The 68,380-nt window shown below is 42.0% G+C and overlaps 3 protein-coding genes and 1 pseudogene across 8 annotated transcripts; 1 reads left to right on the top strand and 3 right to left on the bottom strand.

The window, feature by feature from the left end:
- Positions 1-8,045: 8,045 nt before the first annotated feature.
- Positions 8,046-35,280, bottom strand: LOC132509756 (zinc finger protein 160-like). 3 transcript variants are annotated; one of them, XM_060131159.1, is made up of 5 exons: positions 35,233-35,270; positions 34,004-34,092; positions 27,573-27,662; positions 25,960-26,086; positions 8,046-12,930 (listed from the first exon to the last, which is right to left on the bottom strand). In XM_060131159.1, the coding sequence occupies exons 3-5, from the start codon at positions 27,642-27,644 to the stop codon at positions 10,970-10,972; spliced, it is 2,160 nt and encodes a 719-aa protein (XP_059987142.1). In that variant the 5' UTR covers positions 27,645-27,662; positions 34,004-34,092; positions 35,233-35,270; the 3' UTR covers positions 8,046-10,969. The 3 variants fall into 3 exon arrangements, with proteins under 3 accessions (XP_059987142.1, XP_059987141.1, XP_059987140.1); XM_060131158.1 differs by lacking the exon at positions 34,004-34,092 and having other exon boundaries at positions 35,233-35,280; XM_060131157.1 differs by lacking the exons at positions 34,004-34,092; positions 35,233-35,270 and adding an exon at positions 35,117-35,228.
- A 5,687-nt stretch (positions 35,281-40,967) lies between these two features.
- LOC132509762 (zinc finger protein 677-like) lies at positions 40,968-59,682 on the bottom strand. Of its 4 annotated transcripts, none has more exons than XM_060131181.1 (3): positions 59,567-59,682; positions 46,291-46,417; positions 40,968-44,910 (listed from the first exon to the last, which is right to left on the bottom strand). In XM_060131181.1, the coding sequence occupies exons 1-3, from the start codon at positions 59,615-59,617 to the stop codon at positions 43,226-43,228; spliced, it is 1,863 nt and encodes a 620-aa protein (XP_059987164.1). In that variant the 5' UTR covers positions 59,618-59,682; the 3' UTR covers positions 40,968-43,225. The 4 variants fall into 4 exon arrangements, with proteins under 4 accessions (XP_059987164.1, XP_059987165.1, XP_059987163.1 ...); XM_060131182.1 differs by lacking the exon at positions 59,567-59,682 and adding an exon at positions 53,878-53,904 and having other exon boundaries at positions 46,264-46,417; XM_060131180.1 differs by having other exon boundaries at positions 40,969-44,910; positions 46,264-46,417.
- Positions 51,443-52,123, top strand: LOC132509826 (synaptobrevin homolog YKT6-like; annotated as a pseudogene).
- Positions 59,683-63,421: 3,739 nt separating the features above from the next.
- Positions 63,422-65,041, bottom strand: LOC132510217 (protein FRG2-like). The gene is made up of 4 exons (XM_060132023.1): positions 64,890-65,041; positions 64,492-64,604; positions 64,182-64,259; positions 63,422-63,891 (listed from the first exon to the last, which is right to left on the bottom strand). Exons 1-4 carry the CDS (start codon positions 65,039-65,041, stop codon positions 63,422-63,424), a joined length of 813 nt encoding a protein of 270 aa, XP_059988006.1.
- Between the last annotated feature and the right edge of the window lie 3,339 nt (positions 65,042-68,380).

The following is a 68,380-nucleotide window of genomic DNA, read 5'->3' as shown; positions in this document are numbered from 1 at the left end:
CCCAAAGGAAAACATACCCGACCTGTAACGGCGATGTCTGGATTTACTGGGTCGGAGGGCCGGCTGCTAGGAGTTAAGGTCCATAGTGACTCCCAAGACCCTGAGGGTGGAGTCAGCGGGACCGCGCAGCACAGATTTACACTACAAACGAGAAACTCGCTGGGCAGTGCAAGCTCCAATACGCACTGCCTGCTTCCCGGTCCATAAAAAGCCGCGCGCGCAGAGTCTCCGGCGGGGCTTCCGGGGGCGGGGCCTGGGCGCCATTCTTCGAGGGGCGGGGCGAAGAGGGAGTCGAACCCTGTTCAGGGAACGCCGGGTTTCGGGGCCGGTGATGGGGAGGGAGGGGTAGTTCCCCCTGCCTCGAAGCTGCTCATTTTCAGTGTCTGTCTGGAGAAGGGACTGCGAGGCGCAGGTTTAAGCTAGAAAAACAATGTTAACTCACGGCTCCCAGTGTGACCTTCGCTCCGCACTATTCGCTTTCCGGTCTGAAAGAAACTGCGCGTGCGCATCCGGGCTACTGCCGGGACCTGAGCGGAGCACCAGCAACAAGGGGCGGGGCGTGAGGAGCCCAGGCCTGCGCAGCGACTGCGAGAGGGAGGGGCGCGTGCCGGCTAGGGGCGTGGTCTGCGCGTCTCTTAGTTTCCCTCCCAAGCTCTTTCCAAAGTTTAGACATGCTTTAGGATCTTTGTGTCGTGTGAGGTAGCATTGCTTCCAGCTTAGTTTAAATTATTGTCTTTAATAGTTTTACAGTAAAAGCTTACAGTTGTGTGGGCCACTTATTTTGGAAATTAAGATATTTTCTTTTTAATAAGCTGAAAACGGTTTAAGTCAGAACCTATTTCTGCCAGAGGGTTGAACGCCCGTCCTGAACTGAGAGAACTGGGATCTCAGTGAGGGATTGATGGTGTTTGGAGCCAGGAACATTTCCTGCAGTTAGAATTAATTTAAGCAGTTTAAATAAACAGCAACTGGAGTTATCTCTGTAGGGATTACACAAACCTCTCCCTGGGTAGAATGGGCTCTTTAATACTAAAACGCTGTGAACAGCATTTTGTTTCTAGTCTCCATTCACCCAGGAGGCCAAATTTAACTGTGTTCAGTTCCAGAGGCTCTGATGGGGACAAGACCTGGATGTGAGGAGTGGAGGGCTAAGCAGTGACAATTTAGGTCCCTAATCTTTGCTTTAAAAAAGAGCAAAAGTTTTTTATGAACTGTATAAATTTGTCGACAAAAAAAAAAAATCAATAGTCAATCTAAGGTAGAAATGGAATACTTTATTTAAGCCAATCTGAGGATCATAACCTGGGAGACAGTCTCTCCGAGAGCTCTGAGGACTGCTCGGAAGAGGTACGGGTGAAGGCCAGTATATATGTGATTTTGGGGAAGAGATACAGTGCAATACAAGCACACGTATTGGAAGAAGGTTACTGCTATTGGTGAGGAACAGCTGTCTTAGTTAATGGTTTTATTGCTTTTTTTTTTTTTTTTTCCGGTACGCGGGCCTCTCACAGTTGTGGCCTCTCCCGTTGCGGAGCACAGGCTCCGGACGCGCAGGCTCAGCGGCCATGGCTCACGGGCCCAGCCGCTCCGCGGCATGTGGGATCTTCCCGGACCGGGGCACGAACCCGTGACCCCTGCATCGGCAGGCGGACTCTCAACCACTGCGCCACTAGGGAAACCCCAGTGCTTTTTTAACTATGGGAAGATGCAAGAAACTGGGTTCATAAAATTGTCTCCTAAAAATATCTATCTGTGGGCCAGTTCTGCCAGTTTTCCCGGAGCAGAGCAGAGAGTGCCTCATGCTGATCTTCGCCCTGAATTCCTGTCAGGGTGGCTGTAGTTCAGTGACTGCCGTGGCTAATGTCTTGTTTCTTGTAGAACTGGATGGTGAGCAACATTCTCTATTTTATAACCCCTTCCCTTTCGGTCTTAATTTCAGCCAAGTTTTGGGAGGCATTTCGTGACCAATTTGTCCCACGGTGCTAAGAATGCTCATTCCCAGGTCAGGTGAGGATTTCGTGGATGGGCTCCTTGATGTGCTGTAACTGGACTAAGCCCTGTTAACAGTAGACAAAAGCCTCTGGACCGCCTATCTTACCAGTCTGTTATGGTCCAGGTTCCCTCTTGTTGCTTCTTCCCATATCTAGAGTTTACACTATTACAATCATTGATCTTATAGGACTATATTTGGTCAACTGTTTCAAGTCACATAGGCACTATTATTTTTATCGGAGGCTCGGTCACACTTTGGTAATGCAAGAAACAATAATCTTGTAAAATAGGCAGAATACAAGTAGTATAGCTATTATCATTAATAAGGTCCTAAGTAAGTATTTAAGTTACGAACTTCCACTAGGTGCGACCCATTATCTCCCAAGGTTGTCAGACCCAGTCTGTTCTGCACCAATTGTTATCTTTTTTTTAACCATTTTTAAAAATTGAAGTATAGTTAATTTACAATGTTGTTAGTTTCAGGTGTACAACAAAGTGATTCAGTGTTATATGTGATTATATGTGTTCTATGTTATGTGATTATAAGTGTTATATGTGATTCACACATATAACATATATTTATATATTATATATATCCTAAAATATATATATAATATATACTTTTTTCAGATTCTTTTTCATTATAGGTTATTACAAGATACTGAATATACTTCCCTGTGCTATGCAGTAGGTCCTTGTTGTTTATCTATATTACATATAGTAGTGTGTATATCTTAATCCCAAACTCCTAATTTATTCCCCCCACCCCCCCTTTCCCCTGTGGTAACCATAAGTTTGTTTTCTATGTCTGTGAGTCTATTTCTGTTGTAAATAAGTTCATTTATATCAATTTTTTTAGATTCCACATATGTGATATCATATGATATTTGTCTTTCTGTGTCTGACTTAACATGATAATCTCTAGATCTATCCATGTTGCTGCAAATGGCACTATTTCATTCTTTTTTATGGCCAAGTAATATACCATTGTGTATATATACCATTTCTTAATCTATTCATCTGTTGATGGACACTCAGGTTGCTTCCGTGTCTTGGCTATTGTAAATAGTGCTGCTATGAACATTAGGGTGCATGTATCTTTTTGAATTAGAGTTTTCTTCAGCTACGTGCACAGGAGCAGAATTGCAGGATCATATGGTAACTCTATTTTGAGTTTTTAAAGTAACTTCCATACTGTTCTCTCCATAGTGGCTGCTGCAACTTATATTCCCACTAACAGTGTAGGAAGGTTCCATTTTCTCTACACCCTCTCCCTCATTTATTATATGTAGACTTTTTGATGATGGCCATTCTGACAAGTGTGAGGTGATACCTCATTGTAGTTTTGATTTGCATTTCTCTAATGATTAGTGATATTGAGCATCTTTTCATGTGCCGATTGGACATTTGTATGTCTTCTTTGAAGAAATGTCTCTTTTGATCTGCCTATTTTTTGAGCCAATTGTTATCTTTAAGGGAAATAATAGATTGACATTGTACATAAAGTGCACTACAGATGTCTGCATGTATAACACAGGTGGTGAGTCACCATGACCCCTTACAGGAGTGAGAAAGGAATGTTATCTTTTAAGGAGTTATGTAGCTAGCACCAGAAGAATAAAGTTGATCTTTAATGTCGAGCAGGTATTTTTCTTGTCTTGCCTTTAAAATATGAACTTTAATTCATCAAATTGCATTTTTAATATAATTGTTATTCTATTCCACACTTGAGATAAACTTGTTCACTTCATCATACACATATCAATAATATCTAAATATAATGTAATTTCAAATTCATTATACATTCATTCTGAAAGTACCTGGAAAGTTTATTTTTTATTTTAAAATTGGAAGGCATTTTAGCTCTTTGTTGTCTATTTCTGAATGTTCAGGTATGGATAACGAAGCTTGTAAAATATATAGTCTCCAGATGACATTGGGATTATTTTGACCTAAAGAATAATCGATTTTGCATTATTTCTATGGATATTTAGTAGGGAGGTATATTCTCTTTAATATGAACACTAGAGAAAGTAAAACTAGTTTACCTGAGGTCTGATAACTTCATTTCCACCCTCAACAATATTTAATGGTGTTCAGGAATTAGTAGAATAGAATGCAGTAAGCTAATGAGGGCCCATTTAGGAAAGAAGCTTGTCTTTCTGACAAACACACATTGGTTCTATGCATATTTTTCCTTTGTCTTCTCTAGAATAGTAATGGTGATACTTTCACAAGTAGGAGACTTGAAGAACAAAGCGGTTTGTCTGCCCCTTGCCTACGTTTCCTCCCTCAAGTCTTACAGCTTCCCGTCTACTGTTCGGTTCAGACACCAGCTTCCTGCTGTTCTACCTTCTACTGTTGGTTTACACAATCTCAACAAACCCAAGCAAGTCAGCATTCGAGGCTGTGAATATTTTAGCCAATGTCATTGCAAACAACCAAGAACTTTTCTCCATCGAGGGGTCTAGGCAGCCGGGAGGCCTCTCCTTTTTCTGCTGATTTTAGGCTCTTTTATTTCCGAAATGGGTCTTGCTCAGCCTGAGGCAGCTACCCCTTGGTTGAGGTCACTGCGGTCCCGGTTGAGCTTACACTTGCCCTTTGCACTTGTTGAGGGTAAGGGGCATTGTCTGGATGGAGGACCCTCGGCTAGACCCATTTCTGCTGTTCCTGGTCAGCTCCTTCCTCACTCTTTCCAAGGCAAAGGATCCCTGCACACATCTGTCCCCCAAAGTGAAGACCATGCCGGAGGGTGTACGAGTTTCACTCTGTGTTCTTCTCATTAATTTGCTGACTACATACGGAGTATGTACTATAGTCCAGGCTTGTTTTGTCTGCATCAGGGGTAAAATGATAAGCCAGTGGGATACACTCCCCCACCTTATCCAGGTTGTTTTCCATAATGGAGACAAGCACACCCTGTCACTTACTTACAGCCGTGCAAGTCAGATGCCCCAAAGCAAAGGACGTGTGCACTCATTCTCCTGTGGCCCTCTACTTCCTTGCCCTCCCTGGCATCCCCATCATATCCAGCTGTGCCTCCTCTGTGCGGTCCCCGTGTGGCTCATCACAGCTGGAGAAAAGCACACCCCCAGACTGACTGGTCTCACTTCAGATTCCTGGCTCTGTTCCCTCACATTCCCTATGTGTCTGCTCCATGCCCTTCCTTTACAGGCCCTCATAGGTCCAATTCATCCTCTCCCATCTTTTCTCTCAAAGGCCCTGTTTCTTCTTCATTGAGCCCCTGGAGCGAAGGGAAGAGATCTCCTCTAACTGGCTCACCCATCTGCCTCAGGGCCTGTGTTGTCTCCTCAGTATCGACTGCGAAGAGTCTGTCCCTGCTCCTGGCTGCGGCTGACCCTGCGATTGTGCCCTTGTTGCCAACTTCACTCTGTGTCAGGACCGCATGGCATCCTTCCTCCACTGCATCATGTATTTGACTTTTAGGGGGTTATTTTCATCAGCATACACAAATGGTGGTGTTGCCCATCTTACACACAAAGACCAACACACACACATGCCGAAACCTTTTTATGCACTCTACCATCTTTAAAACAAAGCATTCTTAATTAACTACATTTTCCACTACTAAGTACCTTTTTTCTACGCTCCATTTCAGAGCACAATATACTACAAACTTGTTTATGTTCTTTGTCTTCAATTCTTGCCTCTAGTTCTCCCGTGAACCCCACCCAATCAAGCTTTCACATCCACCATCCACTGATACTTTCTTTACCAGTCACCAATGACCTCCTCTTCTCTCAATCCAATAATTTATTTCCCCTTCTCATCTGGGCATTTCCAGAACACATTGTTTATATTAGGACACCCTGTCACTCTATTATTATACATGTACACCTTCATTCTACTTTTTTTTTTTTGGCGGTACGCGGGCCTCTCACTGTTGTGGTCTCTCCCGTTGAGGAGCACAGGATCCGGACGCGCAGGCTCAGCGGCCATGGCTCACGGGCCCAGCTGCTCTGTGGCATGTGGGATCTTCCCGGACTGAGGCACGAACCCGCGTCCCCTGCATCGGCAGGTGGACTCTCAACCACTGCGCCACCAGGGAAACCCTTTCATTGTACTTTTAAACATTGTACCTTATTGCTGAATTACCCTTATGGAATATAAGCTACTGGAAGCTAGGGCATTTTGTTTCCTGCTATGTCATCAGTGATTAGAATCATCTTTTTTTCCAAAGGGGATGATGCTCTCTTTCTGTCACATTATTGTTTTATTTAAAAAATTAAAAAAAATAATTCTTTTGGTTGTGCTGCACGGCATGTGGGATACTAGTTCCCCGAGCACGGACCAAACCCGCAGCCCCTGCGTTTGAAGCGTGGAGTCTTAACCACTGGACTGCCAGGGAAGTCCCAGAATCACTTCTTACTGATAGAATGAATGAATGCATTTTATCAGTGCAAAGAAGAAAGTTTCTGTAATGGGTACAATCACAGATTAGTAGGTCAAACGGTCAAGTAAAGTATATTTGTGACACTGAATTCCTCACTTCCATAACTTTCCAACATAGTGTACTAAGCATCTGTCGTAAACGGTCACGCTGCGTTTTGTTCACACATTGTGAATTTTAGGCAACATGGGCTAAATGGATCTAACTCATCAGGGAAGTAATGTTTTCATGGAATTTTTCCAAACCACCAAATATTAATTTCAGGATTCCCTCTCCAATGCTCCATTCTACTCCCAAAACAAAATAATAATCTTATTTGTCACGTAGGTTTGTGTTTTTGTTTTTGTAAGTGACCGACTGCCTAGAAAACAGTGAATGAAACAAGTAGGAGGTTTATCATTCTTGGCTAACAGGAAGTCCAGAGGGTGCCGTGGGCGGTGTGATAGGTCCTCTACCCTTCTACCGCCATGAGCACTTAAGTCTTCGGTGTCCTAATAGCAACCTGGCTGAGGGATGACAAAGAAGGGTGAAGGCTGAGGGGTAAAACCCTTTTCATTATTAGATTTTATCCTGTTTTCATGGAAACAATAATCCCAGACATTTTTTCACCCAAATATTATTAGCTAGTTGTGTTAAATGGCCACCATAATTGATAAGGGATTGGAATTTTGGAATTTCATATTCCCACCTCAAAAACAGAAGAAGGTAAAGGAAAAAGATGTTCAAGAAAACATTTTTCAGATCAAAGTAAAATACCCCTTTTATTAATGATATTAAATGACAAGGTAGCCAAGGATAATTGTGGGAAGAGATATATCAACTGACTTTGTTCTAAGGCCTGAGAGTATAATATTCCATGCAACTCATGGCCAGTCTATGAGGTGTTCCAAATGAGGCAAAAGTTATTAGAGGACTTAGTGTTGTCTAAATTACAGATTTATTTCCTTTCAGCTTCATCTCAATCTAAACAAACTAAAATAATTCTTCAGGGACTCCCCTGGTGGCGCAGTGGTTAAGAACCTGCCTGCCAATGCAGGGGAACACAGATTCGAGCCCTGGTCCGGGAAGATCCCACATGCCACGGAGCAACTAAGCCCGTGTGCCACAACTACTGAGTCTGCGCTCTAGAGCCTGCGAACCACAACTACTGAGCCCGTGTGCCACAACTACTGAAGCCCGAGCGCCTAGAGCCTGTGCTCCGCAACAACAGAAGGCACCGCAATGAGAAGCCCGCACACCACAACGAAGAGTAGACCCCACTCAGCACAACTAGAGAAAGCCCGCGCACAACGAAGACCCAACGCAGCCAACAATAAATTAAAAAATAAAATAAAATAATAATTCTTCAAGTTTTAATACAGATATTCTGATTCTAGTTTAGAATAGTTATAGTTTAATGTCATCTCTAAATGTATTTTCATATTGGACTACAACTTAATGGAAATGTAACTGTTATATCATAACTCAGTGATGTTCAGAATTGGGAAAGCTACAATAAATATTTCCCATGAAGCAGCAGAGATGTCAACAGGATTTCCCTGGAAATGGTAAACATACTCAATTGAGGGTGAACTTAAAATGTTATTTTAAGGTTATGTTTGTTCTGAAAGACATGAAATAATTCTTACATTATACTTCTCAATTATATTTTTCACTTTTATTCATTTTAATTTCCACATATAGTTGCATGGTAATTACACCAACATAATGACTTTCTTCACTCTTTTAATTGCTCCACATCAAGAGCTACGCGTTCCCCTAATTTCTCAGCCACTGTGCAGCTAGGCAAGACCGTGAGAACAGTTTCACCAAATAGAGTGTGAGTGGAAGTAATGCATTACTCATCTGAATGACCAAATCTATATGTCATAAATTATAATATCACAATCAGAGCTTCCTCTTATACAAATATACCTGAGAGAAGGGAAAACACATATCCACAAAGACTTCTTGTAAAAGATGTCCATAGAAGCATTTTTCTTAACAGCCAAAATGTGTAAAGAACCCCTCCAATGAGTGACGACTGGGTAATCAAACTGTGGACTACTCAGCAATAAAAAGTTATGAGGCACTAATAAATGTTACAATATGGATGACGCTTGTAGAGAGTAAACTAACTGAAAGAAGGGAGAAATAAGGCCACGTTATATGACTTAATTTATATGAAATGCCCCAAAGAGCCACATTCAGACAGAAGGTAACTTAATGTTTCCTTGTGGCAGGGGATGGAATATGGAATAACTGCTAATGTGTGCAGGTTTGTTTGTTTTTTTTAAAGGGGAGTGATGAATGATGAAAATACTGTGGTTGGACATTGTAAATATACAAGTCCTACCATACTGTGCACTTAAAAATTGTGAATTTTATCATATGCAAATTACACCTCAACAAAACAAACATAATCTAGTATCTCCATAGCAAACTCAGGAAAGCGATCTGCTCTATCATACTAACCATGGCCTACAAGGTGTTGGGGACATGAGTTCCAGTCTCCATTGTACTAATGGAAGGAAAAGACGATGACAGGAATAAGGGCAAGACGGGGAGGAACTGAAGAGATACATTGTAAGATTAAATTAACATACCGAGTTTCCAAAAATTCCAGTGATGCACCTGCACATTAGCAACAAGTCTCCTGCTTCCACATTCTGAGACTTTGGTTCATTATCTTGTATCATTTCAATTCTCTCAACCTAAATGAAAAACGGGAGAGGCCTCTTTCTTTGTGTTTAATGTAACACATGCTTTGTACCTGTCATTGCTCTACATACACTTTCATACCACACAAAACTGAAAATAACTTGCTTTATGCATCCTCCAGATTCTTCACTGAATCCATAAAAAGGAAATACAAATTAAATATACAAATTGGGCTAAACAGTATTTTAAAAAGACGATAAATATGACTAACAAAATGGAATGTTACTACAGTTTAGAAACTATGAAACATATTACTTATTACTGTAACTTCAAATAGATTTTTATAGCCTTTCAAAGTGGCTATTATGGGGCTTCCCTGGTGGCGCAGTGGTTGAGAGTCTGCCTGCCGATGCAGGGGACACGGGTTCGTGCCCCGTTCTGGGAAGATCCCACATGCCGCGGAGTGGCTGGGCCCGTGAGCCATGGCCGCTGAGCCTGTGCATCCGGAGCCTGTGCTCCGCAACGGGAGAGGCCACAACGGTGAGAGGCCTGCGTACCGCAGAAAAAAAAAAAAAAAAAGGAAACTCATGAACACCGATCCTTTCAAATTATTTCCCTGAGTGCTCCAATTACAAAAAATAGGCTGTTATATTTCTTTACTTCTGAAATTTCTTCTATTTTCTTATATTTTTCGTATCCTTACTATATTTCTATTTTCACTTCATGTAAAGGTGCAATCCATGGGTCTAATTGTGGCCTCCATGCACAAAAAGGCAGGCAAAACTATAATCATATCGTGTATACCCATGAATGTTGGGAGGCAGGTATTAGGGTGTGAGAATCTGAAATTTCACTGTATTTTTATTATAGGCACAGAAATAATCTAGGATACACCATGGAGTGAATAGCTAAATGCAAATTATGAATATACATTTTCAAAACTGTAAGTTGTTTGAGTCTAACATGGAAAGAGATTGTTATATATGCCATTCAACCCAAACAGCCAAATAATGTATTATTAATGTTCATCTATTCTGTCACTCCCCAGGCTCTCAAATTTATATCATATTGTATCTTAAAATTGTGTCCTAGTTTTTCTAGGTTACACGGATATGAATAAACCCCACCTAAAGAAGTAGGTCCTTTTTTTTTTTTTTTTTTTTTTTTTGGGCCGTGCAGTGCAGCTTGTGGGATCTTAGTTCCCTGACCAGGGACTGAACCTGGTCCCTGGCAGTGAGAGTGCGGAGTCCTAACCACTGGACCGCCAGGGAATTCCCAAGAAGTAGGTCCTTTCATCTTACTGATCCCTTTCCTGAGACCATCATGGTGACAAATGAAAAGCATGTAATGAAACTATGACATCAACAGGTTTCGAACTTCAGGTTGCAGGTCATCAACAATAATGCAGCCTTTTCAAGAAACCTCAAATAACTAAATAAAAAAATTTCACAAACTGAAGATAATTAAACTTTCCCACAGATGTCCTTTCTCCATTGGCAGATTTAGTTCCCCCAGTATAAATTCTCTTATGTGTAAGTCGATTGACAGCGCTGGTTGAACACTATCACCTTTGTTACATTTGTAATGTTTCTTTCCGGTATGAATTCTTTGTGGTGGATCCTGAGGTCACTGCTTAAAGGCCTTGACACACTTGTACAGCTTCTATCTTATGTGAATTCATTCATGACCACAAAGGTCCACATTTCTGACAAAGCTGGTCACTGTCATTACATGTGGAAGGTTTCTCTCTGGTAAGAATTCTGTTATGTTCCACAAGCCTGGTTGCAAGCTTTGCCACATACTTAAGGTTTTATATGATTTCTCTCCTTGATGGAGTCTCTGATCTTAAGGCTTGACCACCTGCATAAGTTTTATCTCAATCCTTATATTCTTTCTACTATGAATTCTCCAATGATCCCCAAAGCTTCAGCTTTTAATAAAAGCACTGCCACACGTATCAGCTTTATGATGTTTCTTTTCTGTGTGTATTTTCTGATGCCTAGCAAGGTTTGTAAATTGGGTGAAAGCTCTGCCACACTCATGACACTTGTAAGGTTTCTCACCCGTATGTATTATCTTATGTCGATTAAGATGTGAGCTATCTGTAAAGGCTTTGCCACACTCATTACATTTATGAGATTTCTCTCCAATATGAGTTCTCTTGTGACGCCAAAGCTGTGAATTCTGGACAAAAGCCTTATCGCATTTATTACATTTATAAGGTCTTTCTCCTCTATGGATCCTCTGATGTGCCGCAAGGTTTGAGTGCTGGGTGAAAGCCTTGCCACATAAGTTGCATTGGAGTTCTCCAGTGTGAGTTCTCTCGTGACCCCAAAGCTGTGAACGCTGCATTGAAGCCTTGACACACACACTACATTTATTTGTCTCCTTCCCGGTATGCCTTCTCTGATGCCTACTAAGACTTGAAATTTGGGTAAACGCTCTGCCACACTCCTCACATTTGTACGGTTTCTCTCCAGTATGGATTGTCTTATGCTGAGTAAGATTTGAATGTTTTGTAAAGGCTTTGCCGCACTCAACACATATATAAGGTTTCTCTCCAGTATGGATTCTCATGTGCTGGGTGAGGATTGACCGCACGGGAAAGGCTTTGCCGCACTCATTACATTTGTAAGGTTTCTCGCCAGTATGAATTTTCTCATGAATCCAAAGGAGTGAACGTTGAATGAATGACCTCCCACACTCTTGACACTTGTAAGGCTTCTCCCCAGTGTGCAGCCTCTGATGACTTGCGAGGACTGAATTGCGACTAAAGACCTTGCCACACACATCACATTTGTATGGTTTCTCTCCTGTGTGGATTATCCGATGGTTCCTTAGGGCTGAGTGCACGCTGAAGGCCTTGCCACACTCATTACATCTGTAAGGCTTCTCTCCAGTGTGGATGGTCTTATGTTGCGTAAGATTTGAATGCTTCCTAAAGGCCTTTCCACACTCAACACATAGGTAAGGCTTCTCTCCAGTGTGGATCCTCTTATGCTGAGTAAGGCTTGAATGCTTCCTAAAGGCTTTGCCACACTCATTACATGTGTAAGATTTCTCTCCAAAATGCACCGTCTGATGACTTCCAAGGATTGATTTTCGACTGAAGACCTTGCCACACACGTCACATTCATATGCCTTCTCTCTTGTATGGATGACCTGATGTCGAGTGAGGTTTGAGCGCTGATTAAAGGCTTTGCCACACTCTTTACATGTGTAAGGTCTCTCTCCAGTATGAATTCTCTGATGACACGCAAGGTGCGAATTTCGACTAAACACCTTACCACATACATCACAATTATATGGTTTCTCTCCTGTGTGGATTAACTGATGTCTACTGAGGTTTGAGCCGTAAGGAAAGGTTTTGCCGCACTCATTACATTTGTAAGGTTTTTCCTTGTATGCTTTCTGGTCTTGTGTCAGTACTGAAGGATGCATAAAGTCACTATTATATGTATTAGAAATGTTGGTTTGGACAATAGAAGAAATTGTCTGAAGTGGTAAAAATGAGGTACTACTGTTGATACTCTTGTCAGCCTGATTAAATTGATCAAATTTCTCTTCACTTTTAAATATATGCAGTTCATCCCGAAAGCTTAATGTAAGCTTATTTTCAATAAGTTTGTTTCCAGTATCCCTTCCACCATGTTGATTTTTTCTGTTAGTGAGATTTTCACTATGGGTTCTAGGCATCCCTTTGTAATTTCTTTCATCATCTCTCCACTGACACTCAAACACATGCATGTCTTCCTGGATCTCCCTGAAGTAAAAATCTCTGATTTCATGGCTTTCATGTCTTCCCAACATCACTGTTTGGAATACTTCTCCTGTGTCACTGTTCGCTTTTGGTTTTAATTTCTTGATCACATGTATATGAGAGACAGCTACAAGATATAAAGAAACATAGGTATCCTATTAATTACAGATCGTAAATAAATGTTTCATGTTGAAAACGTGATATGACGCCAAAGGTAATACTTATCCTGAACAGAGTTATAAAACTTCCCAACCATGATCTTCAAAATTTTTGACACACTGAAGAAATAGGATCCTTTATTAATGAAAGAATAATCACATGTAATTCAAATTAATTTTAGGGTAGCCTAGTCAAACACCCTATGACAAAAACACTCACATTGTGGAAACTTAGCTCTCAAAGAAAGGGTATTTTCCACCATGACCACAAAGATCACATACCTGTTGGCAGTAAACATACTGCTGTCTCATAACTGAGGAGAAAAAACCATAATATATATTTTATGCATAATTATTGTACATAAATAAGTACTAAAGGACAATGTACTATAATGGTAAATAATCCAAAACAAGCTTATCTAATGAATAATCTAAATAACTCGCCGTTTAGAATCACAAAACCATTGCAGCATTGAGAAAATAAATCAATAAAACAATTTATAAGAAAACAAAATATTTATCTTAATACACATTATAAATCCACATGTCCCCATTGAGAATAGGCATTTTACATCATTAATAAGTGGTGTGTGTCAGATATATTGCATGATACAGGCTGAAAAAACATCATCTATAAATCACAATATAAATTAATAAATATTCTAGTAAATCATGATAAAGCCAGCATAAATAATAAGTCACCATATTATAGAAAATTTTACTCTGTGGAACTCTTTTTTTTTTTTTTGCAGTACTCGGGTACTCACTGTTGTGGCCTCTCCCGTTGTGGAGCACAGGCTCTGGATGCGCAGGCCCAGTGGCCATGGCTCACGGGCCCAGCCGCTCCGCGGCATGTGGGATCCCCCCGGACTGGGGCATGAACCTGCGTCCCCTGCATCGGCAGGCGGACTCCCAACCGCTGCGCCACCAGGGAAGTCCTACTCTGTGGAACTCTTAACATTCCCCCTTTAGAATAAAGAAAGGACTTCTATTCTAGAAGGAGCACACAATATGAGAACTGGGAGTTATGTTGAAATCACCTATTCATGCAATATCATGTCAGGAAAATACATAACATTATAAAGAAGAGCTGGAGAAAGAAGTCAGAAGTCACAGTTATGATTTCATGACTGCAGTTATATCAGTCAATTAATAGAGGAATTCCCTCTCTATGCAGTGCCCTTTAATTATCCTGTTCACTGGCACCAAATTATATGTGATACAGAGTAATGTGCTTTGAAAATTTAAGGTCAGAGACAACATTGTTGAGAATATACTGCAAAATAAAAACATACAAGGTGCATTGCAGACAAAGGGATATCTCATAATAAATATGACAGAAAGTTGACATATCTTGTTACAGAAAAGTAACTTTTTGAGTCTTTACTGTAAAACATACAATATTCTAAGCCATCTAAAAACACTAATTTGGGGACTTCCCTGGTGGCTCAGTGGATAAGACTTCACGCTCCCAGTGCAGGGGGCCTGGGTTCAACCCCTGGTCAGGGAACTAGATCCCACATGCATGCTGCAACTAAGAGTTCACATGCCACAACTAAGGAGCTGGCGAGCTGCAACTAAGGAGCCCGCCTGCTGCAACTAAGACCCCACACAACCTAATAAAAAAAACCAAAAACCAAAAAACCACTAATTCGTTTTAAGGCTTGAGGTAAAACACCACTATTTTTAAAATCAGGACAGCAGATTCACAGGGTTTATGTACATAACACAAATTTACACAGAAAGTGAGAGAAGCAAGATTTGAACCTGTACCTACAGAATCAGACATGTTCCTAAGCATGACTGGCCACTCAGGCAGTACAGATTACAGAATATTACAATGAATACCAGGAGCTTAGAAAGAAATACTTCAAGGGAGATATAAGAACTCAGCTGCGTCACTGTAACAGTGTGACTCGGCCACTCCTCCTGGAATTTGCTTTTGAGTCCTCAGCCCTGTGCATTCTGATTCAGGTCCTGTCTGGAGAAAGTTGTTCAGTGGATAAATAGGGGTCATTTTTTACAGTGTGAGTAGTGCAGGGGTAGGGTGGGTGGGTAAAGGAGTGTTGTGGAAATTGGGGAGTTCCAGAGTACAGACTTAATAACTCTAGGAAATAACAGTGTATTCCATCCAAGTCAAGATACCTGGTGAGAAAGGTCAGGTCTGAGGAAGCGCAAGAGTGGAGGGCAGGGAGTAGCAAACACGTGGGTGCACAGCTTGTGTTTGCATGTCTGTGGGTCTACAACCGTACGAGGGTGACTAAAATACTGAGCTCGGAGGAAAAGAAGAACTGGCAAGGAGCACAGTGCTGTCCCAGTTTTAACTAATGTAATTATATACAGACTATGGGGCAAAAATGGAAGAGCAGGTTTACACCTATATCAATACATGCCGTGAAATTTGTTAAACTGAGTATCTCATGCGTTCCATCTCCAGGCATGTATTCAACACACAATGATATTCCAGGATATGTGCAAGAATGGGAGAAGAATAAGGAAATGGCCATCAAGAGGAGATGGATGTGTTTACTCTGTACACGCACATGCAGGTACATTAAAATGTTATCAATGGTACAGCAAAATAGGGGGATTTTGATTTCAAAATGATGATCTCCTGGCTGGGTGGGCAGAGAGTTTGTCTGGAGAAACCAAGATAGCAGGAGGTGTTTGCTAAGGTCTGAGCATTTTAAGATGTGATAATGTTAGTTTTTTTTTTTAAAAAAAGAATTTTATTAAATAAAACACTACTTATATAAAATCTTTTAAAAAAGAAATCTAAGACTCTTTGTTTGGTATTAAAAATAATAGTGTCCCTTTTCCTGGGGTCTCTAATTACTTGAACTCATATCCTGGATCTCTTAACACAATCTCCGCCATATAAAAGGCATGAGTGATGTCAGCAAGATGGTAAGACCAATAAACTCAAGGCAATGATTACCCCATGGAGACACCCAGTTAATAACAATATACAACCAAAGGGGGAAAAAATCCTTTGGGAAAACTCTGGAAACCAGTAATAAAGCTGCAGCACTCAAACAAATGACTACCCCCAAAACACTGAACCAAAAAGTGTCCGAAAGATCATGACGATTTGCTAGCCTTTGACTCACTCACTCCCCAGCACACTGCTGTGAGAATGAACACGAGAAAGCCTCCCAAAACCCAGATCTGCCCTCAGGAGGAAATGCAAATCAAAACCCCAGTGAGATATCACCTCACACCCCTCAGATGGGTTACCATCAAAAAAGACAAGAGATAACAAGTGTTGAGCAGAACGTGGAAAAAAGGGATCGCTGCTGGGAAGAATGTAAACTGTTGCAGCCACTATGGAAAACCGTATATAATTTCCTCAAAATATTAAAAAAAAAACACCCCGCTATCACATAATGCAGCAATTCCACTGCTGGGTATATATCGAACAAAATAAGATCACTGTCTTAAAAAGATACCTGCATTCCCATATTCATTACAGCAGTATTCACTACAGCCAACACATAGAAACAACCTAAGTGTCCAAAAGATGAATGGATTAAAAAAATCTAGTAGACATACACAATGCAATATTATTTAGCCACAGAAAAGAAGGAAATTCTGCTATTTGTACCAACATGGATGGACGTTGAGAGTATATGCTCAGTAAAATAAGTCACACATAAAAACTAATACTGAATGATCTCACTTATAGGTGGAATATATATATATATATTCCACCTATAAGTATAATATATATATATATATATATAGGTGGAATATATATATATATATATATAAGAACAAAAAAGACCAAAGCTAGCAGAAGTAGAAAAAAGTAGATCAGAGATAAATGAAATAGAGAATAAAAACTACAGAAAACCACAACTGGGAGGAAGCTTCCCAAATTCCAGCTCCTTCCTTAGGAGGAAATGCAAATCAAAACCACAGTGAGCTATCATCTCACACCTGGTAGAATGGCTATCATCAAAATGTCAAGAGATAATAAGGGGAGGTGAGGATGTGTTGAAAAGGGAACCCAGTGCAATGCTGGTGGGAATGTAAATTGGTGCAGCCACCATGGAAAAGAGTATGGAGCGTTTCTCAAAATATTAAAAAACAAACAAAAAAAGAATGAAACAGGAGGGAAGGAGGCAGGGCACAACCTTTGAAAGAATGACAAAGCCTGAGGACATGACATAAACTGATTAGAACCAAATGGATCCAAGATGACTGACAAGTCAACTTTTTCCACTAGACCTTGAGCCTCAGTATACGCTCACATGAGCAAGCTAAATGACACACCCACAAGCGCCATGACAGTTCCAACACCGACCATAAGGATCAAAAAGTGGGCAGTGGCCCAATTCCTGGAAATCCCCACCTCTTCCTAAAATAGCTGGAATACTCCTCCCACTCATTAGCCTATGAAATTACCCACCACTATAAAAACTGACCACCCCAGACCCTGGTGCCTTTTCTCACCTTCTGAGATGGCCCACACTCTGTCTGCAGAGTGTGTTTCTCTCTAAATAAATCCACTTCTTACCAATCACTTTGTCTCTCACTGAATTCTTTCTGCCATGAGACATCAAGAACCTGAGCTTCATTAAGTCCTGAAACCAGGTGTGTGATCTCAGTTGGAAGACTGTGGGTTTTGGCCGGGTTCGAGTCCTGGCACGTGGGTTCAAGTCCCAATCTGAGGTGCATGGTTTCACTCCCATAGGATATAGCAATCCCACTTCTGGATACATACTGAAAGGAAATGAAATCACTACCTCAGATATCTGCCCCCCATGCTGCTGCAGCATGATTTACAATAGCCAAGACATGGAAATAACCTAAGTGTCCAACGGTATGTAAATAAATTTTAAAATGGTACACACACAATGGAATATTATTCAGCAATAAAAAAATTAAGTAGTAAATCCTGCTACCTGTACCAGCATGGACAGACCTTCAGGGCATTATTCCAAGTGAAGTAAGTCAGGAGAGAAACACAAATACAGTATGACCTCAATTATATCACACGTAGTGGAATTTTAAAACAAAAACAAAAGCGAAATGATTAGAAAAAGAGTAGAATAGTGGTTGCAGGGGCTGCGGATTGGCAGTTTCAGTTATAAGGCGAGTAAGTTCAGGGGATCTAATACACAGCATGGTGACTGTTGTTAACAATACTGTAATTATATACTTGAATTTGATAAGACAGTAGATGTTAAATGTTCTCACCACACATACACACAAAACTGTAATTATGTGAATTGATGTATGTGTTAACTAAGCTGTGGTAATTATTTAGCAATATATTATATGTATATCAAATCATCACTCTGTACACTTTAAATTTACACCATGTTATGTTTGATTATCTGTCAACAGACCTGGGGAAAAAGAAAATACAAAGGAGTACACAAAAGAGATCCTGGCTTATCATGTGAATAAGTATTTCAAAAAAAAAAAAAAGCAGAGAGAGAGAAAGGAAGAAAAGATGGGAAAAAAAAAAAGATCTCAAAAGACCAAAACAGAGCCAAAGCTCCAGAAGGAAAGAAATAAGAGTAAGATTAGAGATAAAGGAACTAGAAAATTTCAAAAACACAATCACAAAAACTAAAAGTTGGTTCTTTGAGAGACAAAATTTACACTCAGCAAGATTAAGAAAAAATGAGAAGACTCATAGCTAAAATCAGAAATGAAAGAGGGAACATTACAACTGATTACAACTGATGCTACAGAAATCGAAAGGATTCTAAGAGAATAGTATACGCAATTCTATGTGTAAATAAAGAGTGGTAAACCAAGGAGAAATGGCTAAATTTTTAGCAACACAACCTCTGAAGACTGAACAATTCAGAAATACAAAAACTGAACAGACCTATACCTAGTAAGGAGACTGAATCACTAATCAAAAAGCATTCAACAAAGGAAAGCCAGATAGCTTCACTGCAGAATTCTACCCAACATTTAAAAACAAAGAATGCAAAAAAAACAAAAAAAACAATGAATGCCAATCTTCCTCAAACACTTGCAAAAAAACATGAAGTGGAGGAAATACTTCCAAACTCATTCTATGAGGACAGAATTACTCTAATACTAAAACAGACAAAGACACAGCTAGAAAACCACAGACCAATACCTCTGATGAATATTGATGCAAAAATCACAAATAAAACGGTAGTAAACCAAATGCAACACCGCATTAAAAGAATTATACACCACGACCAAGGGGGATATATTTTTGGAATGCAAGGGTGGTTCAACATATAAAAACTTTTCCATGTAAACCTGCACATTAAAAGAGTAAAAGGATAAAAAAAAGCTACACAATCATCTCAATTGATGCAGGAAAACGATTTGAAAAAAGTTAACATGATAAAAAACACTCAGTAAAGTGGAATACAAAACAGCTACCTCAACACAGGAAAGGACATGTATTAAATGGCCAAAACATCATACTCCATGTTGAAAGACTGAAAGCTTTTCCTGGAAGATCACGAACAAGACAACGATACATGCTCTCACTATCTGTATAAAACATATTACTGAAAAAAAATTACTAGAAGTCCTAGCCAGAATAGGAAGAAAAAGAAATAAAAGGTATCCAGATAGAAAAAGGGAAGAAAATTATCTGTTTCCAGCCGATATGATCAATTGTGGAGAAAGACCTGAAGATTCTGCAAAAATCCTGCTAGAACTAATGAATGAATTCAGAAAAGTTGCAAGATATATTACCAACATGTAAAAATCAAGTGTGTTTTTATACATTAACGATGAACAATCTGAATGAAAATTGAGAAAACAATTCCACTGACAATAACATCAAAGAATAAAACACACATAACCTTAGCAAACAAGAAGATTTGTACACTGTAAACTAAAAACATTGCTGAAAAATATTAGGAAAGATACAAATAAATGCAAAAACATTCCAAGTTCATGGACTGGAATACAACATCGTCAAGATGTCAATATTACCCAAAACAATCAACATCTTCAATGCAAATACCTAGCAAAATCCCAAGTGTTTCTTGTAGAAATAGGTAATTTCATCCTAAGATGCATATAAAATCTCAAGAGACAAAGAACAGCAAAAACAATCTTGAAGAGAATAAAGTTGGCGATCTCCCACTTCCTTATTTCAATACTTAACACAGGGCTTCCCTGGTGGCGCAGTGGTTAAGAATCTGCCTGTCAATGCAGGGGACACGGGTTCGAGCCCTGGTCTGAGAAGATCCCACGTGCCGCAAAGCAACAAAGCCCGTGCGCCACAACTACTGAAGCCCATGCACCCTAGAGCCCGTGCTCTGCAACGGGAGAAGCCACTGCAATGAGAAGCCCGCACACTGCAACAAAGAGTAGCCCTTGCTCACTGCAACTAGAGAAAGCCCGCACACAGCAACAAAGACCCAACACAACCAAAAATAGATAAAAATAAAATAAATAAATTTATAAAAAAAAATACTTAACACAAAGGTACACTCATCAAAAACAGTGTGGTACTGGCATAAGGACAGAGAGACCAGTGGAACAGAATAGAGAAATAAATGTCAGAAAGAAACAATGTGTATATGGTCAAGTGATGTTCCACAAGGGTGTCAAGACCAGTCAGTGGGGGAATGATAGTGTATTCCACAAAAGATGTTGAGAAAACTGAATATCCACATGCAGAAGAATGTAGCTGGACCACTGGCTTACACCACATACGTCTAAACATGAGCTCCAAAAGTATAAGACTCATAGCAGAAAACAGGAGGAAACCTTCATGACATTGAATTCAGCAATGATCTATCAGACATGACATCAAAAGCACAGGCAACAGAAGTAAAAACGGATAAACTGGACTGCATCAAAATTTACAAGGTATTGTGCATTAAAGCACATTCAGTAGAGTGAAAAGACAATCTACGGTATGGGAAGAATATTTGCAAATCATGTATCTGATAATAGGTTAATATTGGGAATATAGAAAGAATTCTAAAAGGGTCTGATCAGCAATTCCATCATGGGGGTAGGGGTGGATCCCCACACCAACAAGCAATGTTCAGGCATCAGCTGGGTGTCCTACAGTTGAACTCAGTTGTGACACTATCTACCTGGAGATAGTCATATCCGACAGGTTAAGGCTTGGTGTTATAAAACTGCCCCCTTCACCTCACACTTTAGATGCCAATCTCAAGTCCAGGATGTCACCAGGGCTTCTGACCAGCAGCCTACAGATCGGAGGTTCCAACGATTTATTTGTTAAGAATGTTTCATAAAACTCAGAGAAACATGTTACTTATTAGATCATCAGTTTATTATAAAGGATATAACTCAAGAACAGCCAGCTGGAAGAGATGCATAGGGCAAGGTATGGGGAAAGGGTTCGGGGTTTCCACGCCTTCCCCCAGACCACCATTCTCCCCAAATCTCCACGTGTTCACCAACCTGAAACCTCTCAGAACCCTCTCCTTCTGGGTTTTCATGGAGGCTTCATTACGCAGGCATGACTGATTAAATCAGTGGCTATTGGCAGGCAAACTCAATTTCTAGCCCCTCTCCCCAACCCCTCCAATCAGGGGTGAGACTGAAAGTTCCAACCTTCTAATCACATGGCTGGTTCCCCTGGTGACAGCCCCCCATCTTGAGGGAATTTCCAAAAGTCACCTTATTACCATAAACTCAGCTGTGACTTAAGGGGGTTTGTTATGAATAACAAGACACCCATTCTACCTTCATGGCTCTGAAGTAGTTTTAGAAACTGAGGACAAGACACCTAATATTATACCAAAAGATGCTCCCATTGCTGTTATCACTCAGGAAATTCCAAGAGTTTGGGGAGCTCTGTGCTAGACATGGGGAAGAGGGTCCTCCTCAGAACTGAACCATGTTGGCACCCAAATCTCAGACTTCCAGCCTCCAGAACGGTGAGAAATAAATTTCTGTTGTTAACAAGCCACCCAGTCTATGGGACTTTGTTAGAGGAGCCAAAACCGACTAAGAGACCTATGATCTAGCAATTTCATCTCCCTGCATATGTAACAAAGAAACTGAAAGCAGGATCTGGAAGAGATATTTGCATACCCGTGTTCACAGAGGCATTATTCACAATAGCCAAGAGGTGGAAGCAACCCAAGTGTCCACTGATGAATGCACAAAAAGGTGATTATTCAGGCAAAACAACAAAAGACTCAGATCCCGCCATGTGTTACAACATGGATGAACCCCGAGGATGTTACGAAATAAGCCAGTCACAAAAAATACGAGTCCACTTATGTGAGGGTATCAAACACAGTCAACTTCATGGAAACAGAAAGCAGAATGGTGTTTGCTAGGGGCTGCTGAGGGGGGATAATGGGGAGAAATCAAGTGAGTTTAAATACTCATGGTCATCAACTGAATCTATAGTCAAACAACAAGAAAAACGTGGTATATGTTAACTCTTCTAAGCTCAAATGATGTAAAACATTATGAAAGTTATTTGACACAATAAAAAAAAGAACATGTATTAGTAGACACATAATTATTTCGAATCAATCAATAATACGCAATGTGTCTAAAATTAATCAATTAGACTTCATAAATATCATCAGGAGAACAGAAGTAACCTTATGGAGACAACAGTTGAATGGCCCTCATGGGGGAGGACTTGCATTAATGGGCGCTGTAGTAACAGCAGTTCTGTGCAGAAACATTTTCTGGCCGTGGCGTGGAGACTGATGGAAGAGACCCATGTGCACAGAGGTGGTGACCAACACACACAGCAGATAAGCTGGAGGACAAGGGCACAGCACCAGTAGGAGGGACAACGGGGACCAGGCGCACTTTATATGAAGCTAATGAAAGGAAGATGGGGAACAAGACGGTCTTCTAGTGTTCACTCAAGAATGCAATTTCCAGAAGAGGGACTGGGAGTTTGGGATTAGCAGATGCAAACTATTACATATATGTATGAATGAATCACTTTGCTGTACACCAGAAACTAACACATTGTAAATCAATCATACTCCAATATAAAATAAACTAAAAAAAGAAAAGGAATGGAGTTTCCAGAACATTAGAAGTTTTGCAGGAAATACAGGTGTCAGAAACAACAGTGGAGAAGAAGTTCATAAAGTGCAAGAAATGGGCTAAATATTCTATAAAACACAACGGCATATATAAGTATTAATTCACTATATCAACACGGACATTAATGAACCTAGACAGGGAGCATGATTATTAGAATATCACAGTCATGCCCCAAAATAAAAACTCAGTGAAATTTATATAAAATTCAACAAATTATGTACAGAAAATTGAAAACATACAATAGAAAAAGCAATGAATTTTACATAACAAATTGTGGCAAGGCAATCAAATGGTATTCCTGGGGTTAAGAGAGTGACAATAAAAATACATATATTCTCAAGATATTAAAAATCTCAACTTAAAAACTGTAATTAATTTAATATTTGGTACTCAGGTGAAAAGAAGTAGAAGGAATTAATGAGACTATGTTTTCAAAATATTCTGGACTAAGTGTAGGGTTTAGGGAAACAGCTGCTGAGCCATACCCCCAACTCTAAAGGAGGAAATACTGTAATATATAGAAAACAATATCCACTCCCTAATCCCCCCCCGTCCCACACACTGCAAATATGAAACAAAGAACACAAAGAGTAGCAGCGGCTTAAATACAACAAATTACGGTACTTCACTGAAGGTATCATTCAGCTTCATAAGTTCCCTCACTAAATTGCTTCAAAATAATGTGTTGAGGTAGACTGAGCAATGGCACACACAGAGGATAAAAAATGTGGTATGGACAATAGTTTAGTCAACAGCCTCAGAGATATGAGGATATGATCTTCATAACAAATGTTCCCAGCAGAAATTCGTGTGTTATTTATTGTGGCACAAAGGGGATGGTCATTCGCATATGTGAACACCATTGTCACAGTGTCCTTGAGAGATGCTTTCATGACACTCCTCCAAACTGGAAAGATTACTGAAAACACTTATCAGTCAGGCTCTCCTGATACTTTCCACCTCAGTATCCTGGGACATGCTGACCACTCTACTGAGTAGCTTCAAGTGGTGCTTCTTATGTAGCAGGATAACGTCGCAAGATATGAGTGACAGTATTCTCCATCAAGAATTTTGTTACCAAGGAAACCCACTCCACAGGAGAATCCACCAAAAATCGTCCGTTACTTAAAGGTGGATGATCACGGCAAAAAATAGGATAAAATTTCAGACCCTAGGACTGTGTATTTCAGAAGCAAGTTTCAGGGGCAAATTCATGCAAACTTAAGAGAATATGAAATCTGGAAGAGTCTATATTACCCAACTAGATAGAGTAGTGCAAGAGGCAGGAAGATACAAGATGTGGGGTCAGATATTGTAGGATCTTGAGAAGGGACCATGTGCTCTATCCACAGATGCCAAGCTAAGAGCCTGAAAGACTGGCATATGCTCCTCATGTAGGACTGGGGATTAAAAAGATATCTCTGTCCACCGTCTTTACAGTATTCCTAAGTAACAATCACAGATGATCCAACCCACCTCCCGTTACACACCCCCAAGCTGTGTGACAAAAATAGAACAGGGGCTTCCCTGGTGGTGCAGTGGTTGAGAGTCTGCCTGCCAATGCAGGGGACACAGGTTCGAGCCCTGGTCTGGGAAGATCCCAGACGCCGCGGAGCAACTGGGCCCGTGAGCCACAGCTACTGAGCCTGCGCGTCTGAAGCCTGTGCTCCGCAACAAGAGAGGCCGCGACAGTGAGAGGCCCACGCACTGCAATGAAGAGTGGCCCCCGCTCACCGCAACCAGAGAAAGCCCTCGCACAGAAATGAAGACCCAACACAGCCAAAATAAATTAAAAAAAAAAAAAGAAAAGGAGGAAGGGTGGAGGGATTTGAACAGGCAGGCAGGGCTTGAGACAGCCCCATGCAGGTTCTGGGGTGACAGATGGAATCGAAGAGCAGCCAGTGTTTTCTCATCTCTTGCTTAGGTCTCCTAAGTACAGCAAATGGAGATGGAACTGGGAAAGGTCCAGGGGTTAGGACTGTGGAGGTGTCAGCTCTGATCCATATGGACTAAGAACTAAGCGTCTGATGGAATCAAGAACAGAACGAGAGACCAAGGGGAAAAGAGACCCCTTTCAAACATCCCGTCCCACGCTCCTCAAGGAGCCAAAGAGTTCACAGGAGCCAGATGACGGGGTGTAGATCATGGTAAAAACTCTGCCTTTGTCTGTTTTGGAGCTGCAGCACCCCTGAAGGATGAAAAGACACATTTTACATGTTGAAGGACAAAGTGGTAAGTTAGGGAGGAAAAAAATTTCCTCTGAGAGTTCACAAGAAATAAACTTCTGTTTTCCCATAGAACTCTCCCACTTAAGGAAAGTTTCCCAAACACTATTAATGGTGAGGTTTCCTCTCTGCTCTTCTGAGCTCCGACCTGTGTTGGCACCTCTGATACGTTCCCATTCATTTGATTTTTTGCTATTTTTCACTTCACTCTGCAGAGCCCAGAGCTCTTTCCCTTGCTCCAAAATGGAGACAATATTCACAACAGAAACAGAAATTCGTACTCATAAAAAGAACAGAACATGGTGTCCTGTGGTGTTTCCAGAATCCCAGTTCCTTGTTCAGCTGAGGAGCGAGGACATTACACATGGGTCTGGAGAAACATTTCACAAATCCATCCACCGCCTCCTTCTGAATACACAGGGAACAGTATAATATGCAGACATCTAGCTCTCTTCCTAGAACTACTGAATCAAAAGCACAGGGGTAGAAAACAAGAATTTTGATATATTAAGGGTTTGCCATTGGGCTTTGAAAATACTGAAGCTCTGGAACAACTAGTATATCATGAAATGGGCAGATTCCTGAAGAAAAGCAATTTTAAACTCCTGATGTCGAATCATAAAGCTTTTCATGTCTGAGTCAACGGGGCTTTCAGGTCAGTCAAGCAAAACAGGGCCTCCCAAGAGGCACACAAGGGAAAATGCAAATATACACAAGGGCAGATCCCAACTTCTAGAGAGAAGTTATCCTCACCCAGGGAGAGCAGGTTCCCGTAGGTCTCCAACATCACGTCCCTGTACAAGGCCCTCTGAGCAGGGTCCAGGCATTCCCACTCTTCCCGAGAGAACGTGATGGCCACATCCTCAAAGGTCACCTGTCCCTGAAACAAAAGATACATCTCACCAAGGGGCCATGAGGAGAGTTCTTACCGTCACATAAAAGGAGAAGAGAGAGGATCAAGCGGGTTGAAGACTGCGTTCTGACAGATGTGAGTAAAGGCATTTTGAGCAAGTTATATGCCTGAAATTTTAGTTTCTTTGCTTCCACAAAAGATTACGATATCCTCCGAGTCAGTGTGGATTACTGGTTTTTGTGGATGATACACGAAATATACAAGTAAAAATGCAACACGGGTTGTCTACACAGGAGTGTCAGATATTACGTTCCACACATTGAGGGTATTCAGTACGCAGATGAGCTAGGACGTGAGTGGTGTCTTCAGAGGCGACTCCACAGTGGCTTTACCGAGAGATCAGGATCTTAAAATTGTGATGAGGATAACAAAGAACAATGATGAAACGCATGTGAACACGTCCTATGTGCTAAGCATTACGCTTGAGACTTGACATATATTAACTTGTTATCGACATAATAGCTCATTAGAGAAAGACCTGTTCCCACTTTACAGAGGAGAAAACTGTGTCACAGACACTCTAAGAAACGCGCCTCAGATCAAATAGCTAAGAAATGACACAGCGAGCACCTGAACTCAGGTGGTCGGCCCCTAATCAAACCTAAACAATCAAACAGTTAAGTACAGCATGCAAAGTACCCTGACAGAGGGCTCCCTGAAAAACCCTGAAACGTAAAAGGAGAACAACGTGCAAATGCATAAAAAATCATATATAAATACATACGTGTCTACACATAATGTTACCATTTTTGCTACTATTTAAATTATTAATGGGATAGTGTAAAACAGGATTAACATGTAATTTCAACTGCTAAAAAAAATATAAAACTTATTTATAAAATGATATTTTATAAAAGCCATGGACTTTCACATCCATGCACTAATGCACACACGTGTAGACACACCATTCACTAAAATGAGAGCAGCTGTCTCAACATATTTTGGATGATTTTTTAAATTATCATTTTGATCAATGTATTTCAACATCTCTGGGACAACGAAAATGTACTAAGTGTACTTAATTTAGTTTGTCAACATTATTCTATAGTAGGTTAGTAAAAAACAGATACAAACATGAAGAAATATATAATGCTTTAATGTCTATAAAATACACATACTCAAAAATACAAATATAATTTTATCCATTTAAATTTAGATATGTAGCTATTAAAAAAAGCCAAACCAAGTTTGTTTATTCCAGTAATAAAATACTGATTCAAAATTGGAAGGGTTATTAGTGGTGTACATTAATTTAACAGATTAAGGAAAGAAATTATCAAAATAGTAGAGTTGAAAAATTCTTGGATAATTAAAAATCATGACAAAAAGAAGGCTAAAAAAAAAACAACCAAACTTTTATTGAGCAAACTGAAGCATCAGAGAAGACTGGCAAGTCCGAAGAAGGGCATTTTGGAAGGACAGACAAAATAATCAACTGACAATACGACTTTACCTGATTCACAGCCATTCCTGACTCCTTTTCTTTCCTCTCCCTCCTCTTCTGGGCTTCTTCCTCAGACAACATGAGTCTTTAGAGGTTGACCTTGAAAGTTGGAAAGATGCTGTTTAATGCTTAGAATCAACACACCCCCTCCCTGAGTAACCACCACACACACAGGGAAGCCCTCAGCATGTGGAATAGACGGTCCTCTGCTGCCCACTGTCCCAGGAGGGATTTGGGGCAATAAACTCCTACACAGAGTCCAACAGGTGAGTTTTCCCACCCTTTCTTCAGATCTCGCTCCCCTCCTGGTGAGGCCCTCACGTACCCAGCAGCAGCGGGCACCTCAGCTGGACCCGACGATCCCCTGCAGGTCACAGACCAGCCCTGATCCATCCCCACGCAGAGCAGAGCCCTCACCCTCAGCCCAGATCTCAGCCCTCAGGAACGGGGGGACCCAGAGTCCTGATGCTCAGTGAGGGATCCGGATTGGAACATCCTGGGGCAACATAAATATTATTGAACTTTGGTCCCACACTGACTACATGAAGAGGGTACCTGGTCAGAGGGTACAAAACATGTCTATGCATAAAGCCTCATCGATCTAATGGGAAGCCTGGGTTGAGCACCACTCACAGGAGGCAAGCCCAGCACAGCCCCCACTTTCTTATTCTTTCCCAGCTTTACTGAGGTGTAACTGATGAATTAAAATGGTATAAATGTAAGGTGTACGATGTGATTATTTGACAGATGTATACACTGTGAAATAATTATCACAATCAAGTAATTACACTTCCATCAACCCACAATTACCATTTTGTGTCTGTGTGGTGAGAACACTTAACGTTTATTCTCTCTGCAAAATTCAAGCATATAGAAATACACTACAATTAACTACAGTCAGCATGCTGCACACTAGCTCCCCAGAACTTACTCATTTTACAACTGAAAGTTTACCCCTTTGACCAAAATGTCCCCATTTTCACCAACTCCCAGACCTCGGTAACCACCATTCTACTCTCTGGTTCTATGAGTTTAACTTTTTCAGTTTCCACACATTAGCGAGATGAGACAGTATGTCTTTCTAGGTCTGGCTTAGTTTACTCAGCAGAATGTTCTCCATGTTCATCCACGGTGTCGTAAACGGCAGGACCCTTCATTTTTACGGCTGAATAATAATAGTTCACGGTATGTATGTAACACATTTTTGTTATGCATTTGTCTGCCACCAGACCTTCGTGTTGTTTCTACATCTTAGCTGCTATGACTAATGCAGGAATGCTCACAGGAGTGCAGCTATCTCCTTTGTCTCCTTTGCATCAACAGCCAGAATGGGCTTGCTAGGCGGTCTGCATGACCTATTTTCAAGTTTTGAAGAAACCTCCACACTGAGTTCCACAACTGCTGTACCATTTACATTCCCACCAACAGTGTAGGAGGGTTCCCTTTTATCCTCACCCTTGCCAATACTTGTTATCTCTTATCCACTGGCTAACAGCCATTCTGAAAGGTGTGACACCTCCTTGTGGGTCTGCTCTCCCCTGAGGCCTGGTTCTCACCAGGACTCAGCCAGTGGAAGGGGAAGCAGCAGAAGGAAACTGCAGGGCAGGCGTTATGGACCAGAGGTGGGGGTGAGGGAGTGGCTGGCATGTTAAATGGGAGGGGGGTGGTCAGAGAAGGCTCCACTCAGACGCTGACATCAGACCACAGACCTGGCGGAGGAAGCGTGTTTGCCACCTGGGTCTGAGGGACAGCCCCTGTGAGGGCCCTGGGACAGCAGGAACCTTGACCCCAGGAAAAGGAAGGAGCCTTGGGTGGCTGCAGCAGGGTGAGGAGGTGGGCGGGAGGGGAGGTCAGAGAGGCACCGGGGGAAGCTGATGATGAAGGGCCTTGGTCTCCAAGCATTTTTCTTCCATAAGAAAAAAAGAATTTTAGCAACCACGTATTCCATCACTCGTTTTAAGTAAACAGCTAATATTTTTGTATCTTACATTTTAGAACAATTACACATAATGTAGTGTTTTATATATTTTATATACATACCAAAATGTTCGTCAGAGCCCCAGGAAGGATGGTTTTGCCCTTAAGCAAGATGTGTTAGACGGCAGGGGGAACACGGTCAGGGATCTCAAGGAGTCAGTTTCAGACAAATTAAGGCGGAGATGCCTGTTAGATGTCCCAGCAGAGATGTCGAGGAGACAGCTGGACACAGGATTCCAGACTTTAAGGGAGAGATGTGGGCTTGAGAGGGCAAACTGGGAGACGGGCAAGTGGTGTTGAAAACTCATGAGAAGAGATGATGGGGAAAGGCAGCGGATGTAGACAAGAGAAGAGGTTCAACGACTAAAACTTTTGGAGGCTGCCACGTTCAGAAACCAGGGTGTTCAGAAAAATTCATCAGAGGACAGCGAGAAGGGAACAGGGAAGTGAGAAGAAAATTGAAGCAAACGGACTTTTAAAGGTTAAATCAGTCTTTCAAGAAAATCAGTCTTTCAAGGAAGGAGTGATCCAGTGCCCAACATGCTGCCGATACAACAAGCAAGATGAGAAGAGGGAATAAATTATTCGATTGAGAGATGAGGTCATTGGTGACTCTGGAAAAGAAAGTATCAGTAGATGGTGGATGTGAAAGCTTGATTGGGTGGGGTTCACAGGGGAACTAGAGGCAAGAATTGAAGATAAAAAACATAAACAAGTTTATAGTATATTGTGCTCTGAAATGGAGCATAGAGAAAAGGTACTTAGTAGTGGGGAAAATGTAGTTAATTAAGAATGCTTTGTTTTTTTTGTTTTTTTTTTTTGCGGTACATGGGCCCCTCACTGTTGTGGCCTCTCCCGTTGCGGAGCACAGGCTCCGGACGCGCAGGCTCAGCGGCCATGGCTCACGGGCCCAGCCGCTCCGCGGCATGTGGGATCTTCCCAGACCGAGGCACGAACCCGTGTCCCCTGCATCGGCAGGCGGACTCTCAACCACTGCACCACCAGGGAAGCCCAAGAATGCTTTGTTTTAAAGATGGTAGAGTGAGCTTCCCTGGTGGCGCAGTGGTTGAGAATCCGCCTGCCAATGCAGGGGACACAGGTTCCAGCCCTGGTCCAGGAGGATCCCACATGCCACGGAGCAACTAAGCCTGTGCGCCACAACTACTGAGCCTGCGCTCTAGAGCCCTCGAGCCACAACTATTGAGCCTGCGTGCCGCAACTACTGAAACCCACATGCCTAGAGCCCGTGCTCTGCAACAAGAGAAGCCACTGCAATGAGAAGCCCGAGCATCGCAACAAAGAGTAGCCCCCGCTTGCTGCAACTAGAGAAAGCCTGCGTGCAGCAACGAAGACCCAACACAGCCAAAATAAATTAATTTTTTTTAAAAAAAGAAAGAGTGCTACTTCCAATAGAACATCTTTAAAAAAATAAAGATGGTAGAGTGCATAAAAAGGTTTTGGCGTGTGTGTGTGTGTTGGTCCTTGTGTGTAAGATGGGCAACACCACCATTTGTGTATGCTGATGAAAATAACCCCCTAAAAGTCAAATACATGATGCAGTGGAGGAAGGATGCCATGCGGTCCTGACACAGAGTGAAGTTGGCAACAAGGGCACAATCGCAGGGTCAGCCGCAGCCAGGAGCAGGGACAGACTCTTCACAGTCGATACCGAGGAGACAACACAGGCCCTGAGGCAGATGGGTGAGCCAGTTAGAGGAGATCTCTTCCCTTCGCTCCAGGGGCTCAATGAAGAAACAGGGCCTTTGAGAGAAAAGATGGGAGAGGATGTATTGGACTTATGAGGGCCTGTAAAGGAAGGGCATGGAGCAGACACATAGGGAATGTGAGGGAACAGAGCCAGGAATCAAGTGAGACCAGTCAATCTGGGGGTGTGCTTTCTCCAGCTGTGATGAGCCACACGGGGACAGCACAGAGGAGGCACAGCTGGATGTGATGGGGATGCCAGGGAGGGCAAGGAAGTAGAGGGCCACAGGAGAATGAGTGCACACGTCCTTTGCTTTGGGGCATCTGACTTGTATGGCTGTAAGTAAGTGACAGGGTGTGCTTGTCTCCATTATGGATAAACAGCCTGGATAAGGTGGGGGAGTGTATCCCACTGGCTTATCATTTTACCCCTGATGCAGACAAAACAAGCCTGGACTATAGTACATACTCCGTATGTAGTCAGCAAATTAATGAGAAGAACACAGAGTGAAACTCGTACACCCTCCGGCATGGTCTTCACTTTGGGGGACAGATGTGTGCAGGGATCCTTTGCCCTGGAAAGAGTGAGGAAGGAGCTGACCAGGAACAGCAGAAATGGGTCTAGCCGAGGGTCCTCCATCCAGACAATGCCCCTTACCCTCAACAAGTGCAAAGGGCAAGTGTAAGCTCAACCGGGACCGCAGTGACCTCAACCAAGGGGTAGCTGCCTCAGGCTGAGCAAGACCCATTTCGGAAATAAAAGAGCCTAAAATCAGCAGAAAAAGGAGAGGCCTCACGGCTGCCTAGACCCCTCGATGGAGAAAAGGTCTCAGTGTCTAGGATTTCTCACTCTGCGATGATATTGGCTTAAAAAAAAATCACAACCTGGGACTTCCCTGGAGGCCCAGTGGTTAAGACTCTGTGCTTCCAACGCAGGGGGCGCAGGTTCGATCCCTGGTCAGGGAAGTAAGATCCCATATGCTGCGGTGGGGCCGGGGGGTGGGAGGGTCACAGCCTGAACTCTTGACTTGATTGGGTTGGTTGGGATTGTGCAAAGCAACAGCAGAAGCACAGCAGAAAGTGGGTGTCTGAACTGAACAGTAGAGGGGAAGCTGGAAGACTTGAGGGAGGCAAGGCACAAAGAGAGAAAACACGTTTCTTCCTCAAGTCACCTACCTGGGAAACCACCAGCACTGCCGTTCTAGCGAACACAACAGAGAAACGTGTATGAAGGGCGAGTGTGTGTTGGGTAGGAACACAAGTTCCTTTCTGTCATCTGACCTCATCAGCTCACCCCATTCTACAATCTACTAACTGCTGAGCCCCAGATCCACTGGTGAGTATGAACAGAGCTTTTCCTTCATCCCACTCCTGAGTTTTCCCGCAAATACCAGGGCTGTAACTCCCCAAATGAGGCTCCCCTTCCTGTCTCCAAATTCCCTTCTCAGACCATAGCAGCCCTTCTCATTGGTTCCGCATTTAGTTTAAAACATCTTGCTCATCTGCTCCCCAGCTGCCTTGTGACTGTGTGTGTGTGTGTGTGTGTGTGTGTGTGTGTGTGTGTGTGTGTGTGTGTGTGTGTGTGTGTGTGTGTGTGGTGTTTTGGGACAGATGTGCGGAGGACAGCAGAGAACCCACCACTGGCCTGGTAGGAGGAAAGTAGAAGCTGCATTTTCCCAACAATGAGCCTTTGTACTTCACTTCACCTTGGTGTTGACTGCTCCCGATTCCTGGAACAATCCTTCCCCGAGTCATAGGGCGTTATGGCCCCTCTCAAGTTGTGTCCATAGACACATCCCCCACAGGTCCTCCGTATGAAACTTTTCTGCCATCTGCAGCTTAAGACCCAATGTTTCCCTTCTGGAGTCATACAGACTTACGAAGTCTCATGTGGCCCAAGACACTCCCAAGACACCCCATAATGATCCCTTATCCTACTATGAAACCCCACAAAACATTCCAAACCCTAATAACTCATGCATTTAGATGGAACAGTACACATGAAGACCCTCGAGGACCCACTAGACTGAAGACACCATATTTTCATTCAGTGACCTCAGCACAAACACTGTCATCTCCAAAAACTACTACTAAGAGAGGTGTCTCCAGTGATACACATGTCCCAACAAGACCCCAACATCTCTGAAGAAAACACTCCAAATTCTCTTTCGTATCTTCCAAAATGCTACTGGAACTTTCTTCACCTGCAACTCAAAATATCTCAAAACACAAAAGGTAACCCAGAAAATGATCTCTGAAGGTTTTCCCTGTAATTACTATATGGGATGCATGATGATTCTTGCCTTCCCAAAAGATCCCACAGACGTCACTGAGTGGCGTGGATTCTGTGGGACACCCTCTAGGCACCTGTTAGGACCAACACCCCATCCTCCTGCGTACAGAGCTCCCCCTGTGGGCTCAGCTCAGGCCTTGATTCTAACAACATCGCAGGAATACATTTCTCTCTGCCAAATCCACCGCCTTCATTCCTCCACAGGTGTGATCATGAGTTACTCGATTAAACCCATGCGTGCAAATCTCAGTCTCCGCATCTGTGTCCCAGGAAACGGGAGCTAAGACACTAGAGCACCCCAAACCATGCCATGCAGCCCGCAACCACCCATCAACCCACTTGCAGATGCTCCAGCCAGAACTGCGGCACCCCTTGCCCACAGTTCCACACACCCCACGATCCCACAACTCTGCTTGGGACAGGTGCACACACCATTCATCGGGCTCATCTAGAGGCCCACACTTACTTCCGTAACCCTCCGGCAGACACCTACAGGCTCCTCTCCACTTTCTCCATTTTTCCTCGTCTCCTTCACGCATGCCTGAGCAAACAGGGCTGAAAGGCACAGAGACCTATGGGCACAGGATCGCGAGAGGAACACACACAAGCTGCAAACTGAAGGCCACTGGGCATTCAGTATGGAGATCAAGAAGGTGGTCCTCCTGGAAAAACGCTGAAAGGGGTCAGCTTAGAAATAAGCTCTGGGCAAACGTCTTCATCATGAACAGAGGGGCTCTGTTGGAAGAAGGTTCCAGGTCAATCCAGCCCATTCTTCATCACTTGCAGAGAACAGACAAGAGGTACTTGAGAGGCACATCTACTTAGTAGCTCACAGATCACATAAAAGGGAAGAAAACGCAATACTAGATTGACTGACGGAACTCACTTTCAACTGTTAAAAGATCACTGACATCCTTACCAAGTACTCATTGAAACAGGCCCTCACCCATCCTCTACGTTGCCATCTGTTCTCCCTCATTCTTATTTTCACCTTAGTTTTCCTATTTCTCTGTCAACCGCTCTGTCTCTGCTTCTCCTGATCCCCCTCGCCCACATATTTACCGTGATGTCGACTGAATTAAGATGCCCGCCCAGCGGAAATGCACATTTTCCAGCGGGGTGGACTTTGAGACCGAAGAACACTGAGCGTCACACGGCTGGCCCAGGTCACCTCCCCCTCTGCGGGGTGAGGGGAAGGGCTGACTAAGAAGCGGAGGCCGGGGGAGCAGAAGGACCGGCCTGAGGAAGACACGAAAAAAGACGGGCGTGGAGGAAGGGGGGTCTCAGGAGAGGGGCGGGCTCTCCAGAATCCCGGGACCGGGGAGAGGACGCGGGCTCTACGGGAGCGGGGCGGCCAGGGCTGCCCTCCAGGGGCCGAGAGGACGAGGCTGTGGTGGAGCGAATCCACCTCAAAGAAGAGGACTTCACAGGGGGGGCGGAGGTCAGTAAAGGATTTTAACCAGGAAAACGCAGCGAAAAAGAAGCGAAAAGAAAAGCCAAAGGAACGAACTAGCCTCAAAGCCATTTCAAACCCTGAGGGAAACGACCCCTGCCCTGTGACGGCGACGTCTGTACTCACTTGGGGCGGAGGGGCAGGTGCGGCGATTTTAAGGTCCGTAGTGACTCCCACACCCAGGGGATGGGTTGGGGTGGGGGTTGTTAAGCGCAAATTTACACTAGAAAGAAGAAACTTACGCTCCGCCTGTGACCTTCGCTCCGCGCTCTCCGCTTCCGGGTCCGTTGACAACTGCGCACGCGCAGAGTTGAGCGGCGGGGGCGGGGCCTGGGCGGAACGCTACCGCGAGCGGCGGGGCGTGGGGCCCGGGTCTGCACCGCCCCAGGAGAAGGCGGGGAAGGGTGCGTCCCTCCGCCTAGCTGCGAAGGCGTAGCTTTCGGCTTTAGGAATACTTAGGTGTCTTTTGCGTTTTATGATGCAGCGTTGTTCCCTGCCTGGATTAAGTTACTGTCTCTAACCGTAAAGCTTACTGTTGTGTGAAACACTTATGATGTTAATAAGATGTTTTCCTCATAACAAGTTGAAAACGGTTTAAGTCAAAAGCTATTTGTGCCAGTGAGTTGCGCCCCAGTCCTGCTAGTGAGGCTGAAGCAATTCAGTGGTGAGGGATCGCTGGTTGGATCCAGGAACATTTCCTGCAATTGGATTTAATTTAAGCAGTTTAAGTAAACCAGAGCTGGAGTTGTCTGTGTAGCGATGCTGACTAGAATGTGACATACAAAACTCTGCCTCTGAATAATGCCATTTGCAGTAACATGGATGGACCTAAAGATTATCATACTAAGTGAAGTAAGTCAGAAACAGAAAGACAAATTTCATATGATATCGCTTATATGTGGAATCTTAAAAAAAATGATACAAATGAACTTATTTACAAAACAGAAACAGACTCACAGACTTAGAGAGGGAACTTATGGTTACCGGGGAGAAAGGGTAGGGGGAGTTTGGGGTTGACATGTACACACTGCTATATATAAAATAGATAACCAACAAGGACCTACTGTATAGCACAGGAAACTCTGCTCAATATTCTGTATTAACTTAATGGGAAAATAATTTTAAAAAGAATAGATACATGTATATGTATAACTGAATCACTTTGCTGTACACCTGAAACTAACAACATTGTTAATCAACTACACTCCAATATAAAATAAATTTTTTTTTAATTTAAAAATAAAAATACTTTTTTCAGAAAAAAACCCCAACAAAAACCAAAACCAAAACCAAAACCAAAACTCTGCCTCTGTAGATTCAACCACTTCATACTGACACCCTACTTGACAGCATTTCCATTTCTATTCCCTGTTCTCGCAGGAGGCCAACTGGACACTGTGCTCAGTTCCAGAGATTCATAGGGACAAGACTGATAAAAGCAGTTTTCACATATTGAGATATAGGGAAGTCATTCTGGCTTATACATGAGTTAACTTGAATTTGATGTTAAATAAAATAGCCTGTTTGTGGCCTAGCAAACATACATTGTACATCTGCTTTAATTATTAAAGAAAAGAGCACATTGACCAGAACTAAAGAGTGTTCATGCTAAAAATAAAGATTAAATGCCTCTTTTCTTGGGACGCAGATGCTGGCTCTCCTTTGATGATAAGACTCCTTGGGCTTCCCTGGTGGCACAGTGGTTGGGAGTCTGCCTGCCAATGCAGGGGACACGGGTTCGTGCCCCAGTCTGGGAAAATCCCACATGCCGCAGAGCGGCTGGGCACGTGAGCCATGGCCACTGAGCCTGCGCGTCCGGAGCCTGTGCTCCGCAACGGGAGAGGCCACAACAGTGAGGGGCCCGCGAACCGCAAAAAAAAAAAAAAAAAAAAAAAGACTCCTTTCCCAAGTGCCAAGGCTATGCTTGCTGACTTGCTGGAGTACGTGCTGATTTGTTCTTTTTTTTTTTTTGAAACCCGTAGAAATGTAACCCTGACTTGTTTAATGTTCTTTGTCCTGACAAGATGTAAAAGTGTGGCAGAAAACCCTGCTTCTCTGAAGCAGTTTCTGAGTAATCTGGGAAGCAGGCTCTGGGCTAGTCCTCAGTTTGGCTCAAATAAACGTCATTTCTATTCTTATTATTGATTGTTTACTGATTATTTTCGTCGACAAGATTTTCCAGTCTGAGACTGGAGGCCTGAGGCATGTGATAATTTAGGTTGGTAACCATTGCTTTTAAAATAGGGATATTTTGTTACAATTAAATTATAAATTGCATTGTTTTCTTTTTGCTAAAGTGTTTTAATTATTTGCCTTTTAAAAACCAACTCTTGGGGACTCTCCTGGCGGTCCAGTGGTTAAGACTCTGCGGTTCCACTGCAGGGGCGTGGGTTTGATCCCTGGTCGGGGAACTGAGATCTTGCATGCCGCGTGGCGTAGCCAAAACAAACAAATAAAACAAACTCTTTCCCCGAGTTTTATTGAGATATAATTGATATACTTCATTGTATAAGGTTAAGGTGTATAGCATAACGGTTTGACTTACACATATTGTGACATAATTATTGCAATAAGTTTAATCAGCATCCATCATCTCATATAGATACAATAAAAAGAGAAGGCACAAAAGAAATGTCTTTTTCATTTTTGATGGGAACTGCATTTGTCTTTATAACAGTTTTAAATATTGTGATGATTACCTTCAAATATCTTTCAGAAAAACTTGTTTACATCCTAATATGCTTAAGTCAACAATATCTAAATGTAATTTCATAGTATCTGTATGTTCATTTTGAGAATATTAGAAAGTTTACTTTTAATTTAAAAATTGTGATATATGTTAGCTCTTTTCTGTGTTTTCCATTTCTGCACGTTCTCTCAGGTGTGGATGACAAACCCTGTAAATATATAGTCTTGAGAAGACTTTGGGATTTATTTTCACCTAAAGAATAATCAATTTTGCAATATATGTAAGGCATTTAGTAAGGAGGTATAGTCTTTTTAATATGAACCCTAAAGAAAGTAAACATGAAATAATTCATTTCTATTATGGTTTATCACAGGGTATGAATATATTTCCCTGAGTTATACAGTAGGACCTTGTTGTTTATCCATTCTATATATAATAGTTCGCATCTGCTAATCCCAAACTCCCACTCCATCCCTCCCCTAATTCCCTCCCCCTTGACAACCACAAGTCTGTCCTCTATGTCTGTGAGTCTGTTAGAAATACTCTGAGTAAAACTATAAAACATTCCTGAAATATATGAAAGTAGGTATAAACAAATGAAAATTGGCATCTTGTTCTTGGTTGGAAAAACTCAATATTACAAAAAGATCAATTCTCCTTAAGCTAATTAAAAATTACTGCCTCCCTGTATAGACAACTTTAGCTAGTTTTGGAGCTAGCAACGTTATTGCAAAAATCTTACAGAATGAAGAGCAAATAAGAGCCACAAAAACTCTAGAAATGAATCAAAATGAGGGAGGCTATCTCTAGGGGATATGATTATTCATGAGTAGACTGACAGATCAGTGCAGCTAAAATTTATGCCAAAATTCATAAGAAAAGTTAATAAGCAGCAAAACTACAGCGGGGCTATCATTAATACTTTATATTTGGGAAATGGAGATTCCTACAAAAATGACAATAGGTTGGGACTTCCCTGGTGGCACAGTGGTTAAGAATCCGCCTGCCAGTGCAGGGGACATGGGTTCAAGCCCTGGTCCGGGAAAATGCCACATGCCACGGAGCAACTAAGCCTGTGCACCACAGCTACTGAGCCTGCGTTCTAGAGCCCGAGAGCCACACCTACTAAGCCCACGTGCCACAACTACTGAAGCCTGCACGCCTAGAGCCCGTGCTCCACAACAAAAGAAGCCACGGCAATGAGAAGCCCGCTCACCGCAACTAAAGAAAGCCCGCATGCAGCAACGAAGACCCAACGCAGCCAAAAATAAATAAATAAAATAAATAAATGAAAAAGAATTTTTTTTTGAAAAAGAAATTTTGAGCTAGTTTGTTACATTTACAAATATTTGATTTGTAAGCACTTACTTGTAAGTCAATTCAGTAGAGCTCCTTTAGAAGTTAATTTTAATAACACGATCTGGAGTTAGGGACATATCACATTTATTATGTATAGATAGACATACATTCATCCAGATAGACGCAGAGATCTTTTCGTTTTTTTTGTTTTTGTTTTGGCCACGCTGCACAACATGTGGGATCTTAGTTCCCCGACCAGGGATTGAACCTGGGCCCACTGCAGTGGAAGCACAGGGTCTTAACCATTGGACTGCCAAGAAAGTCCCCTACACTGAGATCTCAGTTTTCCTGCTTCAGTTTAAAAGTCCTTCCCCCTCCCCACTCCTTTGTTCTTTGCCAGCTTTAAATTCTACTAACTGACCCAAGGCTGTAGGTCAGGCAACGTGGGCTACATTTCAAGGATATGGTAAGAGTTGTAAATTTTAAGCTTTCTCCTGGGAATACTTGTTCTCCCAAGGTCAGAATTGAAAAGATTAAACGAGCTTTCTCTACAGTTTTGGAGTGTCAGTAGAGTGCCATCCTGGCCCTTTAAAAGTTAAATGCTTGCAAGTATTGGCGAAGCTGGCCAGAGTTCAGTGAGTGGCTGTTGACTACGGAGCTGTTCAGCCTTTGAAGTGCAGTTTCTCTTTATTACTTTGGGAGCCTAGTTCAGATATAATCTGAACAACTTTCTGAGGGCACTGTGATGGATCGCATGCGTGCTGCTCCTGAGTCTAGCTCCCCAAGAGGTTACTCTTGGGTCGGTTCGAGCCTCTTACATGTCTCGGTTTCTCCCTCCAGCAAAAACTGCTGTGCCCCTCGGTGGCGAGCAGAATTTACTTAATGGTTGTAGTGGGGTCCCTTGTAGGACCCCAGCACATCTAAAGGATTGATCCTCAGATATGTCCACTAGGTTCTCAATCACCTGAGAAGGCCTTGTGGCAGGAAGGAGTAAGCGTTCCTTTCTCAGTCTCTCATTCTACTATCAAATGGTTTGTTCAGATTATATATAATCTTTTTAATTTAAGCCAAATTTAAAAAAAGACCAGCCAACCCAATTCACTTCAAAGTTCCCCCTCCAGGTCCCTGCCTAGGGAATGTACCATACTCCCTCTTAGGACTTCAAGTCCCAAGAAAAAAACAGCTTGAATAAAATTCAGGATGTCATGTAAAGCAATGATGTCTGAATATCAGGAGAAATCACCAAAGCAGCTGAGGAGTACCGAGAAGTGGATGCGTCTCAGAGGACCCATGCTGGTACCAAGCGTCGGTTTGGGGTAGACTCCCGGTGTCCTCTGATAGGTGTCTCTGGTATCATACTGAGTACAACAAGAAAATGTCAACAAAAATTCAATTAAGAATCAAGGAGAGAGCTTCCCTGGCGGCGCATGGGTTGAGAGTCCGCCTGCCGATGCAGGGGACACGGGTTCGTGCCCCGGTCCAGGAAGATCCCACATGCCGCGGAGCGGCTGGGCCCGTGAGCCATGGCCGCTGAGCCTGCGCGTCCGGAGCCTGTGCTCTGCAACGGGAGAGGCCGCAACAGTGAGAGACCCGCGTACCGCAAAAAAAAAAAAAAAAAAAAAAAAAAATCAAGGAGAAAAAAGGGAATTTTATTTGAGCCAAACTGAGGATTCTAACTTGGGAGACAGACTCTCATAAAGCTCTGAGAACTGTTCTGCCTGTTGGAAGTCAAAGGCACAGTTGGATTCATTTTCAAGACAAAGGATCGTTCATCAAAATGACATACTGATAATTTTTCAAAAAGTTCACCAAGGATACATATCCAGGTTAGTACATACAGAGCGAGCAGCAAGTCACCATGACCTCCTACAGAGTTGGGAAAGAACTGTATTCTTTTAAGAAGTTAAATCACCAGTGTCAGAAGAAAAAAATAAATTGATCTTCATGGTCGAGCAGGCACTCCCACGTTTGAGGAGCTGTGGTTGATGTGTAATGCAGATGCACACTGCACTTTAGGGAGGGAGGAGGTCCAAACAAACACAGAGAGAATTTTATGTTTAATTTTTTCTTGTCTTTCCTTAAAATACAAATTTTATTTCATCAACTCCAAGCACAAAAAAGAGATTATTTTTATCCCTATTTCTGAAATTTTATTTCCTAATATTTTTTATATGCTTACTGTATCTTCATCTCCCGTAAAGGTGCAACCCAGGGGTCTTGTTTTGGCACACACAAAAAAAGGTATGTAGAAATCTGATCACGTGGTGCATATTTACAAATGGGGAGGCAGGTTTCAGGGGGTTTGAGTCCGAAATTGTACTGCTATGGTATTTTCATTATAGTTACAGAAATAATCTGGGTTACACTATGGAGTTCATAGCTCACATGCAAATTATGAATATACATATATTTCAAAAACTGTTGTTTGAATCTAACATAGAAAGAAATTGTTACAGATGTCATTCAACTTAGAAAGCATGATGATGTGTAATTACTGACCATTTATTATAAAGTGCCCCAATGCGGTGGGATATGCTTGGGTTAACATGATTAAGGGTTGTAAATAAGATTACATTTTACATATTTGTTGTTGTTTTCCTATTTTTTGGCCACGCCCCGATAAATGTGGGATCTTAGCTCCCCGACCAGGGATCGAACCCATGCCCCCTGCAGTGTCTTAACCACTGGACCTCCAGGGAAGTCCCACCATGTTACTTATTTGGATGAGTATGATACATTCTAAATAAAATGGTGTCAAAATGCAATTTCAGAGGCCAAATCTGCAGCCTTCACAAGCACACTCTACTCTGGTTCTTTTGATTACTGTCCTCTATAATACTGTGTCTTCAGTCTTCAGTTTCCAAAAATAAGTCTCATTTTTATTATTTTATATATACAGCAGCCATTCCCTTTCAAAAGACAGGGAGACCATTGTTCCCCCTCCCCATTTTTCCTCCCACGTATGCCATCTCTAGTAACCCATCATTCTACTCACATGAAAACCTCGTTCTCACAACATCCTGTCCTGCTCTCGTTCGTGATCAGCTGGTAGAGTAGGCCCTTCCTATAATAATCGAGAGGCCCTGAGTCCTGTCAACAAATCCAGAGAAGCAGCTGTGACCCCCAAAAGCACAGTAATTTAGAAAACAGTTTTACATTTATATTCTGTCATTTGTGTAGTTTTTCCTCAAAGATGTATAATCTGATATCAAGTGAGGTATGAGTCCTGGCTACAGGCTTTGCCATACACATTGGTTTTACACGGTATCTCTCCATGATGGAGTCTTTTTTTCCCTTCACTGAAACACAGTTGATACACAATATTTTGTTTCAGGTGTACTACATAATCGTTTAATAATTGCATACATTACAAAATAATCACTTCGGTAAGTCTAGTAGCCATCTGTCCCCATACAGTTATTATTACTGACTATATTCCTTATGCTGTATATTACACCCCCGTGCTTTATTATGTAACTGCAGATTTGTACTTCTTAAAGCCCTTCTCCTGTTTCACACACACCTCGAACCCTCCCTCCTACCTTCTGGCAACCATTTATTTGTTCTATGTATGAGTCTATTTTCCTTGTATTTTGTTTTCTAAATTCCACATATAAGTGAAGTCATGTGCTATGCCATTCTCTGACATTTCACCTAGCAAAATACCCTGCAGAGCTATTCATGTTGTTACAAATGCTAAGACTTCATTTTTTCATGGCTAATATTCCATCATGTGTGTGTGTGTATGTATGTGTATATATGTATCACATTTTCTTTATCCATTCACCTATCAGTGGACATTTAGGTGGCTTTCTTAACTTGGCTATTATAAATAATGATACAACAAACAACAAAGTGCATATATTTTTTTGAATTAGTATTTTTGTTTTCCCTGGAGCAATGGCTGGATCATACGGCAGTTCTATTTTTAATTTTTTGAGGACCCACCATATAGTTTTCCATAGTAGCTGCACCAATTTACAATCCTACCAACAGTGCACAAGGGTTCCCTTTTCTCCTCACTTTCACCGACACTTGTGATTTGTTGTCTTTTTGATGACAGCCATTCTGAGAGATGTGAGGTGGTAGCTCACTGTGGTTTTGATTTGAATTTCCCTGATGATTAGGGATGTGCCTCTTTTCACGCACCTGTTGGCCATCTGTATGTCTTCCTTTTCCATGATGGGAGTCTCTCAGCCTGAGTAAGGCTTGGATACTTGCACAAGTTATGTGTCAATCATTACCTTTTAAGGTTTCTTTTTGCTGTGAATTGTCTGATGATCCCCAAAGCCTGAGCTTTGAATAAAAGCATTGCCACATATGTTAGGTTTATGTTTGTTTTCAGTGTGTATTTTCTGATGCCTAGTAAGGCTTGCAAACTGGGTATAAGCTTTGCCACACTGACTACATTTGTAAGGTTTCTCTCCAGTGTGGATTGTTTTATGTTGAGTAAGATATGAACGCATTGTAAAAGCTTTGCCACACTCATTACATTTGTAAGGTTTCTCTCCAGTGTGAGTTCTCTCATGACCCCAAAGTTGTGAACGTTGGATGAAAGCCTTATCACAGTCTTTACATTTATAAGATTTTTCCCCTGTATGAATTCTCTGATGTGCCATAAGGCTTGAACGTTGGGTAAATCCCTTGCCACACACGTTACATTTGTGTGGTTTCTCACCAGTATGAATTCTCTCATGACCCCAAAGTTGTGAAAGTTCAATAAAAGCCTTGCCGCACACATTACATTTGTGGGGTTTCTCCCCAGCATGCATTTTCTGATGCCTAGTAAGGCGTGAAAATTGGGTAAAAGCTCTGCCACACTCATTACATTTGTAAGGTTTCTCTCCAGTATGGATTGTCTCGTGTTGAGTAAGATTTGATCGCATGGTAAAGGCTCTGCCACACACGATACACTTGTAAGGTTTCTCTCCAGTATGAATCTTCTGATGTTTGTTAAGGCTTGACCGCTCAGCAAAGGCTTTGCCACACTCATTACAATTGTAAGGTTTCTCACCAGTATGCAATTTCTCATGACTCCAAAGGAGTGAATGTTGGATAAAGGCCTTACCACACTCATGACATTTATATGGTTTCTCCCCAGTGTGCATTCTCTGATGATTTGCAAGGTGTGAATTTCGACTAAAGACCTTGCCACATACATGACATTTGTAAGGTTTCTCTCCTGTATGCACTCTCTGATGTGTAGTGAGATTAGAACACTGGTTAAAGGCTTTGCCACACACATTACATCTGTAAGGTTTCTGTCCAGAATGAATTCTCCTGTGATTCCTGAGGTTTGAGCTTTTGCTAAAAGCCTTCCCACAGTCATTACAGCTGTAAGATTTTTCTCGAGTGTGTGTTCTCCTGTGCTGCGCAGGTGGCAACGTGTTTTCCACACTAGGAAGAACTCTGTGAAGTGGTGAAACTGAGGAACCACTGCTGACTGGCTTCTCACCTTGACCGCACACATACACTTTCTCCTCAGCTGCACATCTCTGCAGCTGAGCCGCCTGGGCCTGCAGCCTCACTCCAGGTCTACTTTCCAAACACTTGAGATCTCTGTTTCTAGCAGCACTGACGTTATTTTTTGTTGTTAACGAACTTCGTATGAATGGCTTGTCGTGTGTGAAATATTCACGTGCATTACTTCTTACAGAAACACTCTGAGGAAAATTAATTAAGGACTTATTATCGTGATCTTCTCCATGAGTGAGATTTTTGTTATGGGTCAAAAGTACTTCTTTGTCATTTCTTGTATCCCATCCCCACTCACTCTCACACTCCTGCACATCTGCACAGACTTCCTTGAAGTCAAAATCCTTGATGCCATGGTTGTCATTTCTGTCCAGTATCACTAGATGGTATAATTCTCCTTTAGTAATGTCCTCTCTTGGTGATAACTCCTTGATTGCAAATCCAGCAGAAAGGCTTCCTATTAAATCAGTTGGAAAATAAATATTTTATATTGAATTACATAATTATACAAAAAATGTGTTTAATAACATATGGAAATATATAAGAAAAAGATATTTTAAAAAGTCTGTATATCACAATAATAATTAATAAAATGTTTTAGTAACCCATGATAAATCTAGCAGGTAAGCTAATAAGTAACCACAATTATACAAAATAATAGTCTCTGGCATTCTAACGGATTTTTCCATAAAAATCAAAGAAAGAATTTACATTCTAGAAGGAACATATAAAAGGAAAAGTGAAATATATGTTGAGAATCACTGAACTCTGTCTATCTCCTGAGTTCTTCCAAGGATATAAAATATGAAAGGAAACTAAATAGGTCCTGCGGTCAGGACTACAGAGGACTTAGCCCTGATACGTATTAAATGAAAACCAAAAGAGATCAAGGGGAAAGAGGACTCCAGAGAGAGCTATCTCAGTCCCTCTCAAACCAAGGCACCAAAATGGTCAATGGTGTCAGAAAATAGAGTATTGTAGGTCATGACAAAGCTTCTCCTCAGCTCTGAATGAGCTGGAGCATCACGGTGGAGGGGGAGCTTAAGCTTTTATATATCTGAATAACAGAGTGACAAGTTTTAGTGTGGGGGAGGGATTTCCTTTGAGCACCCAAAAGAAACAAACTTGTATTCTTCCACAGATCCTTCCCATTTGAGGAGAATTTCCTAAACAATATTTAATGGAGCAGTTTACTTTGTGCCCACCTGAGCTCACATCTCGATATATTCCCACTTGCCTGGATTTTTCCCTATTTTCACTTTACCCTCCAAAGTCCAGGGCTCTTTCCCTTGTTCTGAAATGGAGGTAATATTCAGCTTAAGAGAGATTTCCATTCATAAAGTAAAATGGAGTACGACATGCTATGCTGTTCCAGAACACATGCCCAGCTCTTTGTTCAGCAAGAAGAAAGAAAATTATAGTTGGGTCTAGAAATGTATTATAAAAATTAGTCAACTGTGCCTCCTGAATGCTTAGATTATTTGAAGTATGCAGATATCTAGCCCTCTTCCACGAACTACAGAATCAAAAGCACAAGAGTGAAACCACAGAATGACATATTTTTAAAAATTTGCCATAAGGCTTTCTGACTGCTGATGTTCTGCAACCCCCACTAATCGAGCATGAATACAGAACATCTGAAGAAGCGAGAAGTTATAGAGTCATGAGACGCATTATGAAGGCTTTTCATTCTGAATCCAAACAGCTTCAATCACTCTCTCAAGAACAGAGGAGATCTGAAACTCTCACAAGCATGCTAGGGACTCATAAAAGACTCAGAAGGGAAAATGCAAAGATATACAGTAGTTACCAACTTCCGGAGAGGAGATATCCTCACCCAGGGAGAGCAGGTTCCTGTAGGTCTCCAACATCACGTCCCTGTACAAGGCCCTCTGAGCAGGGTCCAGGCATTCCCACTCCTCCTGAGAGAACGTGATGGCCACATCCTTGAATGTCAACAGTCCCTGAAAGGAAAGCACATTTCACCAAGTGGACAAGGACAGAGTTCTGAGTTTGACACAAAATTACAGAAGCAGCTCTGGCTAGAGCAAATGTTCTGACTGATCCATAAGATAATTGTAAGCAAGTTACATTTCTCGATTTTTTTTCAACTGAGGTGAAATTCATGTAACATAAGGTTCGCTATTTTAAGGTATCACTCAGAGGCATTTAGTACATTCACAATGTTGCACAAACACCACCTGTTTAGTTCAAAAACATTTTTATTGTTGCTAAAGGAAATTTACCCATTAAGCGATCGCTTCCCATTCTCCTTTGCCCCCATCCCTGTACACCACTAATGCCTACTGTCATTACACATTTACCTATTTGTGATATTTCCGTATAAATGGAATGGTATGAAATGAGCTTTTCCGTGTGGCTTCTTTCACTTAGAATGGTGTTTTTGGTTCATCCATGATGTAGTATCAGTACTACATGCCTTTTTTAGGGCTGAAGAATATTTAATTCTATGACTACACCACATTTTACTTATTCACTCATCCCTTGATGGCCATTTAGCGTGTTACCACTTCTTGCCTAGTGTTAACAGTGCTGCTGGGACTTTCATGTACAAATATGTGTGTGAATACCTGTTTTCAATGTTTTTTTGGTATATAGCTAGAGAGGAATTAGAATCACGTTGTTTAAACTTTTTAAGGTCTGCCACTGTTTTCCACAGCAGTACATTTTACCAGCAATGTGTCAGGATTCTCATTTCTCCACATTTTTACTAATACTTGCTATTTTGCATTTTATTATACTCATCCTAGTTGGTGTGCAATGATATCTTTTTAAATTTTATTTATTATTTTTGGCTGCGTCAGGTCTTAGTTGCGGCATGCAGGATCTTTTGTTGCCATGCGTAGGTTTCTCTCTAGCTGTGGTGTGCAGGCTCAGTAGTTGCAGCGTGTGGTCTTAGTTGCCCAGAGGCATGTGGGATCTTAGTTCCCCAACCAGGGATGGAACCCGTGTCCGCTGCACTGGAAGGCGGATTCTTAACCACTGGACCACCAGGGAAGTCCCAAATGATGTCTCATGGTGGTTTTAATTTTGCATTTTCCTAATGACTAACTTCGTTGAACATCTTTTCATGTGCTTCTTGGCTGTTTCTATATCTTCTATTCTTGAATTTTAGGATCAGAGAAATGTCTACTAGAAGTCTTTTGACCAACTTATAATTGGGTTCTTTGTATTTTTGTTGCTAATGTGTAGGCGTTCATATACTCTATAGAGAGTAGACCCTTACCAGATATGTGATTTGCAAATATTTCCTCCCATTTGGTAGATTGTTTTCACTTACATGACAGTGTCATTCAGTGCACAACCATTATTAATTCTGTTGAAGACAAATTTATGTATTTTGTCTTTCTGCTTTTTGCTTTTGGTGTCGTATCAAAAAAATCCACTGCCAAGCCCAAGGTCATGAAGATTTACCCCTATGCATTCATCTAACGGTTTTATAGTTTTAGCTCTTATATTTAGTTTTTGATTCATTTTGAATTATTTATATGGAGAAAGGCAGAGGTTCAATTTCATTCTCTTTCACATGGATATCCAGTTGTCCCAGCACCACTTAAGAGACTATTCTTTCTCCATTGTATATTCTTGGCACCCTGGCAAAAAAAGGAATTAACCACAGATGTATGGGTTTATTTGTGGACTCTCATTCTACTGCTTTGATCTGTATTTCTATCCTCATGCTAGAACCCCAGTCTTGATTACTCTAGGTTTGTAGTAAGGTTTGATGTTGGGAACAGTAAGTCCTTCAACTTTGTTTTTTTTCACATTTATTTTGGTTATCTGGGGTCTGTTCAAATTTAATATGAATTCTATTTTAATTTATTTCTTTGATTTATTTATTTTTGGCAGTGTTAGGTCTTTGTTGTTGCATGCAGGCTTTCTCTAGTTGCGGAAAGTGGGGGCTACTCTTCGTCGCGGTGCACGGGCTTCTCGTTGCGGTGGCTTCTCTTGTTGCACAGCATGGGCTCTAGGTGCGTAGGCTTCAGTAGTTGTGGCACACGGGCTCAGTAGTTGTGGCTCACGGACTCTAGAGTGCAGGATCAGTAGTTGTGGCGCATGGGCTTAGTTGCTCCTCAGCAAGTAGGATCTTCCTGGACCAGGGCTCGAACCCGTGACCCCTACATTAGCAGGTGGATTCTTAACCACTGCGCCACCAGGGAAGTCCCCAATATGAATTTTAGGATCAACTTTTCCATTTGTGCAATAGAGACTGCTGGGATTTGATGGGGATTGCATTGCATCTTCATAACACTTCAGAGAGTATTGCCATCTTAACAACTCTAAGTCTTCCAATCCATGAACAGAGGATATCTTTACATTTATTTAAGTTTTTTTCTCATTTCTTTCAGCAATACTTGTAGTATTCATTATATAAATCTTCCATTTCCTTGGTTAAATTCTTATTCTTTTTGATGCTGTTGTAAATGGAATTGTTTTACTTTGAATTTGTTGATTGCTAGGTACAGAAATACAACTGATATTGAGTACTGATACTGTATTCTGTAACTTCAGTAAATTTGCTTATATCGCTAGTAGTTTTTTGAGGATTCTCTAGGTCTTTCTAAATATGACATCATGTATCCTGTAAATATAGTTTGACTTCTTTTCCAATTTTGATACCTTTTATTTCTTTTCTTTCTAATTTGTATGGCTATAACTTCCAGTACAATACCGAAGTATAGTTGCAAAATGGGGCTCGCTGTCTTCTGCCTAACATTGTAAGAAAGTTTTCAGTCTTCTACCAGTGAGTATGATGTTAGCTGTGGGATTTTAATAAATATGCCTTTTCAGATCAAGGATATCCCTTCTATTATTAATTTTGAGTGCACTCTGTTTTTGTTACATGGAATGTTCTGTACATGTCTGTTATGTCTTGTTGGTTTACAGAGTTGCTCAGTCCTTTATTTCCTTATTGGTCTTCCGTCTGGTTGCTCTGCTTATTATAAGGGGAGTACTGAAGTCTCCAACTATTATAGTTGAACTGTCCATCTCTCTCCAAGTTTTGCTTCAAAATATTTGGGGTTTAGTTGTTATGTGCATATTATTTATGATTGTTTCATCATATTGATGGATCAATCCTTTTATTGATATATAATGTCCTTAAAAATTGTTGGTAACAATTTTATGACTTAAAGTCTATTTAGCCTGATATTAGCATAGCTAGGATTGATTACTATTTCCATGGAATATCTTTCTCTATCCTTTCACTTTCAACCTATTTGAGGATCTTAAAGTGAGCATTTTGTAGAAAGATACAGTGGAATCATTTTTTTAAAATTTCTGCAATTGTTGCCTTTTAATGTAGAATTTAATCTTTCTACATTTAAAGTAACTCTAAACAAGGGAAGAACTGCTTCTGCCATTTAGCTATTTGCTTTCTACGTGTCCAAGATCTTCTTTGTTTTGTAATTCCTCCCTTGCTTCCTTCTTTGTGTCTCTGCATAACATTTGGATTCCCTTCATATTTACTTTTCTGTATATTTTAAAATTATTTTCTTAGTGGTTACCCCGGAAATTACAGTTTATTACTTTATATTAAACTAATATCTGAGTTCCAGTTGATACTCACTTAGCTTTAATAGCATATAACAATTGCTCCTATACTGTCCCCCTTTATATTGTTATTGTCAAAAATTACTTCTTTATACATTTTGCACTCAGTAACAGATTTACAATTACTGTCTTACACATTTGTCTCTTAAGTTGCATAGGAAAAACTGAGTTAAAAATCAAAAATACAATAATACTGGCTTTTAGGTATGCCTATGTAGTTACATTACCACTGTTCTTTATTTGTTCCCACAGCTTTGAGGTACTGCTGTTATCCTTTCATTTCAGTCTAAAGAACTCCATTTAATATTTCATGTAGGATAAGTGAGTCAGCATGAACTCCTTCAGTTTTTGTTTATGAAGGCATCTCTAAATTTCACTATCAGTTTTAAGGCATACTTTCCCTGATAATGAATTCCTGGTAGTTTATTTTAACCTTTCAAACTTTAAATATATCATCAGACTCCTTCCTGGCCTCCAGTTTCTGATGAGTAATAGGCTGTTAATCTTACTGAGGATCCCTGTACACGAGAAGTTGTTTCTGTTTGCTACTTTCCCCATTCTCTTTCTGTCTTTTAACAGTTGGTTATGTGTGCTGCCCAGGCTCTCTATGTGTTTATCCACTTGAAATTTGTTGAGTTGCCTACATTTGTAGTTTTTAAATAAATTTATGAGGTTTTCAGCTCTTATTTCCTCAAATATTCTTTCTGCCCATTCTCCTTTCCTTCTGTGACCCCTATTATATGTATACTGGTATTCTTTTTTTTTTTAAACAAATGTTTATCGAGTTCTCATTTTGTGCCCACATTGTTTAACTAAGAATCACCATGTGCATCTTCTTTCATTTTTTTATTTTTTGGCTGTGCCACACAGCATTCGGGGATCTAGTTCCCTGACCAGGGATCGAACCTGTGTCCCCTGTATTGGAAGTGTGGAGTCTTAACCACTGGACCGCCAGGGAAGTCCCCTATACTAGTATTCTTGGGAGTGCCCCAAAGGTTTCTTAGTCTCTGTTCATTGTTCTTCTTTTTTCTACCTTTTGTCTGCTCAGAGTGGATAATTCCAAGTAATGTATGTTTAAGTTCACTGACTCTTTATTCTGATGGTCAGTCTGCTGCAAAACCCTGTAATATATTTTCAATCTCAGCTATGGTAGTTTTGGGCTCCAGAATTTCTTTTTCTTCTCTTTTCTATAATTTCTGTCTCTTTATTGATATTTTCTATTTGTTGAAACACTGTTCTCCCACTTTGCTTTAGTTCTTTGTCCATGGTTTCCTGTAGCTCTCGGAGTATGTTTAAAACAGTTGATTTAAAATCTTTACTTAGGAGCCGGCGGTGGTCTCGAGGGGCGGAGCCGCACTGCTCCCTGCGAGCTGGTCCCGTGGCCAGGCCGGCAGCCAGCCTGAGGGCGCGGTGCCATGAAGCTGTACAGCCTCAGCGTCCTGTACAAAGGCTATGCCAAGGCGGTGCTGCTCAAAGCCGCATACGACGTGTCCTCCTTCAGCTTCTTCCAGAGGTCCAGCGTTCAGGAATTCATGACCTTCACAAGTCAACTGACTGTGGAGTGCTCCTCGAAAGGCAGCAGAGCTTCTATCAAAGAATATCTGGGCCATGTCTACGTGAGAAACGACAGTCTGGCGGGAGTAGTCATTGCTGACAGTGAATACTCATCCCAGGTGGTGTTTACCTTGCTGGAGAAAGTACTAGATGAATTCTCCAAGCAGGTCGACAGGATAGACTGGCCAGTTGGATCCCTGGTACCATCCAGTATGCAGGCCTGGATGGTCACCTCAGTAGATACCAGAACACCTGAGAAGCTGACCCCATGACTAAAGTGCAGGCTGAACTAGATGAGACCAAAATCATCCTGCACAACACCATGGAGTCTTTGTTAGAGCAAGGCAGAAAGCTAGATGACCCGGTGTCCAAGTCCGAAGCGCTGGGAATACAGTCTAAAGCCTTCTATAAAACGGCCTGGAAGCAAAATTCATGCTGTGCGATTATGTGACGGCAGCTGGCAGAGGCCCCTGCACTGGAACGTCACCATCATTCACATCACAACTGCAGCCACCAGGGAGCAGAGCCGCTGTGGAACGACCCGAGTGGGACAGACTCAACTTTGACTTTAGAGCTCATGGGAGGAACTGAAGGGTAGAAGGGACCTGGGGGTGGGGAGGGAACGTTCAGATTCACATGTCTAGTAATTTGAGGTCCCCTAAAAGTGTATTTTGGGGCCGAATGAACCCATAAAGCTCAGTGACTCCTGTAAAAAAAATTAAAAAAAAAATCTTTACTTAGTACGCAATGTCTGTTCTTCCTTGGAAACACCATCATTAATGCGGTAATCATGGTTAAGCTGCCCAATCTGGAGAAATCCTTAGACATCTGTACTGAAGTTGGCCTGCACAAAAGCAGCCACTATGGCATTTTTTTTTAACAGTAAAAAGTGTGAAAACCCTTGTGTTTTCATTAAGAGAATAGTCCAATGAGGAAATAAATGAGAAAGTCATCTCTATGTTTACTAACATGAAAATAACTCCAACACATATGGCATGTAAATATTTAAATTTGCAGAATGGGGGGGAGGGATAAATTGGGAGATTGGGATTAACATATACACGCTACTATATATAAAACAGACAGCTAATAAGAACCTGCGGTATAGCACAGCGAACTCTACTCAATATAATGGCCTGTATGGGAAAAGAATCTAAAAATAAGAAGAGTGGACATATGTATATGTACAATGACTCAGTTTGCATACGCCTGAAACTAACATAACATTGTAAAGCAACTCCAATTAAAATTTTTAAAAAATTTGCAGAATAAAATACCATAACAAAACATTTACCAAAAAATATTTTCTAAAGTCACTTTAGATTATAAAATGTATTTTTATAAGATTTGGGCTAAGAGCTAACAGTTGTACCTAATGGAGACAGTAAGCGATGGTGGAAGACATGACAGAGAAGGGGATGTTTTACTTCTCAGTCTCTAAACCGCATCACTACGTGGAGCTGAACCACAAATATACATACATGAGATGTCTAATTTAAAAAAATATAACCCTGAACAACAGTTAGTAGAATCAGAATGTGGCTCCAGGCTCTCTGATGGTAGAAAGTTCTGCTCCTATGTCTTGGCTACATTATAATCATTTTAATCTAAAACACCTGCTGCATGAGAGTCTTCACCGGAACACCTGGGTCTTTGTGAGATGAATGTGGTGTGAATAATTTATAGAGCCTTTCCAGTTAGACAATTAATTTGATTCCACTTTTTAAAACAAATTATGTACTAAAACACCCTCTCTATACCTTATTTCTATTTTGGAACTTTCCATTCTATTCTAAAGTACTGATAATTTGGAGTCAGAAACACACTGATTCACTTAACTTCAAAGGCACTTATAATATCTGACAAAGCAAGTTTCCCCATATCAGTCTTCCTGCCCAGACCTCCTCAGGTATCTGTGCACAGTAGTACATCACTTACACATGTAGTCGCTTTCATCCTGGGTTACGTGGAGATGAAGGGGCACTCAGAAGGGTGCACTACACAATCCTCACTGCCCTACGTCACTGACACCACAGAGCCGACTCCCCATCTCCAATCCACGCCTGAGTATAAAACCTTTCACGGGATGACCACCTGAAAGGGGGCTCTTCCCAAGTTCCCCGTCACTGGGTCACAGTGACATGGAATCTGCAGGGAGGTGACAGGAGACTGAGGGAAGGCCCTGTGTGTGAGTAAATATTTTAGACAGGAACCTTCAGAGACCAAGAAGCTCAGCGCGTCCAAAACGTGTCATTTTAGGAAGGAGAGAACAGTCCACAAAGAGTATGACTTTCACCTGGGAAAGGGCCATTCCTTCTCCTTTCTTTCCTCTTCCTCTGAGCTTCTTTCTCAGGTAGGATTATTCTGTGTGACAAAAATACGTTCTTAAATGCTTAGAATCAACATACCCCCCCCCCCCGCCCCGCGCCACAAGTATACACACTGGGAGAACCTTAATACGGGGGAGAGAAGGGCCACAGCAACAGGAGGGATGCAGACAAACAACCTCCTGTAAGGAGCCCAGTCGGTGAGCCCGTCACCCACTTCTTCAGGAAGCCCTCCCTGCTGCTGCTGGAACGCCCAGCGCTGCAACTGCGCCGTCCGTCCTTGTCCACTTGGCCCTCAGCCAGAGGCAAGTGCCTCGTCCCAGCCCCTGGCTCCTCCCGAGGAAGCCGGCATCCAGTGACTGGCTGATGCAGGATAGGATGCTTGCCCCATCCCACAAGTGGGAGCAACTCTGAAGGGCCACCCCAGCTCCAGAGCTCCCTGCTGAAGCTATACTGAAGACTTTAGATTTTTGTCCTGAAGGCAATGGGAAACCCTAAGAGGGTTTAAAGCCAACAGATGACACAATTAAACTTAAGATTTACCCTAAAACCTGTAATTATACTTGTTTCTTCAACTTAATTAGTGGCACAGTATCTATTCTTCCAGGGAACAATGTATCATCTTCAATTATTCCATCCTGTGGGAGGGAGGGAGACGCAACAGGGAAGACATATGGGAACATATGTTTATGTATGACTGATTCACTTTGTTATAAAGCAGAAACTAACACACCATTGTAAAGCAATTATACCCCAATAAAGATGTAAAAAAAAAAAAAATTATTCCATCCTTTCCTCTTACCTACATCTAATAAATCATCAAACGACACAGACTCTACCTTCTCAATAGGTTTCAAATTCATCCTTTCCTTTCATATGACGCTTTCTACCCCACATGCATCCTCACGTGTCACTCAGATAATTTCAAAGATCTGCGAGTTTCCCTTGCCTGTGATTTCTTCTTCCTTCAATCCATAATCCACATACTTATGAGAGTTCACTATTTAAAATGCAACACTGACCTATTAGTATCTTGTTTTAGCCTCTCAATGACCTCTTTGTGTCAACAGGATCAAATCAAGCTCCTTAGGAGAGACTATGTCGTGAGTCCCCTGGTGACAGGACCCCTGCTTTGCCTGCATTTCTTTCACTCTCTGCGTCACGCTCTGCATCCAAGCAACGTTACAGGATGCTAATACCCTCTTCTCCATCCTGACAATACACTTACTTTCTTTATTTTGGAATGCTGCTTCTCCTTCATTAGCTGTTGAATTAATATAAACTATTTAAATCCAACTTGAACAATAAAAATAAACTAAGATGAAATGGCTGTAAGAGCTGCCTCTCCTGATTCTTTCTCTTCCCCTAACGGTCCCATTTAATCCCACCCAGAAAGAATCATTCACCTCTGCAGTTTACGCATGCTTCTGTTATTTCATTTAACAAGGTATGTTTAAAAATATTCACATATCTATTTTCCCTAAAAGAATGTAAGCTCTGTGTAACAGGGAACATGTTTTCCACTCTGGTAGCTTGCATTCGGTTCCACATGCTGGCAGCCACCTCCTGAGATCTCTTCTGAACATAATTTGAAAGCCCACCTTATGGTAACTGACTTACCCAGCTCCTCATCATTCGGTGGGGTCTGCTTATAGGCCATTTGAAACAAGGCATTTGAGTGGTAAGACGATATCCTTTTTTCAAAATTGTATTTATTTATTTATTTGGCTGCGTTGGGTCTTAGTTGAGGCACGTGGGATCTTTTTAGTTGCGGCATGCAAAAGCTTTAGTTGCAGCACGTGGGATCTAGTTCCCTGACCAGGGATTGAACCCAGGCCCCCTGCACTGGCAGTGCGGGATCTTAGCCACTGGACCACCAGGGAACTCCCGAGACAATATCCTTAATCATGTAACACTCGATGAAAACATAATTATTAGGTAAGAAATATCTGTGTTTCAGTGTCTCACTGAAAGTAAGTTGTTGAGATTGAGCAGAGGTATAAGTGTAGAAGCAGAAGTAAGCATACACCAGTTGGAAGATGTCATTGCGTTTACAGAAATATTATTTCATAGTAATATCATTTTATTATGAATATCATTTTATTACCTTCCTACTGGATTACTAGTGCTAAAATTTGTCTGTATACCAGAAGGTACAAGGATGTGGCTCCCAACACATCCACTGGTGCAACCTCGAGCACTATTTAAAAAGTGGATTTTATGCCAGCTGGGACTGGACCCAGGTCATTGAATATGAGGATATAATAATACCTAAGGAGCTAAGGTAGTCCATACTGATAAGGTATTTTCTATCTTCAACAAGTAGTCTTCTTACCCCCTCAATGCAATCAGAGTAGGAACTGTTCTCCATTTGACTGCATTACCTGCCCACTCATACTCTCGTTGATACTGATTAGTGTGGACACACACAGCAACACATCCAACACTACAAGTTTCCACAAACACATGGTCTAATCTTTTCTTCATAACCTCTGCCTTCAGTAAAACATACTGTGTATTTTTTTATGACAAACATCATAAACCAATAAATACTGTGTTTTTTTGCACTCAGTTATAGTGCCCCAATGTTTATGTGAAGACTGTAATTAAGCAATTATTCAAAAAGTTGTCTCAGGTCCTCTGGCTCAGTTCTGCTTTCTCATATAGGCATCCTATGTTATCAAAGGTTCTTCCTAAAATTTGGCTCAAAGTCTAAAACATAATATTATACTGAAGAGATGGAGGACCAACTACCTGTGTTTGTTATTGATACTGAATGTTGCACTTATAGCAACATATTCTAAAGTCATATTAGTTTTTTTCCCTATTTTGTTGAAATACAGTTGATGTACAATATTACATTAATTTTGGGTATACTACATAGTGATTTGACATTTGCATACACTATGAAATGTCTTAAAAAAAGATCTGCCCCATGATACAGAGATAGAGAAAGAGAAGCTGAGAGAAAGGTATGCCTCTGTCTCTGGGCCTATGTCCCTGCCCCTTTCTTAAGAGTTTTTCATACTTGTTGGAGGACTGGGGCATGTTTCAAATTCTAATTATAACTGGGCACTCATTCCAGAAAACTGCCAAATGCAAACACAAGACCAATTTTGAAAATCATTTCAGGGATCTCACTTGCTCAGACCCAGAAAACCTGATCTACTTTAATTTCTCCATGTTATAGGTGATGCATGAGACTCACAGGGGAAGTAATTTAACCAAGTTACTTTGAAGAAGCCTGAGTTGAGTGAGCAGAACTGAGTGTAAGTGGTGGCTTGTATAGGTTTAAGTAGAAAGAGTTTGTCCTAATTCCAGATTACTTTTCATATTCCTTAGCGAGAGAAGCTTCTCTTTCAGGGGTTTAATCAAACACAAACATTTAATTTTAATTCCTCTACTCCAGAAAAAAACAGAATCAAAAATTCCAAATTATATTGGGCTTCCCTGGTGGCGCAGCGGTTGAGAGTCCGCCTGCCGATGCAGGGGACACAGGTTCGTGCCCCGGTCCGGGAAGATCCCACATGCCGTGGAGCAGCTGGGCCCGTGAGCCATGGCCGCTGGGCCTGCGCGTCCGGAGCCTCTGCTCTGCAGCGGGAGAGGCCACAACGGGGAGAGGCCCGCGTACCGCAAAAAAAAAAAAAAAAAATCCAAATTATAAATAGTTATTACTGCAGGAGAACATGGAAGAGGATCACCTGTGGAGGTGAGCTCTAAGCAGTCTCTTCATCATGAAAACATGGCCTCTGTTGGAACAAAGTTCCACATCAATCCAGCCCATCTTTCAACATCTGCACAGAAAGGACAAAAGAGGACTAGAGGGGAACATCTACTTAGCTGCAGACTTCAGCTCAGAGCTCACTAATTTAGCATTTTTTCTTAAGGGAAGAAAAAAGCTGTTAAATATTAAACTAACTGGTTAAACTAGGATTTGAGTGTTAAAAGATTATTGACATCCTTAACCACATGCATAGTGAAATGCTGTAAAGTTATCTACCAGACCAGACATCAAAGAACAGTTCCAAGTTAGGATATAAAGCATAAAACTCTCATAATCTGAACAATAAAATTTAGAGGGAAAATAATCTGGAAATTTAAAAAATAGCCACTGGGTTCTGAGATTAAAGTTAAAACAAGTGTGAGGATACATCAAATTTAGAAAAGGATGGCATGAGCCACAGTAGAAAAGGGAGAGGGCAACAGTACTGTTAATGATAGCCATTTTAGGAACCTCCCTGGTGGTCCAGTGGTTAAGACTCTGCTTTCCAATGCAGGTTCGATCTCATCCCACATGCCTCGCCGTCAAAAAGTCAAAACATAAAACAGAAGCAATACTGTGATAAATTCAATAAAGACTTTAAAAATGGTACACATAAAAAAAATCTTTAAGAAACAAAACAAACAAAAATAGCCATTTTAAAAAAGCACCAAGTGGTGAAAGAAATTCTTCCCCATTTCTTGAAAGGTAAGAGGAGGACCTAGAATTGACTAAGTCTCTGCCTTCTGGATGAATTGGGCTTGCAAATGAAATTATCATCTGATGCAATGATTAGAAAATGCAGACGCCTCAAACACCTAGCCTGGCAACTGTCTTCTGCATAATTAAAACAAGTCAATACATTTTACATAAATTAGATTATAGAGCCACATGTTAGTACTTCAGAACTTAATATCCCACGTCCAATCTACTCAATACTCACCTAGGTTTGGGGACCCCATTTTCTCCACCACTATGTGCTTTTTTCTCTGTGTATGTCTTTCTGTGTCCTTCTGCTTCTCTTTTCTCCTTTGACCATTTCTGTGTTTCCTCCTCTCTCTTCTATGCATCGTTTTCTTTCCCTCTCTCTCTCGATTCCTCCTCCCCCAGACTGTTTGGCCTCACTCTGTTGCAACCTCTGTATCAACACCTGTTGTTCTTTCTCCACAATATTTCTTTCTTTTTTTTTTTAAATCCATCCTCTGACAAAGGCCTTCCTGACAACTTTCCATACAGTTAGTCATAAAATAAAAAAATACAGAACACAGCAGACAGTATCTCATACACTAGAAACCAACATGACAGGAGTCCCTCCTCATTTTTCTCATCACTGTAAAAAAAAAAAAAAGAAAGAAAAAAAACCCAAACCTAAGAACTTAGTTTTGGTGAGGCACAGGACGTTGGTCCCCTACCAAATGAACCGAAATAACCCAGCAGAGAATTCAAACCAAGGGAGTAAGATTTGGAGCGGGGCGGGGGGCGGGGGGGAGGCGTCGTCAGTCTCCACAATATTTCTGATGCCTCACTAGCTGCATATATTTCCGCCTCTGTATTCCCTCACTGGTCTCCCGGGAGGGAGGTGAAGAGCGCAAATCCACCTCCTGAGTCAGGACTTTACCCGACGCAGGGCGGGGTGGGGTGGGAATGGGGGTGGGGAGGGGGGGCCGGGAGTCAAAGGTTTGAGAAAGGGAGTCAGAGTAGGAAAACATCGCTGCAGGAAGTCAGTGTCTATATGGACCGAAGGCAGAAAGTTGGGGCCGGTACCTGACTCAGAACGATTTAACCGGAACCAGAACCAGACTCCAGGGACCCGAACCAGGTCTTCTGCCGACGCCGAGACAGGCGAAAGATTAGACTTAGAGCAAGAGCGACGAGCGTGTTCAGGGGTTTTAACTTACCGGGAGACCCCGGAAAGCCGGGTGTGGTGGAGCAGTGCCCGAAGACCTCATAGCATAATTTCCAGAAAAACCGAGACTTAACTCTCCTGAGTGCCTGCGACGCTCCGCGGGATCCGCTTCCGGGTCTGCAGGGAACTGCGCGTGCGCACCGGGGCGGGGGCGGGGCCGGAGGCGGGGCCGGAGGCGGGGCCGGGGCCGCCAAGGGGCGCGTCTCAGACGCTCCGGCGGGTGGAGGCGGTGTCTCTGGTGGAGCCTCACCACCCCGCACCCGCCACTGGAAGATTCTGGTCTGTTCCTCTTCCTTGCGGACAGGCTCCGCGTTTCTACTTTGAATCTTTTGAACGTGTCTGTTGTCCTTTGGAGCCAGGCTACGTGCAGGATTAGAGATGCGCGGGCCACTTGTATTGGAAGCGGAGAGTTGAGAACGGTTTACGTGAAAACTGCGAGCAGATGAAGATGAGGAACCACCAAGGGCGGCACGAGCGCTGAGACCTTGGGGGCGGGGCTTGGCGTTGTGGGCGTGATCCCGGAACTTCTGAGGCCCCAGGCAGTTACAGCTTTTTATTTAATTAAGCGAAAGCCTGGGTTTGATTTAGAGGTGATGGAAACTGGAGTGACAGGAAAGGCAAAATTGTGCCTGTGCGGAATGTGCAGTTTTATACTCACTTCCCTTCAGAGCATAATTTAAACTTCTGTACCCCATTCACTTGGACGCATCAAAAAGATCAGTGAGGAAAAATTTCAACCCCAAACCTGTCATTGTCTGAGGTACTCTGTTGGAGACAGTGAACAAGGAGTTGGCAATAGTCAGGAGCTGGAGAAACAAACTTTAGGAAGGAATTCAAGTATATATATATATATATATATATATATATATATATTTTTTTTTTTTTTTTTTTTTTTTTTTTCTGCCGTACGCGGGCCTCTCACTGTTGTGGCCTCTCCCGTTGCGGAGCACAGGCTCCGGACACGCAGGCTCAGCGGCCATGGCTCACGGGCCCAGCCGCTCCGCGGCATGTGGGATCTTCCCGGACCGGGGCACGAACCCGTGTTCCCTGCATCGGCAGGCGGACTCTCAACGGCTGCGCCACCAGGGAAGCCCTCAACCATATTTTTGTATTTTACTGTATAGATTTTTCTTTCCTTTGAGTTGTATCATGGTATAGGATGTGAAGAGTAAGACCATTTTGATAGAAATTTCCATTTCCCAAATATCAACTACTAATGATGTTATCTTCAGTGTAGTTCTGCTGCTTATTAACTTTTCTTATGCACTTCGGCATATTTCTGAATTTTTAATGTCACTGATTTATCAGTTGTGAATAAACATATCCCCTTTGTCCCAGGCTCCCGGTGCAAAACTTCAGAAACGCTTGGAATTTCCACTAACTGAATTACTATGCTGTACGCCAGAAACTAACACAACATTGTAAATCAAGTATACCTCAATTGAAAAAAAAAAAAAAACACCTTGGAATTTCCTGAATGATAAGAGTGTCTTTGCTATTATACTAATAAGGCAACTCTGAATGGGGGTTCCGTACAAAGCTATGGAATGGGAGCCTGGACATCAGAAAGACCAACCAGGTGATCAGAGGATTGGAACATGCAGCTACCCAACTTCTGGAGAGAGGAGGGAGGCTGGGGATTGGGTTCAATCACATGGCTGGTGATTTAACCAGTCATGCCTGGTAATAAAACCCTGATTAAAAACTCTGGACAGAGAAGCTGGAGGGAGTTTCCTGCTGGGGAACAGAAGCTACTGTGCCAGGAACCCTACCAGAACCTGCTCTATATATTCCTTCATCTGTTTTTTTTTTTTTTAGTAAAATGATGTCAAATGACAAAACAATGTAGTAACTAGTTTTTGTTTTTTGTGGTACGCGGCCTCTCACTGTTGTGTTGTGGCCTCTCCCGTTGCGGAGCACAGGCTCCGGACGCACAGGCTCAGCGGCCATGGCTCACAGGCCCAGCTGTTTCGCAGCATGTGGGATCTTCCCAGACCGGGGCATGAACCCGTGTCCTGTGCATCAGCAGGCGGACTCTCAACCACTGCGCCACGAGGGAAGCCCAATGTAGTAACTAGTTTGATGTCCTTTATTCAAGGGAAAACTGGATTTCCCGTCGCCCCTGGTGCCCGGCGCCACGCCTGGGTAGCAGCCGGCTGCAGGTTGGTGAACCCACCAGCCTGGGAGACAGTGGCGGCCTTCACACATTTTTATTACATTTATTCCTAAGTAGTTTATTTTCTTTCATCATTTTGTAATTGCATCATTTTGTAAATTTCATCATTTTGTAATTGCATTTTGTAATTGCATTTTGTAATTCCAAGTGTAACTTGTCAATTCAAATGTTTGTACATACGTAATCACTTATTTCGTATAATTTGAAGCCATGTCATGGGTGCAAACTGATTTGTAATGTAATATTACTGAATTGGCCCCATTTACTGGAATGATAAATTGCTAAGCTTAGGTACAATAATAGCAGGTAGGTGTAGGAAAGTCAAGGTGGAGATGAAGCAGAGGTGAAAAGAACACTGCTTCCCTACCCACACATACAATAAAAGAAATTCCGTGTGGGATTTTAATCCCATATGGGATTGTATTCAGGTATACAATACATGAAAACATTACTATTTCATCACTAAGTGACATGGGAATGATAAGGCAAAGGCTAAAACAGATTCTCAAAGCTTTAATTTTATTTTTCTTACATAAAAATTATATACATTTATATGCTGAGACTGCATGATCCCAGTGTAAAATGCAAATCAAATATAGAATTAAATATAACAATATATTAATATAAAGCCAATGACTATATCTATATTATATTTAATATCCTCTAGGAAATATAACAAACTGAAATCTATGAAGTAGGAGAAAATTTAAAAGTAGGTACATAAGGTGAAACAGATGAAGAATAAATACACGTGGTCAAAAAACATTTCAGGGCGTCCCTGGTGGTGCAGGGATTGAGAGTCCGCCTGCCGATGCGGGGGACACGGGTTCGCACCCCGGTCTGGGAGGATCCCACATGCCGCAGAGCGTCTGGGCCCGTGAGCCATGGCCGCTGAGCCTGCGCGTCCGGAGCCTGTGCTTCGCAACGGGAGAGGCCACAACAGTGAGAGGCCCGCGTACCGCAAAAAAAAAAAAAAAAAAAAACATTTCATATATCTTGACTTCCAGTTTATCTAAAGTAAATAAAAAGCAAACAAAAACATGTGGTGGCATCACCTTCATTTCATCAAACTGAAAAATATAAACATTTCTCAAGGTGGATTGTTATTAAAGGTTTGTGGATATCTGTCCTGCACGGACTGGAGGTGAAGGAGGGAAGAGCTACAGCCTTTTCCGAATAAAAGGGGAAGGATGCAAATATATGTTTACTTTGCTACACTTTAAAGTATGCAAATGCATATGAATTACACCCTGATATTTGTTCTCATTATAAAATAGTGCTTGACTTTCCTCACTATAAAATAATGCCAGTGTAGAATGTGCACCTCAGCGCTAGCGCTCCTGAGAGGCAAGAGGCCTGGGGGGTTAATACAGCAACTTGATTGTCCTAAGGCGCATCAATTGTCTAACACGAATGTCAAAAGCGTCGTAATATTCGTCCTCAAGGAAACCCAGATTTCTCCATTTTGACTCAAGTTTTCAAACTCCTTTCCTATGACCACCCCAGGTTCTAGTGTTTATGAGGAACACCCTGTGTGAAAACTTGGCCCTGCCGGTCACCTTGGAGAATCTGGGCAGTTGCAGGGCTTTGCTCTCTTTCAGAACTGCAGTCTCTGCTGATTAGGCTTGGGTACCCTTAGTTTAAGTCAAGCCTGATCCACTGACAGCCTGTCTAGGGAAGAGGTAGACTGTCCTTGGAGCACGGACCTTCTCCTCCATCCCTGGCTGGACTCCAGGGAGCCGACAGTGGGGTTGGGACGAGCCAGCCCTCAGCAGGGAAGACATAGGCCGCCTGGTTGGCCATGGCGTACGTGGTCAGCACCGCGGTGCACAGAGGCCCCCGCAGCTGGGCCAGCTGCTCCCAGAGCAGCGGGGAATAGCCCTTCTGATTGTACACATTAACTATGTTCTGATAAATGGCCACAGACATAGAGCGCAGGGCGGTCAAGAGGCTTTTCCGAAGTGGAGGCGGCTGGTCTCCTGGGGACCTGGATCTGGGCCTCTTGCTGTGCCCAGGGCGCCTCCTCTGGGACCTCCTGGGGCGGGCATCCCGGATTTCTTCACTCTTCCTGCTGTGGCCAGAGTCAAGGACCTTGTGTTTCTTCTTTTCCAAAGTCGCACTGCGCTCATCTGGAGAGGCCCCTGCGGAGCAAGCATGTAGGTGAGAGACCTGCCACATCGATTCTCATGGACCCCCATCCCAGGATCTCACAATGTCCCTTCCGTAAACCCCATCTCTCTCCTGCTCCTGCCCTGCCCCCTCAGCTCTAGAATGAGGTGATGCTATGCCCACCTTGGGCCCTCCAATGCTCCCTGGATCCCAGAGTCTCCAAACGGCTTCAGCCATTGAACACGGCCCTTTGTGCCCACACACTGGATAAGTTCCCTGCTTTTCTCTCTGTACATCTGGGGACCCAAAAGCAAGATCCTACCTGTTCTCTCGCAGGTGCCGTCCCTGGAATTGAGCTTCCTCTTCCTGGAGCTCTCCGGACTGGAGCCGCGTTCTGAATCTGTGGATCAAGTGACAGTTTGAATGACTGCCTGCACCCGGCACGCTGGAAACCTAGCCTATCCCGGACACACAAGGAGCCAGGATCCCAACCAAAGCTCGTGTCCCAGCTGCACATCCTACAGTCCAGGATGTGCAAGGCCTGGCTGCCAAAGCTCACCCACTTCCCTGCCCAGGGAGACTGACTTACTCCATATGCCCTGTCCCTCCTCCCCAGAAAAGCAAAATCTTACCTGACAGAGTAGTGCAGCTGTTTCTGTCCTGTGTCTCGTTTTCCTTTGAATTCTCCTCATCTGTCTCGGGCTCTGACCCTGGAGAAAAAGAGGCATTGAGATGACTGTCCTCCCTCGAGGGACACAGAAGCCCTTAGTCCATCCCTAGCCTGTATTTGTGGGCGGTTCTCTCTACCGAGGACATTCAGACACATGAACTGGAGCAATAATATGGTTCCGGGGGATTATTGCCACAATACTCAAAGCCCCCATAGGGCTGGGGGACGTCTCCCATCACCGATCTCCAAATAAAATCCCAACAAAACACAAATTCGGTGTCCCTGATTCCATCCCTCCTTCCAGCCTCAGACAAACAGCCCAGGACCCTATCTGGCCTTTGGTCGTGGCTGTCTCTTCACTGGGAAGAGAATGTCTTGCCTTTTTCTTGGGATAGTTTGTCCTCCACATCAGAGCCCCTTTCTTCCATGGAGTCCTGCTGGACGGGAGGCTGGTCAGTGGGGTGTTCCACAGAGGGGCTGTGCGGGTGTAGGTCTTCAGTGCCCGATTCCATCTTGAAGCCCAAACGAAAGGTCCTCTCTCAGAGCGGTTCAGAGTCAGAAGTGTCCACAGGCGCGATGTGCCTGCCTTTTATTAGACCCTCATGGGGCGTGGCTTGTTCCTATTGGCTGATTGGATTCTACAATCCTATCACTTATCCCAGCCTACGATGGTGCGAGATTAGGAACCTTGTTGGTTGTGGTTGTACGGGGGAACCTGACACAGGAAGAGAAAGTGAATCTCTGTTTACCCTTAAGACCTCTTCAAAATGTTCAATGTTTTTCCAGTCTTGAATCATACATCTCAAACTTCTCCTTTGGGTGGGGGTTAGGTGGGACATGGAGATGATAGACTTGAATGCAAATCGTAGAATTATGTATTTGTCTAATAAATAAGTTGGAGGCCATCAAATCAGTTCTAGGAAGTAATCATTTAAGGATATAAAAGACGATAAAAGACTCCCAGGCTTTATAACACAAAATTATTTCAAAAAATTTTAAATATCATTTAATACCCAGTTCATATTCACATACTTCTAAATCTAAATTACTCAAACACATTTTATTGGTTTTGATTTTTTTTTAGCCAGGATTTAAACAAAGTTCCTACATCAAGATTACTTCTCATAACATTAGAACTGGTACATTTTGTCTGAAAATATCATTAAAAGCAGTTACAAAATGGAACCACCTACTTATAATCCCCATCACTCAGAAAGAAATTGTATCCAGATATATAAAGTTTAATTTCTACCAATTCAAAACAAAAGGAAACTATTCACAATAAATTGGAAAACAATTGACAAAACAATTCACAGGTTAGTAAACTCATATGATGAAAACTATGTTACATTACATACAGCATTGCTAATAATAAAGTCAATGCAAATAAAAACACCACCAAGTTTTCACATACATACTACTAAAAAAAATTCAGATGTTACCCAGTGTGCCTATGATGTGGGGAGCTGGAGATTCTCCTCTGGAGTTAGTGAGATTTTTGGGCTTAACCACTTCAGGAGATACATGATTATGCAAACTAAGCCTGAAGATGCGTGAAAATGATGACTCAGCAATTCAACTTCTCACTTTCTGTTTATAACAACAAGGAGATTGCCCAAGTGTATTCATGGGAGCATTGATAGTGGAAGGAAAAACATAAATGCTCACCAATAGGATCAGGGATTATAACCAAAAAGTCCAGTGCATTGACACACAAAAATTACAAACAGTGGTGAAACACAATGAACTATAGGTACATGTGTAAAAAGGAGATTTTTCCAAAACAATTGGGAGAAAAGTCCTGATAAAATATTAGACAGTATAAGGACATGTGTAAAAATATTTTACATTTGCAGAAAATGATATATGGTGTTCAAAGTATGTACATATGTTAGAATTTCTTAAAATTTTGGGAATGAGAAATATCAAATTATAGTTGATTGTATCAGATACATACATATGTGATCAAATCAAAATGCAGAAGAAAAGTAACCAGGAAATAAATATCTCTTAAGGTCTTGTGGGTGAGAGACCGGCCAGATCAATTCCCATTGACCCCATGATTCGATCTCATGTGATTGCATTGTGTTCAAGGGCAAAGGGAACAAAAATGCCCAGTGAACTGATAAGGCATCTTTTTTTTTTTTAATTCTTGAGTTCATGATATTTATTTTTTTAATTTTTATTATATATATATACATATTCATTCTTTTTCATATTATTTTCTCATATAGGTTATCACAGAATATTGAGTAGAGTTCCCTGTGCTATACAGTAGGTCCTTGTTGGTTATCTGTCTATATATAGTAGTGTGTGTATGTTCATTCCAAGCTCCTGATTTATACCAACACCCCCCCCCAACATTTTCCCTTTGGTAACCATAAGTTTGTTTTCTAAGCCTGTGAGTCTGTTTCTCTTTTGTAAATAAGTACACTTGTATCATTTTTTAGACTCCACATATAGGTGATATCATATGACATTTGTCTTTCTCTGTCTGACTTACTTCACTTAATATATAGTCTCTAGGTCCATCCATGTTGCTGAAAATAGCATTTTTTCATTCTTTTTTATGGCTGAGTGATATTCCATCGTATATATACATACCACATATTCTTTATCCATTCCTCTATTGACGGACATTTAGGTTGCTTCCATGTCTTAGCTATTGTAAATAGTGCTGCAATGAACATTGGGGTGCATGTGTATTTTCTAAGTATGGCTTTGAGAAGGCATCTTGAGACCGAGAAAGGAGGCAAGGACCTTTATCTAATCAATGGATCCATCTATGATAGTGTAACTTACTCACAGGGTGGGATCTAGATCAGGTTGACAATGATAAGATCTGGAAGTTTTCACAGCTGCGTTCCGCACCACCCAGGGCCCATTCCAGAATTTTATAGTTAACCTAGGGTATCAGGGTAGGTGCTTGGAAACAGGATGAACTTTCCTAAGTTAAGATTTATGGGCAGGTAACTAGTCTTCTGGGCACCGAGAATCCATCATGGAGAGTTTTCATTATTGCTTGGGGACTAACAGTATAGAGTTATGCTCACAGCCATACATATTGAATTGGTTAGGTTAGCACTGGTGCTTGAACAGGGCATCCTGAAACAACAGAAAGTCTAGCTGGATAGGGAAACTTCCCCTCATGTTTCCTCATCTATTCTGGAAGCCTCATTGTTTCCCATGGAGTTTTCTGAGCATCCACAATCTGACCTGATAAGGACAGTTGAGTTATTATCAGCGTTAGAAACATTTTTTTTTTTTTTTTTTTTTTGCGGTACGTGGGCCTCTCACTGTTGTGGCCTCTCCCGTTGCAGAGCGCAGGCTCCGGACACGCAGGCTCAGCGGCCATGGCTCGCGGGCCCAGCCGCTCCGCGGCATGTGGGATCTTCCCGGACCGGGGCACGAACCCATGTCCCCTGCATCAGCGCAGGCGGACTCTCAACCACTGCGCCACCAGGGAAGCCCAATCCCTTCTTTTTATATGATCACTTACCCACATTTACTCCTGATAGGCACCCATACCATATAGACTTTGCCTCTCAGATCGAAATAGAAAATATTCTCCCAGATTCATCCCATGTCTGCATGCTCAGTGTATGATCACAACCATGTGAGAAGGTTAGACCCTGAGATATGGGTTTGTGATTCTGTGACCTCCCCTCCCCTTAGAATTGCAATCACCATTTCACCTGTAGTGGCAATGACCCTGCAGGCTTGGGGAGTTGAGAACATTTATGAAAACCTTTTTTTTCAGAAGTTACTAATTACCAAAACCAATTACAAGTCTCTAGATAGTATTTGCAAAGGGATCTTGAAATGCTTGGTAAAGGCCATTTTCCATTCCT

This window comes from Lagenorhynchus albirostris, chromosome 19, assembly GCF_949774975.1.
Source record: "Lagenorhynchus albirostris chromosome 19, mLagAlb1.1, whole genome shotgun sequence".
NCBI classification, from domain to species: Eukaryota; Metazoa; Chordata; class Mammalia; order Artiodactyla; family Delphinidae; genus Lagenorhynchus; species Lagenorhynchus albirostris.
Note: the sequence above shows the minus strand (reverse complement) of the source record. Positions and strands in the feature narration are given on the sequence as shown.

Coding starts and splice junctions, on each gene's coding strand:
- LOC132509756 (XM_060131158.1), bottom strand. CDS start 27,644: ATGTTGTCTGAGGAAGAAGCCCAGAAGAGGAGGGAGAGGAAAGAAAAG. Junction 26,087..27,572: donor CAGGAATGGCTGTGAATCAG/GTAAAGTCGTAT, acceptor CTTTTGTTTCAG/GGACAGGTGACCTTTGAGGA. Junction 12,931..25,959: donor CGGGAACCTGCTCTCCCTGG/GTGAGGATAACT, acceptor TATATCTTGTAG/CTGTCTCTCATATACATGTG.
- LOC132509762 (XM_060131180.1), bottom strand. CDS start 59,617: ATGAGGTCTTCGGGCACTGCTCCACCACACCCGGCTTTCCGGGGTCTC. Junction 46,418..59,566: donor CGGCTTTCCGGGGTCTCCCG/GTAAGTTAAAAC, acceptor CTTTCCTTTCAG/GGACTGTTGACATTCAAGGA. Junction 44,911..46,263: donor TATCTCCTCTCCGGAAGTTG/GTAACTACTGTA, acceptor CTGATTTAATAG/GAAGCCTTTCTGCTGGATTT.
- LOC132510217 (XM_060132023.1), bottom strand. CDS start 65,041: ATGGAATCGGGCACTGAAGACCTACACCCGCACAGCCCCTCTGTGGAA. Junction 64,605..64,889: donor GGCAAGACATTCTCTTCCCA/GTGAAGAGACAG, acceptor GTGTCCCTCGAG/GGAGGACAGTCATCTCAATG. Junction 64,260..64,491: donor CAGCTGCACTACTCTGTCAG/GTAAGATTTTGC, acceptor CTTGATCCACAG/ATTCAGAACGCGGCTCCAGT.